Source organism: Callorhinchus milii, unplaced genomic scaffold (genome assembly GCF_018977255.1).
Source record: "Callorhinchus milii isolate IMCB2004 unplaced genomic scaffold, IMCB_Cmil_1.0 Scaffold4, whole genome shotgun sequence".
Taxonomy (NCBI): Eukaryota; Metazoa; Chordata; class Chondrichthyes; order Chimaeriformes; family Callorhinchidae; genus Callorhinchus; species Callorhinchus milii.
Genome location: NW_024704745.1, coordinates 58,534,916 through 58,607,004, shown reverse-complemented (window position 1 = coordinate 58,607,004; position 72,089 = coordinate 58,534,916).

Below are 72,089 nucleotides of genomic sequence, written 5' to 3'. Positions count from 1 at the left end.
AAAATAAGTCTTAGGTCCATCTAGTTCACCTTCCACCTTTCTGCCGGTCGCATGCACATATGTCCTGAACTACCTATGTACTATATCCCATAATGTTATTTCCTAAAAGAAAACTATCTAATATCTGTTTGAATTTGTACAGCGCCTTTCACCTCCTCCTGAAGTGAAAGGTGCTATACAAATGTAATTTTGTTGCTGATGTTTAAGGAATCAACATTTCCGGCTTGAACCATCTCCCAAGGGAGCCTGTTCCACAGTTTTACTATTCGCTTACTAAAATAGTGCTTCGATAGATTCATTCTGAATTTACCCCCATTCAATCGCAGGCCGTGTCCTCTAATTTTACTATTCTGGACTAGCTGTCCAAAATAGACATCAAGAGGACAGTCTGAACCTGTCCTTTGTCTACATCCACTCAGCTCGAATGGCTAACAATAAGAAGCAAGTACTCAAATAACTGTATTCACAGCAAGTCCTCCCACCACCATCCTTTCAGATGGGTTATTTCAGCTCAGCCAAGGATTAAATGTGAGAACTTTCTGGCTCAGTGCTCCACCTGGGGTGGATTGCTCCACTAACTCAGACATACAAAAAACACACCCAGCCTTTTGAAGGGAAATTAAATCATGTCAGTCAGATGTAAAATATTTGACATGAGAGTCCAGCTAGAGTTCAATATTTTGGCAAAACAAGTTTTTATCCTTCATGGAACATGATTTTTGGATTGCAAGCCTGCTAACAATATTATCCAATTCAATTACCAAAAGCATCCGAATAATCGTAAGTTGATGGCTAGTATCAAGACCTCATATAACGATGGAAGTACCCATTGACTAATTTATTGTTCAGATATTTGCATTTCCCATCCTTACAGCAGATCACCTTTGGTCAGATAACCCTGTTTGATGCATGAGTTTGCTATTGTACCAGAATGAAGTGCTAGGAGCACATGGTGTGGAATTACCGTTTGCTTACACTGCTTCAGAGGAGGTTTTGCACAGTCACAGTCCTGCACATGCACACTATCAGCTAGGCTATGGCAATCAGCTATGCTGTCTTTGTCCATTTGCATCTCTTGTTTATGTCTGCATATTAAAAGTTCTTCGGATGAGGTCCCATTTACCTGCTCAACTAGGTGTTAAACATGCCATGGCATTATCCGAAGAGAGAAGGGAGTTTCTCCCTGAGTCCTGACCAACAAAGTAAAAAATTGGTCAATCGGTTCATTGCTGTTTGTGGATATTGCTGTGTACAAATTGGCTGTCATGTTCGCCTACAAAATACACAATCACTTTACATCACAGTAAAGCGAGCGATCTGGATTCGATTCCCGGCAGGGTGAAACCTTGGGCAAATTTCCTTACTCCACACGCCTAATAATAATCCCTCAAGAAAAAAACAATACCAAATTGGTCACTTCAATTCACGACTGTTTATGGGACACTGCTGTTTACAATTTGGCTGCTGCATTTCGCCCACAAATACACCATCAATTCACTTTACACTATATTCTGTGAAGCGCTTTGAGACATCTAAAAGACCTGAAAAGCGCTATAGCAAATGCAAGGATTATTATTATTATTATCCTGTGGAGCTCTTTTAGGTGTTCTCCCATTGGTGCTATATCAAATGTAAGGATTACTTTATTATTTAAATATATAATAATCCTGAACTGAATGCTAATGTAATGATCATGCTTATTCTTTCCCATTGCACTGTTAATTCATCCATTTGAGATTTTGCAAATGATGATTGCCTATGAATATTTTGCAGCACCAATTGTAGTGGTTATGAGTAACCTGCAACATGAATAGATAATTTTCAATCTTTTTTGTGCAAGTTTGCAATAATTTAAAAGGTTGTATTTTCAACCAGATACAGGGCACTAATTACCGTATTTAATTAAACATATTTTACTTTTATTATTTTCTACTTGCAGACCAAGGCTTTACATTGTTCAGGTATTGCTAATTTTTTGGTTTAAAAATCCTCCGCTTGTATTATCACCAGCACTAAACTCCGTACCTCCATCACCAGGTTCCACTGATTACCTAATTGCAGATCAGATTGATTTCAAGGTCCTCACGCTTGCCTGATATCTCCCAACCTTTCCAGTCTGCTTACACTCTACTCCTCAACCCATTCCCTTTGCTCGGTTGGCTCTGGTCTCCTCCACATCCCTTGTTCCTCCATCCCACCATTGGTAGTCTGCCTCAATCCTTCCACCTTGCCCCCTCCTTGGCTGTCTTCAAATCACATCTGAAGACATTTCTCTATGACCATGCCTGAGTTATCTCCTCTCCCTTGCTCAGCATCAAACTCTGCCACTGATAGGTGTTCTGAGAAACTATCCACATGAAAGGCACTACATAAATACAAGTTGTTGTTGAGAAAGCAGCACAATGTATACATTGACATGTGCAAGATGACACCAGGCAAATGCACTGCCATTGATCCATTAACCACTTTCAGATGTCCTCCTGATGTTAAAGGCACTTTTATAAAACACAACGATTATTTATTATTACTTATAATAAGAGACACCCTGAGGTCTGGTACGTGGTGATTCAAACGGGTACCCCTGCCAGTAACTGGAAGTGTATTACTCTGACTCCTAGGAACCAGAGATAAATCGAGTCAGAGTAGAATTCCTGTGGATGGTTAATAGTAGAAATCTCCATTTGCACCTCCTGTTACCAGCCATGACACATTAGTCCCCAATACATTACAAAGAATAAAGAAAAACTTGCATTTTATAGCACCTTTAATGGCGAAACATTGAGGCGACATCTAAAATCATCTAGCTAACACACTCCTCAATGATTATACTATCTTACCCTTTCTTCAATTAATTCCATTAATTTTGTTAAGCAGTGTTACTAAGCCCTGGTTTGTACAGGATGGCACTTTTGCGAAGGGTACTAAATATTGTTCTCATAATTTGATTTGAATGCACAGAATTCATTTGTAGACCGTGCAGACGAAAGTGCAAGCCCACAACTCGAATTGTTTGATGCTGAATGTTGAGTAACTGCAGGGCATACACCTGGACATCTGATGTGCTCCCAAATTAAAGATAGTTCCAGTTCAAGTAGCTCAAAGGTAGCTGTATAAAGAATAAAATTCTTACACACCAGTACACACATATTGGTGATTAACCAACTTACTGTGTATTTCTAGAAACAGTTTTAAATCCCCTGAGACCGATTGGGTCTAATTCTTCACAGCATGACAGTTCCAAAAGGCTGCACGGAACATGATAACATTAAGGAATAGAAAATACTCTGATGCTAAACTATGTCACTAGCAGCTTTACCCAAAGTTGGTTAACAAAGATAGAACAATCTTGACCTGGAAGCGAGGCTCTCACGTCTGGCATGTACCTCCTTGATGACATACAAGGCGAAGAGTGACTCCCGAGTTCAGTGACCCCCTCTTTGCATATTGTCGAATTCTTCCCCTTTCCAATGTATCACATTAATACTTTTCCACTCCATGTTCAATCTTCTCCCCTTTCAATGTATCAGTAAGTTCCCCCTCCAGGACCCATGTGTTCTTTTCCTGCCTTTTTGTTTCAGAAACTCACCCAGGTCACAGACTTTGTGTGGTCAAGGCTGATCTTACCGCTTTAAATTATAGTTCCGTCCCTAGACCATAAATGCACTTAAAGCGAAAGCTTCTTACTTTGCACAAATTCTCAATATATACGGAATATCTACATTAATAACCTTAATAAAAGAGGTAGAGTGTTCATTTAAATAAGGTGACCGTGACATAACCCATTTGAGCCCAACAGGCTCTGTTAGTAGCACTTTCTGCTCTGAGTCAGAAGGTTATGGGTTCAACCCCATGTCAATGACTTTGAACTCAAAATCTAGAGTTTCAATTCACATTGTTGGAGCTGTTGTCCTTCCACTGGGATATTAAACCATATGTTAAATCCCATTGTCCTTTTTGTTTGATTGTTATAATTTTCAACAACAGTTTGGTTTGATGCTCTACCACAGTACCAAACAATACTATTAGATTTTATGCAACGAAAGTGGCAAGAGGGCAAAGAAGCAGACAGATTGCTTGGCAAGAAAAAAATGATGAAAGAATCAGAGGAGAAGATTCTAAACAATGTTGTTAAAAAATGTGTGGAATATCTATGCTGTGGCAATGTCATTAAGGAATGCCCTACGGAAAGCAACATTTTATTAATTCCATAAAACGATTGAAAAATTTGAACGTAGGTTTATGTCACCCCCAGGCATTTTGTTCAAATCAATATATAGGTTACCTTCCGCTGCAAAAGACCCAAAACATTTAAAAATCTTACGTACACAAAGCTAAAATGTGGTCACAAGGAAAGAAAGTCTGGTCATTTTTCATCCTGAAAAAATCTTATTTAAAAAAAACTCAGCTACTGAGAACAGCGTTTTAAACTTCAATATTCTTACTTTTAAATTTATTTCCAGGCTACTAACTGCCAAAGCAGCATGAAATCCATGCTCCCCACAGCCTGATGATAGATTTTCCCGATCGGATAAACACTAAAGGAATTAACGTGGGCTGCTCCAGTAGTGGAAGAAGCAGCAGGACAGATACAATGGGCAAAAATTACTGTCTCCTTTGCTGTAAATGTCGTGTATGATTCTATAGCTGGCTCTAATTTTTATATATTAAATTTAATGTATTACATTCTTGTTTTGTGCTCTTTAAACATGGAGAAATTGAGACCAACCTTCTGGTCAATTCGATTACTTCAGATCGGTACTTCAATGTTGCTGGAGGCACCTCTTGTTGAATAATTGTTGCTTATTGTCACACAGAAACATGACTGTGGTGCACCAAATGGTTGCATACAGATTGTGAAATGTACGGTTGACATTCTGTACACATGAAAAAGCTCCTAACTATACTCTCTGGGAACTGTAGTTGTTAATATGGACGACTCCTGGAGGGGTGGATGAGAGATAAAATACAATTCTCACTGCACTTGGTAACAATACACAATTATATTATCATAATGTCTTTTTTAACTACAAAACCACAAACTTGGCATTCATAAAACTCTTATTTATTACAATAGGCCATCAATAAATAGTTTGGCTTAGTCAACATTCAGTAAATGGTTGAAACAAAACCGGTAACTAAAATTGAGGTCCTGATAACAAACAGACTGGTCGTAACATAAGTTGACCTCTTTGATGTAAAGCAAAGAAATATGGTAAAGCAGTGGACAACTGGACTATAAATATAAAAGATAATTACAAGCTGCATGTGAAAAACGAACTGGTCAATTTATATGAATCTAAAGTTGCTCAATCATTTCCTTGTATTGCCCGCAAACTTTCAAGATATGTCACAGAGACTAAACACATTGTTCCAATTGCCACCCAATGATATTTCTTGTGTATACTATACAAATAGGCAGTAGCCATTTCAGAGATGAAATACTGGTTCTGTGCCGAAATGCTCTGGCATTACATAACCATGGTGTGTCCTTATAGGAGTCCTACAGCTCAGTGGTTAGAGTACTCACCTCACAAGCAAGAGACCTGGGTTCGATTACCAGCAGAGTGAAACTTTGGGCAAGTTTCCTTACTCCACAAGCCTGATAATAATCCCTCAAGAAATAAAACAGTAATAAAATTGGTCACTTCATTCCACGACTGTTTGTGGGAATAATAATCCTAGCATTTGGTAATTTGCATCGTTGATGTCAGGAGGATGTCTCAAAGTGCTTCACAGAAATATACTGTAAAGTGTAGTGACTATTTATAAGCATTTGTATGCAGCAATTCCCCATGAATAGCCATGAAGTGAATGATCAATTTTATCTAGGGGTTGTTAGCCATAACACCGAGAGAAAAATTCTTTCTCTTTTCGAACATTGCTTTTAGGATTGTGGGACATCTTTAAGTGTCCAACCGAACAGGAAGATGGGAGCTTGGTTTAACATCTCATCCAAAGGACAGCACCTCCAACAATGCAATACAACCCCAGTGTCATCAAACATCCAAATATAATTTGGAAATCCCGACGTGGGGCTTTGACACACACACAACCTTTTGACTCGGAGGCGAGCATGCTACCAACTGAGTCAGGCTGACACACAATTTGTACTACATACCAAGCAAACGAAAATCAACAAATGAATGCAATTCGTAATAGTTTGCTTTGGAGACTTGAGCATGATGATGCATTTCAACATGCATCAGCTGTCTAAAAAATAAATGATAGAACCAGCACCGTATATTGGTTATTGACAAAGAAATGTTTATGTCCAATTTATACACACTAATTCAGTGAAGGAAGACTGTTTAACATTACCATTACAGACTTGAAATAAGCAAGAGGAAAGGAGTACGGGGAGGGTAAAACTCAGCACATCAGATTTTTACCTCTGGTATTTGGGCTGGAATCCAGTTCAATAAGCAATGAAAGTCTCCAGCCTCTGTAGGCGATATGAATTTGGTAATCTTAATCCATCTTCTGACTGCCATAAGCCAAAATAAATATATCTTCTTTTACCTGCAAAATACACAGTACCTAAACTTTACAGTAGAATCCTATAGAGTGCCTCAAGACATTTGGCTGAAGTGATGGGGTATTATACCAAATGCAAGGATTATTATTATCTGCCACAACATAGCCCTGTGAATTAAACTACCAATTTAAGAGAGAAGTCATAAAGATGGACATACTAGTCTTGGAGGGTCTCCAGTGACTGTTCACAAGATTAATGCTTGGGTTCAAGGAGCTTAGCTATGATGAGCGGCTGAGTAGACCGAGATTATATTCCTGAGAGCAAAGAAGGTTAAGGGGGCGATTTGATTGCGTTATTTAAAATAATAAAAGAAATTAACAGGCAAGTTGGTCGATGTGTCTTTCTTCTGGCAGAGTGATCTATTACAAGGGAGTATATTCTTAAAATCAGAACTCAAACAACTGGAACTGAGATCAGGAAGCATTTTGCACAAAGGGTTCTGAAGATGTGAAATGCTCAGCCCAGTAAGATGGGATCAATAGTGATGTTAAAGAGAGAGATAGATACTTGGTGAGTAGGTATTTTATGGGGTATGATAAAAGGGTGGGGCATGGATTAAACGATCTGCTAAGGCTTGATAGACTGAATAACCTCCTTTTGTTTCTGTTTTCCTATCACAAGATCAGTTCAAATGAATAAGGCCCTTTGACCTATATGGTCTCATCCTTCCAGAATATCAACACTACCACCCACGCAGCCTCATCACAGCATCAAGCTGTTATTTTAATGAGTCCAGGGGCCTTGCTTAACCACCCTTCCTTCCAACCTGTAACGCTTGTTAATTACCCTGTAAATAAAGAAACACTTTCTGGTAACTGTCCTAAAATTGCTATTTGCAACTCTAAACCTATATCCCCTTGTTGTACCATCTCCGTGCATCCTAAATGTGTTCCTATGAGAATGAAAACATTTAAATTGCAGCCTGAAAATGCATCTGGTCATTTCCTATAAGAGCACTTCATCTCTTAATATTCAATCAAATCTTAATTTAATCTTAATTTGAAAGGTAGTTTTCCAAAAGCTCTAAGAAAGAACCAACTTAAAAATTGACACTGAATTGACACTGAATTTCCAAATTTCGGTGTAATATTAAATTTTAGACCATGAGAAATACCTGGTCTCTGAATTGGAGAACAATTTAAACAGTCAAAGTTAGGATTTATGGACACAACCTTTGGCGCAGAGAATTCAGTACATGATTGCTGGAGCTGCTAGACAACTAAACACAATTTATATTCCTATTGTACCTTGTTTTGTGCACATTTATAATATTTAATACTTCTCAAAGGGCACAGCACTCCTCCCACAACAAATACGAATATTATTTGTGGGAAATATTCAAAAATACACAAACAATGGGAGCATAGTATAGATCTTCCTTTAGACTTTATTTGGTGTATATGCAAAGCAAGATCTATAAAATGTCTCCCTTCTTGAAAGATAATAACATGAGCAAAGAGGGGTCACGAGCACAGGTGAGACCTTCAAACATGAGGTGTGGCTTCTAATGGTATGCTACCACGCAGGGGACCGATTAGAAATGATAAAATGTAGTCCAATACTTGAATATTGGTAAGATCTACTTTGAGTAAACTACATATTGGTCTGGTGTTAACCATTTTTTGAAAGTGGATTTAATTTTGCTCCCATTAGGGTAGAGGCAATTTACATCAAAACAAAGTTCCTATTGCTCCAATATAGACTTGATGCAACTCATTCAATAAATGACAACTTGAATTTATATAACACTTATATAAAACTTTACAAAGATAGGATTGGCCAATGAGCAGGAAAGAGGCAAGGGGAGTATGGGGAGGGGGAAGTGACCAATAACACAGTTGAAGAGACAGGTTTTAAGGTGGGATTTAAAGATAATAATAATAATAATCCTTGCATTTGATATAGCGCTTTTCACGTCTTCTAGATGTCCCAAAGCGCTTCACAGAATATACTGTAAAGTGAATTGACTGTATATTTGTGGGCGAACGCGGCAGCCAATTGCGCACAGCAATGTCCCACAAACAGTCATATGGATTGAAAATGACCAATTTATTATTGTTTTGTTTTTTTGGAGGGATTATTATTAGGCGTGTTGAGTAAGGAAAGTTGCCCAAGGTTTCGCCCTGCCTGGAATTGAACTCAGGTCTCTCACTTGCAAAGCGAGCGCTCTAACCACTGAGCTACAGGACTCCACAATAGAGAGGAAGCAGGGGGAGACAGAGTCAGTTCCAGAGGCATAGAATCTGAAGGTGTGGCCACTGTTGGTGGTGCAAAGAGGGCTGGCGACATACAACAAACCCAAGTTAGCCAATGGGAGGAAGCGAGAAGAGGAGTATGGCAGGAGAAGATCAAAGAGATAGGTATGTACTGGGTGTGAAGGGATTTATCGGTGATGCAAGTGAGAATTAACCACAATACTACAAGCCTCTGGAAATTCTCCCCCTGAAATGAAAGGGAAAAATAATAAACAAAATAAATGCATCTGCCCATTGAGTCCCACCAAATACATTCCACAAAACCATTGGAAAGAAACCCCAATATGTATGACATTAATTAAAATTAAATTAATATTGAGTTTTCTTTGGTGAATCCTTTTGGGGTAATTCGGAGCAGGATCACCAAAGAAATATTGATGTATTTTCATCTAATTTTTACATAAATTAAGTCCAAAGCAAGGTCCAAAAAAGACATTTTACATTTATACATGGACCAATAAATAGGAGCTTGCCCTTTGGTGACAGTGAGTTGTAGGTTTTTCCTCACAAGTGGGACAGATCTATAACTCACAAGAGCTGGGGACATGAGTGAGTATAAGTCTTTTACACACCTGAAAGAACACCTGGAACTCACTGTTGTTGGTGAGAAACCCCAGTTACTTTAATGGTGCCCACCTCCCCTTGAGATTAATTGTGAAGAACTGAAGGGTATGAATCACACATTAGATGATAATCAATCAATGCAAATATGTAAACTTGCACATGTAAACAGGGTTCTTCCTACCTGTAGGGAGCAAAGTTACATTTGCATCAAATGCTGCATCACAAAACAATGAGTCCCTAAATTTTCATAATCATGGAAAACCATATCAGCAATTTAGTTTCATTGTTCCACTGAATTGAGACAAAATAAATCGCCGAGTATCATTCGAGAACAAACAACTCATCAGTCAGCGGGCTCCAAAAAAAGAGCTTTTGGAGCAGTCTGCAATTAACAAGGAAATGATAAGCGGATTTTTAAATATTACTGAACATATGGGTAATTATTGTTGAACTCCAACAGCAATGCATCACTACTTTCTTTTGTTTCAAATGCTTTGAACCAGATGACAATAAACCACTTAATGATTCTGTGCAACGATTACCATGGGGGAATATAGGTCCAATGGAACTGATTAAAGCACAGCATGAAAATGGAGACAAGCAGTATTCAAGAATATGTAAAGGAAAGGAAGCTAAACAGCATCATCAATCACGTCCATATTTATACTATATAAAAAAATTCACTCTTAAATCAGTGCAGCTATCATGGCTAAATTAGAATATTAAAAATATATTTTAAAAATTCCCAGTTACAACCTTGCAGAATGAGCAGCAAAGGAGAATACAGATTTTACAAGAAAAAGGCGAGTTAAAAGAAAGCAGAGGGATTCAATAACCTCTCATGCTGGACAGGGATTAACACAGAGTCACGTCTGCCACTACATTCTAAGGCATAAACCTGGCTCAGTTTTAAATAATGTACACCTTTGTGCTGAGCAACAATTAACGCTAAATATTTACCTCAAATTTACTTAAGGATTTGCATTTTCAGCAGCAAGTTATAACCAAGCCCCACATTACTAAATCTAGTTAATGCAGGTGTAGAGGAATATAATGAGGTGAGATTGGATTTGTGGCCAAATTGTGGAGTGCTGAGACATTTAAGAGTACATTGAAATAATACAGACTCATTTTGTCATGGCAAATTGTTTCTACTAAAGTGGCTGACAATTCAAGTATTCCACAGGTTTATTTTTCCCTATACCAGGTCAGACACCAGCTGATATATATTTATATGCAGCCAAACCACAGAATGCAGCAGGACTGCTATACAATTACAGATCAACTACCCTATTTTAATAATCTGTAAAACAAACTAATAAACTAGGAATTCCTTTCCATTTATGACAGCAGGCGTACATTTAGGGGACATCTTCATAGTTAGTGGAATTATATACCAGTTATGATCCCAATTATACCTACTAATGATCTTTCTAATTACTGTATTAGGTTGCTTTTTAGACGTGGATCTATTAAACATAAAATAATGTGACTACTTTGAAGTGAAATTCAAAGTCAGTATGAAATTCTAATAAATTTCAAGATAAATCTAATCTGAGTTTGATTATGATGGCTGCCTTTTTTTGTTTCCAAAAACCAAGACACATTAAGGCCATTATATGTGTAAACTGATGAAATCTATTGATTGCTACTTTCAGTAATCAATCACCATAATGCACTCCATGTTTTCCGAGTATGTAGAATTCACCAGCTGTTACTAGGAGCAGTTAACCATGGCAGAGCACCAGCAAAAATGTTCACCGAATTTATTCCAGGTTTTTGCAATGAGTGATTTTTTCCCCACAATTTTCTCCAACTTTTTACACCAAAAATAAATAAAAAAACAGGTATTGATTTTGTGGATAGACATTAAACCAAAGTCCCTTCTGCCTGTTCAAGTGGACATTAAAGATCCAGTGGCACAATTCAAGAAGAAAAGGGAGTTTTTTCTATTGTTCTGGCCAACAACTTCCCCAGATAAAATGGGTCACTATTTGTGGGACACTGCTGTGTGCAAGTTGGCTACAAATACACAGTACTGCACTTCACAGTATCATCCTGCAAAGTGTTTTAAGACATCTCGATGGCATGATAAGGCACTGTATCAAATGCAAGGATTACTATTTTAAAAACAGATCTCCATATGCAATATTTCATAGCAGATTCAATTTGATTTGTTAAGAAACGTTACAATTGTTGTGCAATCGTTTGACGGGTTTTAGGTGAGTGCAATGGTTGGGTGCAAAGTCTGTTACAGAATTGTACATCTTCACCTTACATTTGGCTGGATTATGACAATGAAATGTCAGCCTAGATTGAAAACTCAAGTCCCAATGTGAAGAAATTGAGGGATTAGAAACAGGTCAAGTCTCTTGAAGACATTTTACCTCAACATTTATGGAATCAAAACTCATTGGAGAGACTTGCATTGATAGTAACATTTTGCAAGTAACTCCTAATAAAAATTACCTATCACCCTCATGAGTTTTCCAAGAATTGGAGAAGATACCATGCATGAGATCTGGTGAGCAAAAGGAGCGAAGTCCTATGCATTGTGTTGAGTATTACGTCTGGTGAGGTTTTACCCCAAAATAACTCAGTTAAAAATCATATATTCTGAGCTTTGATTCTTAGCATTGTTTCTTAACTAATCATATATTCTCTTCTCTTCCCATTCTTTTTGAGATCTTTAATGAATAGAAAATGTGCTGAACTGCATCAAATAGCAGTTAAGCCAAGAAATTGAAGCATATCTTAAAAATATAAATGTTGGATAAATATGGGAACGACTGGAAGATAAGTGCAACTTCCTAACTGAGGAGAGGAAATGAGTCTTTGATGGGTGCTAATTACATATAAACTTTGCAGTTCTGGCTGTGAACAAAAAATGTCTCGCAAGTGCAGTCTCTCTCCTCCCAGCCTCCCTCCTGAGTTCTTGTATGACTGAGCGGTTTCCTTCCACTTTCAGATGCTTCCTGATGCTGGTTGAAAATGAGGTTGACTTCTGACCTTGTTTATTGACACTGTTTTTGCATTTCCTGACTGAGGCTAGAGAAATCAATGAAGGCTGCTGAATGCGATAAAACTTTCTTCAATAAAGATCTAAATACATTTTTTTTAAATGAAAGCTAGATTTCAATCATGCTTCTGGTGACAATTGTGAACTCTGGTTGAAAAGGCATCTTTAAGAATTCTTTAAATCTGCATATCGTTCAGTAAGAAACAGCCTGCAACAGAAATTTTTAAAAATAATAAATTCAGTAAAATTGAAATTGAATATTTTTCATCGACCATCAACTGTCATCTTAAAACTTTTTATTCTCATAGAATTCTACATATGCAATTAATTTTTTAAAAATTGCATTTGTTACAGCACCTTTCAAATCAGAAAATGTTTTTAAAGAGCTTCACAGGATTTATTGCAAAGTGCAGTGACTGTGAGTTTTGTAGGCACAAATCAATTTGCATGCAGCAATGTCCCACAAATGGTCATGAAATGAAATCGGTTGGTATCAGAAACTGATAGTCTATGGAGTGGTGACCACTAGCCAGTTTATAAAAATGGAAATTTCCTAATGTGCTGAAACCTTTTCACGAGATTAGAGATTTGGGAAGCAATTTTGCCTTTCAAAAACAGATTACAATTTTGATATTTTCTTACATTAAAACTAATGGATTTCCATTTTATTAAAGTAGATATAGTTTAAAGAGAATATTTCAATTATTTGACAACATTGATAAAGAGTTTTAGAAATAGCCACTAAGATATTTTAAGTTGAATTAAGAGTGAAAAAGCATTTCAAAGATCTAATCTTTTGATTCTTTTTTTTCTTTTTTTTACTATTCTCAAAAATGTTCTCTCCTTTCCTCTCCTGAAGGTATTTGGCTTATTTTCCTTTTTATTGCAACAACTTGTGGTTAGTAGAGAGAAGGCACATAGTGGTGAGGTGGACTGGGGTGGCTAGTGCAGCAAAGTTTGCCAAGCATAGGAGACAGCAGGAGAGTAAGGGTCAGAGGTAGGGAGGATTGAGACATGTAAGGATTTGTAGGTGAAAGTGAGGATCATGAAATTGATCGGCTGCGAGACTGTTGAGAATGGCGATGATGGGCAAGAGTTGGTAAAGATGTGAGCGGCCACATTTTGGATGAATCAAACCTTGTGAATGGTAGAGCTGTGAGCTTCATGAGGAGGGATTGTAGAAATCCAGTCTGGAGATGACATAAGTGTGAATGAGGGTTTTGGCTGCATTAGATAGGAGATGGTCTCAGACAACGTAGGGAAGATGAAGTAAACTTGTCTTAGTCAGCAATTTGGAAAGAGAGCGACAACAACAACAACAAGAGTGCATTTATAGAGCGCCTTTCACGTTGGGAGGACGTCCCAAGGCGCTGGACAGTTGGGTCGGGACCCGAGCAGGGGGGAAATGGTCAGGGTGAGGGGAGGGAAGGAGCGAGAAGGAAGGGAGGGAGCGAGGAGGGGGTAGAGAGTCGAGAGGGGAGCTGAAGGCACGGTTGAAGAGCTAAGGGTTGAACTGCACCCAAGGTTGTGAGTAGAGCTTTGATAAGATGGAGAGAGTGGTCAGAAAGGTTGGGTTCATTGCAGTAAGAGATAAGTAGGCATTGGTGTGAGCCAACCTCTCCCTCCACATCAACTCCCCCACTCACAGTCACGGCCACCCACTCGACTTGGTGATCACCCGGGGCCTCAGTGTCTCGGATGTCACCATCACCGATAAGGCCATCTCTGACCACCACTTCATCTCCTTCACCACCTCCACCCCCTCCCCACCTCCAACAGACCCACCACCATCTTCTACCGCCCCTGGAAGAAGTTACCCCCTCAATCCCTAACCGCTGCCTTGGAGTCCTCTCAACTCCTATCCCTCTGGCCTTCAACCCTCACCGACCCCTCTTCTGCTCTCACCCTCCTCCACAACACCCTCTCCTCCACACTTGACACTCTTGCCCCTATCACCTCCCGTACTGTCTCCTACTCTCGCTCCTCCCCCTGGTTCACCGCCCACCTCCGCTCACTGAAGAGCCAGGTGCGGGCCGCTGAACGCACCTGGGTCAAATCTGGCCTAACGGTCCACCGACAAATCTGGCTGGACCTCCTCAAAATCTACCGCTCCACTCTAGCCTCGGCCAAATCGTCCTTCTACTCCAGGATAATCCTGGAGGCGAAGGACAACCCCAGGCTACTGTTCTCTACCACATCCCAACTCCTCCGTCCCCCCGCCACCCCATGCAGGTCATCTCCTCCAACCTTCACTGCGAGGAGATGCTGGATTTCCTTGAATCCAAATCAAGGGAATCCGCTCCGCGGTCACTTCCCCTCCAACATCCACCCACCACCCACCCCTTCCCTCCCACACTCCGACTCCTACCCATCCTCCCCTACACACCTTCGTACCCGTTTCCCCATCCTCTGTCACCAAACTCATCCTCTCCCTGAAACCTACCCACCTGCTCACTTGACCCCATCCCCACTCCACTCCTTATCTCCAGCTCCACCTCCTTGCCCCACATATCACAGACATCGTCAACCTGTCCCTCTCCTCTGGCTCTATTCCCATTCCCTTAAAAACTGCCACCATCACTCCCACCTTAAAAAAACCCTCCCTTGATGCGTCGCAGCTATCAAGCTACCGGCCCATCTCCAACCTCCCCTTCCGATCCAAGGTCCTGGAACGAGTTGTCGCCTCCCAGCTGCGCTCTTTCCTCTCCAACCATTCACTATTCGAACCCCTTCAATCGGGTTTCCGTGCTGCCCATAGCACAGAAACTGCCCTGGTCAAGGTCACCAATGACATCCTGACCATCTGTGACCAGGGCTCCCTCTGCCTCCTCGTCTTCCTCGACCTATCGGCAGCATTCGATACGGTCGACCACGCTATCCTCCTCCACCGCTTGTCCTCCCACCTAAACCTTCAAGGCCCTGTCCTTGAGTGGTTTAGGTCGTACCTCTCCCACCGTCTTCACTTTGTCTCCACAAATGGTTTTTCCTCCGGCCCCCGCACTGTCTCGTGCGGTGTCCCTCAAGGCTCTGTCCTCGGTCCCCTCCTCTTCACCCTCTATATGCTCCTCCTTGGTGACATCATCCGCAGACATGGGGTTAACTTCCACATGTATGCGGATGACACCCAACTCTACCTTTCCTCCTCTACTCTCAACTCCACGACCACCGATGTCCTGACAGCCTGCCTGTCCGACATCGAGTCCTGGACGAGAGATAACTTTCTCCAGCTCAACGTGCGAAAAACCGAGGCCCTCCTGATTGGCTCATGTCAGCGCCTCCGCACCTCAGGCGCTGACAGCATCAGCATCCAAAGCTGCACTCTCCACCTCTCAAAGCCAGTCAGGAACCTCGGGGTTCTGTTCGACCCTGAGCTGTCCTTTCTCCCCCATATCTGCGCCACAACTGGCACCGCCTTCCATCACCTCCGGAATGTCGCCAGACTACGGCACTACCTCACCCCTCACGCTGCTGAAACTCTGGTCCACGCCTTTATCACCTCAAGGCTGGACTATGGGAACTCTCTCCTCGCCGGCCTTCCCGGCACCTCCCTCCACAAGCTGCAGGTCATTCAGAACTCTGCAGCTCGTGTACTGTCCCGCACCAGGCTTCGGGACCACATCACTCCCACCCTCGCTCGCCTCCACTGGCTCCCCACCCCCAGAGGATCGAATTCAAGATCCTCACCCTCACCTACAAGGCCATTCACGGCCTTGCTCCCTCCTACCTCTCCGACCTAATATCCCCCTACCTACCCGCCCGTACCCTCTGTTCCTCTGGCTCCGGTCTGCTCCACATCCCCCGCCCCAACTGCCCTACTATCGGTGGCCGGGCCTTCAGCCTCTCAGTCCCTAGGCTCTGGAACTCTATCCCCAGTGCCTTCGCCGCCTCCTCCCTTTCCTCCTTCAAGGCCGGTCTCAAGACCTTTCTCTTTGACCGTGCCTTCAGCTTTCCTCTCGACTCTCTACCCCCTCCTCGCTCCCTCCCTTCCCTCCCCTCACCCTGACCATTTCCCCCCTGCTCGGGTCCTGACCCAACTGTACAGCGCCTTGGGATGTCCTCCCGACGTGAAAGGCACTCAATAAATGGAATCTTGTTGTTGTTGTTGTAGTATGGCTTCCATTTGAACATGTGAAGCTGAAGGAAGTTGAAGCTCATCCAGGACTTAATGCCTGACAGACAAGCATCGTGGTAAGGATGCTTGGGCACTGGTTACCCTCCAAGTGACAACTGTACATAAAAGTCTACCTTGATAGCAAGTACCGGTAAGCTATTCGAACCTGGCTAGCATCAGTCAAGCTAAGTCCTGAATTCATCCAATATTCACATATGTACAGAGTGGGGGCACTGAATAATCATCACAAAGATAGAGTGCTTGCTGGTTTTCACTTTCTTAATTTACAATATTTGATCATTTTTGTCATCCATACATCAACGGACTAATCCAAACTTGAAAATATGAACATTTACACTTAACAACAATGTCCTCGGCCCTAGAATGTAGTCCACCAAGCAGTCTGGTGCAGGAGACAAGAACGTGGGTAAGGCATAATTTAGAATTCTAGTTTTTGGGAACATTAAGGGCTTTTCTTTCAGTGTTATTCTTTATTGATAATAAGTCTGGTTTGAATTTAAAATACTATCGCTGAATATTAATTCCTCTTGATTATGGAGGAGTGGAGTCCTGTAGCTGAGTGGTTAGAGCACTCGCTTTGCAAGTGAGAGACCTGAGTTCAATTCCAGGCAGGGCGAAACCTTGGGCAAGTTTCTTTACTCCACACGCCTAATAATAATCCCTCCAAAACCCAAAACAATAATTAAATTGGTCATTTTCAATCTACGACTGTTTGTGGGACATTGCTGTGCGCAATTGGCTGCCGCGTTCGCCCACAAATATACAGTCAATTCACTCTACAGTGTGTTCTGTGAAGCGCTTTGGGACGTCCTCCCGACGTGAAAAGCGCTATATCAAATACAAGAATTATTATTATTATTATTATAATATTTCAGACCTGGTTCCATTTAGATTGGGTATGGGTCATATTCAAGATCTTTGTTATTTTTGGAGCTATTACTGCTTTCAAAATCAGTAGAAATGCCACAAGTTCAGTAAACAGCACTAATGTTTGACCAGGGCTCCCTCTGCCTCCTCGTCCTCTCCGCCGCCTTTGATATTGTGGACCACTCAATCCCCCTCCACTGCCTTTCCTCCCACCTCAACCTTCAAGATTCTGAACTTGACTGGTTCAGGTCCTACCTTTCACACCACCTCCACTTTGCCGCAGCAAACAGCTTCTCCTCCAGCTCCCCCGCGCCATCTCGAGCAGAGTTTCTCAGGGTTCTGTCCTCGGTCCCCTCCTCTACATCCTCTACATGCTCCCCTTTGGTGACATCATCCGCAGACATGGGGTAAATTTCCACATGTATGTGGATGACACCAACCCTATCTCTCTGCCTCCACCCTCAACTCCAGGAATACTGGCATCCTGACTGACTGCCTGTCCGACATCAAGTCCTGGATGAGGGACAACTTTCTCCAACTGAACATCAGCAAGACCGAGGTCCTCCTGATTGGCTTGTGCCAGCACCTCCGCACCTTCGGCACTGGCAGCATCAGCCTCCACAGCTGCACACTCAACCTCACTAAGCCAGTCAGGAACCTGGGTATCTTGTTTGACCCTGAACTGTCTTTTCTGCTCCACATCCGCGCCATGACCGGCACTGCCTACCACCACCTCCGCAACATTGCCAGACTCTGCCACTGCCTCACCCCTCAGGCTGCCAAAACCCTCAACCGTGCATTCGTCACCTCAAGGCTCGATTATGGAAACTCCCTCCGCATCGGCCTTCCCAACTCTTCCCTTTCCACACTGCAGATCATCCAAAACTCTGCAGCTCATGTACTCTCACATACCATGCTCCATGACCCAATCATTCCCACACTCGCCCAACTCTACTGGCTTCCCATCCCTCAGAGGATTGAATTCAAGATCCTCGTCCTCACTTTCAAGGCCATCCATGGCCTTGCCTCCTCCTACCTTTCTGACCTGCTGACTCCCTACTAACCTGCCCGCTCCCTCCATTCAGCGGGCTCCGGCCTGCTCCATGTCTCCCGCCCGACCCGCCCTACCATCAGTGGCCGGGCTTTCAGCCTCTGCACTCCAGAACTCCATCCCACAGTCCCTTTGCCTCGCTTCCTCCCTTGCCTCCTTCAAGGCCGGTCTCAAGATCCTCCTCTTCGATCGTGCCTTCAGTCGCCCTCCCACCTCCCTGCCTTCCCTCACCCCTACCCCACCCCTCCCTCATGCTCGTGTCCTGACCCCTGACTGTCCAGCACCTTGGGACGTCCTCCCGACATGAAAGGGACTCTATAAATGTAATTTTGTTGTTGTAATGATTCTTCCACAGTCTTTGTTGTGAGAACTATACATAAAATGATCGAGACAGCCATAATCTAACAATGCAGGTTCATCCCTATGTAGATTAGTATCACACCATTGTCTGGCATTTACACTCATGTCTCAATCCCAGAGAGAAAAAAAATAGGAATCTCTGTAAGATTAATTCTTAATCTTAGAAATAAGATAAATAAACAACATAAATTCTAAGAGTTTGAGATTCAGGAATCCGAGAAATCAGATGATAATAATAATCCATATATTTGGTATAACGTAGTTCACGTCAGAAAGACAACTCAAAGCATTTCACAGGATTTACTGCAAAGTGTAGTGACTATGTATTCTTAGGAAACAATTTTGCCCACAGAATATACAATCAGTTCACTGCACAGTATATTCTGTGAAGCGCTTTGAGACATCTTGAAGACATGATAAGGCACTATATCAAATGCAAGAAATATTATTATTATTTGTGCCCAGCAATGTCCCACAAACATCCATGAAGAGAATAACCAAAATTATCTGGAGATTGTTGACTTAGTTCAATGTGGTGAGATTATATTGGAGAGTTCACCCGAGGTCAGAACTGATCATGATGTGAACAACCAATTGACTAAATTGTTACATTTTGAAAATCTTTTCAGAAGTCAAACTTTCCTCAGAAACTCTTAAATTACTTCCACTACATCTATTTTCTTGACGGCAAACATCAACATAAATTGGTGATGGTCATTGGTGCCATTAAGGTGCTGATGTCCTCCCTGTGCAGATATAAATTGTCAGCAATTGTAATTAGCATAGGATGGAATCAATACAGTAAAATCAATGACAGTGTTGAGTTCAGTTCATGATTATTTCCCCTTAGTCCATTGATTTCTTCATTAGAACTATTACAAATGGCCTTGGCTAAAAACGGTGTGGGATTATGTATTCAGGAAGATCTACAAAATTTATGAGATTTATTAACATTGCTAAAACAAAAAGAATGGGGGATGAACTCAATTATTTGAGCACCAGCTCATCGAGGTTGATAAGATAAGGAAAATTCATTCTCCAATGTGGGGCAAGGTAAAGCTCTCTGAGGCTCAACGGTCACCCCAGATTCTCACCAGACAAACGTCTGCAGTAAACTTGATTCCCAAAAACTTTGCCCGAGGCAGTGCAGTGCAGAACAACAAGAATGATCACCAATAATACAGGAATGAGCTATGATGAGCAATAATTAGACAAGCAAGGACTCCATAGTCTTGAGATAATATGCCTCAGAGGGATTTCAAACAGCTGCATAAAATATTAAACCGAGAACAATACTTCAGGATACAAAGATAGTAGAACAAGAGGATATAGGTTTAGAGTTACAAAGTGCAATTTCAGGACAGACACTTGGAAGTTTTTCTTTACGTAGGGTGTAATTAATAACTGATTGTCAGGAAGGCTGATTGAAGCAAGGACACGACTCATTTATAAATGAGTGGAGTCCTGTAGCTCAGTGGTTAGAGCAGTCGCCTCACAAGCAAGAGACCTGGGTTTGATTCCTGGCAGGGCAAAACCATGGGCAAGTTTCCTTACTCCACACGCCTGATGATAATCCCTCTAGAAAAAAAAACATAATAATTTGGTCACTCAATCCACAACTGTTTGTGGGACACTGCTGTGCGCAATTGACTGCTGCGTTTCGCCCACAAAATATACATTCAATTCACTTTCTAATATATTCTGTGAAGCGCTTTGAGACATCTAGAGAGTATTCTATTCTGGAAGGAGATGGGCTGTAGGATCTTCTTCATCCAGGCTAACCTTGAGAATATCTCCCAAAACATGCACAAAATCATCTTAGAAACCGTGGATAGTGCAATTGTCAAGCCATTGGAGATAATATATTGATAAATTGGCCTAATTTACACATAGACATTATCTTAATTAGAAAAGTGGTCCCTTAATCGCACAAATCTTATTAATTCCTATCTTTTAGAAAATTAAAGACTATAATTATTTTATCATTAGGAATATAATATTAATTATGTTAACTGTTTTAATTGAAAAGAAGTGATTCTTCATAAAACCACCTAGCATATAAAGTGCTACTTTCTTGAAGTCTGGCGTCTGATCAGGGTTTAGCAATAGTTGGGTAATTATGCAAAGTCTGCTTCATTTGCATATGCAAATTGACAATTCTCCCTTTGAACTAAAAACAAATTAATTTTTAATGGTTAGATGTCAATAATAATCAGCGTTCTGATATAGTGTGCTCGACGTGGAATTATCATAGGTGTAGTGATGGGTATTTTTATGCAAATAGGTAACTAATAAATTATGTTTGAGCTCAGCTATGTTTGTGATGGGGAACTGGAAATTCGATTGCCTTTTTGACGTTTACATAGAGGATGCTAGCAGCAGAGGAGGAGAGGAATACCAAATAGGAATTGGTTTCATATTTCCCAACATGTCGACATAAGACTACAATAATAATAATCTTTGCATTCGGTTTTGCGCCTACAACGTCAAGACTGTCTCAAATATTTCACAAAATTTCTGTAAAGTTGTGGTTGTGCATTATTATTATTTGGAGGCAAGCATGACAGCCAATTTGTATTCAGCAACGTCCCACAAACAGCCATGAAATGAATGACCAATTTTACCTGGAGAATTGTTGGCCAGGACACCAGAAGAAACTCCCTTCTCTTTTCGACTAGGGCACAGGGATATTTAGCATCTACTTGAATAACCAATCGAGACCTCTGACAATGCAGCTTTGGAGTATCAGCCCTAATGAAGAGCTCAGAGTCCCGATGTGGGCTTGAACCCACAACCATCTGCTGCAGAGGCAAGCATGCTGTCAATTGAGCCAATTTTCAGTTCTGGCTGCACAGCATTTTAATTTTACATTAAAACAAGACAAATTATTTTGAACGTGTCAAAGGACTAGTTATCACTATGTTTAAAGCTTCTTGCAATACACTTGCAATATTCTGAGCAGAATGGCCTCTTCCTGCGCTGTGAACATTTTATTTCCTGCTCCAAAAAGAAAAAAAGAAAACAAAAAGACAAGAAACTGAAGGTCAAAATGTTGCATTCCAGAAAGAACAGATTATTCTAGGATCAGACTTTGGGAGTCCTGTAGCTCAGTGGTTAGAGCACTCGCTTTGCAAGCGAGAGACCTGAGTTCAATTCCAGGCAGTGCAAAACCTTGGGCAAGTTTCCTTACTACACACGTCTAATAATAATCCCTCCAAAAAAACAAAAACAATAATAAATTGGTCATTTTCAATCCACGACTGTCTGTGGAACATTGCTGTGCGCAATTGGCTGCCGCGTTCGCCCACAAATATACAGTCAATTCACTTTACAGTGTGTTCTGTGAAACGCTTTGGGACGTCCTCCCGACGTGAAAAGCGCTATATCAAATGCAAGTATTATTATTATTATTCTGTGAAGCGCTTTGAGACGTCTAGAACAACAACAACAACAAGATTCCATTTATAGAGCGCCTTTCATGTCGGGAGGACGTGAAAAGCGCTATATCAAATGCAAGGATTATTATTATTATTATTGTGTGTGTTTTGTAGAGAAATAATATCATTCTATAGAAGATGTTTTTTTGAAAAAATTATCGAACACAAACCTATCCAAGTAGATTTTATAGAATACCAGTGTTGGTAAATCCTGTAGTTCAGTCATTCCAAGAAACCTGTAATAAAATTAATTGTTCTATTTCTCCTTCTTCACTCCGAAACCATCCTCTATGTGAAGAGTGCTATATAAATGCAAGTTGTTTCTTCATATTGCAATGAGTGGATATGTGTGGATTACGGTAAACCCCATGATTCTTCACACAATGAGTTGCAATTTCCCAGTCGGAAGGGAAACAAGTCACCTTGGTCTGTTCTTTATTGTTGTCCCAGCGCCTTGGGGTGTCCTCCCGACATGAAAGGTGCTATACAAATGTAATTTTTGTTGTTGTTGTTTGTTGTTGTGGTCAGCAAGGTGTTGGCCACACATGGAAACTGTGCTTAAGAGAATCCATATCAGTCAGGAATCCAAATCAGCATGGAAATTTCCCTGAATTTATAATGGGATTCACACTCATTTCTCAGAGGGATGCACTCTGCTTACCTGATTCTGGAAAGTATGTAGGTATGTAGGTCAAGAGCCAACACTTGGGGAATCCAGAGCATATGATTGGATATAATAATAATAATCCTTGCATTTGATATAGCGCTTTTCACGTCTTCTCAACGTCTCAAAGCGCTTCACAGAGTAGACTGTAAAGTGAATTGACCATATATTTGTGGGTGAAACGCGGCAGCCAATTGCGCACAGCAGTGTCCCACAAACAGCTGTGGATTGAAGTGACCAATTTTATTACTTTTTTTTTCTTGAGGGAAACTTGTAAGGAAACTTGCCCATATTGCTGCAGTTCAAGCAGCTATAATAGTCAATAAGTTCAAATTTTTCAAAAAATCTTGAATAGCTTGCCTTCTTTATTTATGTTGGTTAGTTGATTACCACTCGCCTTGCAAGCGAGACACCTGGATTCAATTCCAGGCAGGGCAAGTTTTCTTACTCCACATGTCTAATAATAATCCCTCCAAAACAAAACAATAAGAAATTGGTCATTTTCAATCCACGACTGTTTGTGGGACACTGCTGTGCACAATTGACTGCCGCGTTTCGCCCACAAATATACAGTCAATTCACTTTACAGTATATTCTGTAAAGCGCTTTGAGAGGTCGAGAAGACGTGAAAAGCACTATATCAAATGCAAGGATTATTGGAGCAATTATATTATCAGATTTTAGACTGTTGATCTTTTGTTTAGTTAAATTAATCTGAATATGCAAAATATACAGAGTTTCCAATTTCCTCTGAAGCAAGAGCAGAAACAAGAGATGTTTATGATAGTCGTAAGTCATACTCCTTGGCTCCCGTCAATATCTTCACTCCTACGTATCTAAACTCCTCAACCTTCCTCATACTCAACGAATCAGCATGCAGTCTAGGCATCCGTTTCAAACCCCCAGCTATCCTTCCTGCCCCACATCCGTTCCCTGACTGGACCCCTCCAGCTGCCCTTCCTCCCCCAAATCCATTCTCTTCTTGCACCTCTGCCACATTGCCCACCTCCAATCTTACCTTACTCAAATGCAGCTCCAAACGCCTTGTGCATGCGTTTGTCACCTCCCACTTGGATTATTCCAACGCACTCTTCGCCCTTCTCCCCAGCTCCACTTTCCAAAAGATCCAGCTCATTCAAAACTCTGCTGCCTGCATACTGACCCGGACCAAACTCCATACCCCCATCTCACCAGTTCTGGCCAGGCTCCACTGACTCCCCAATCACCGAACGGCTTAACTTCAAGATCCTCACACTCGTGTTCAAATCCATTTACTCCCTGCACCTCGCTACCTCACCAACTTCCTCACTCCTCAGTCCACCACCCAGCACCTCAGTTTAACTGGCACCAGCCTCCTACTTGTCCCTCACAATCTCCACCCCACCATGGGAGGTCGTGCTTTCTCCCTTCTTTCAAGTCCCACCTGAAAACTTTCCTCTTCAACTGTGCTTGCGGCCACCTCCACACCCCACCCCAGCTCGGAGTCAGGATCCATCACTGTTAAGTGCTCTGAGAAGCTGCGGTGTGCAGAGGGCGCTATATAAGTGCAAGTTGTTGTTGTAATGGAATATAGAGCCAGAAATGTGAAGGCTGCCACAATGGAGCAGTGGATGATGCTGTCTTGTATAAAATATTTGTGGTGAATTGTTCTGAAAACATGATTTACCACCAAACTGGGGAGTATAAATAGTAGCCAAGGAAACATTTTCACTTCCTGTGTTTTTGTGGGACATTTGCTGTGTAAAGTGGCTGCTGTGCTTGACTAGAAATAGTCACTAGATTTCATGGTAATTACTGTAAAGCAATTTTCAACATTTTCATGTTGATGATGCTTTATCAAATCAAAGATTATTATGATTTATGCAACAGTACCATTTAATCCAGGGATAACCAAGATGATACAAAGTGCAGTGATACTTGGGAAGCCATAAAGGTAGCTCAAAAAACAGATAAAGGTAGTTGTATAAACTGTAGAAACATTTGCAGTTGAATTAAGTAATTTTAACTTCATCCCCAAATCATTGCTGCTGCACAAATATTGTCATTTATTGGATGATGTGATCTTAACTGATGCTACATTTCAAAATTGTGTATCTAATTTCTTGAATACTATAGACTATAAACAAAAAGCATATTTTCCAGTCTCTTCATACTTTTGTAGTTTTTCTTCCAGTTTTCTTTTAGAAAATGACTCAAAAGACAATTTTTAAATTGTTAGAGCTAAGAAATGCCTCAATGTTGAAGGTGGCATCCTTTGGATGAGACTTGGAACTGAGCTCCAGTCTATCTGTTCATCAGAGATCCCATGGTACTATTTGAAAAGAGAAGGGAATTTACTTTGGTGTCCAGGTATGGATTCAAAGATTCATATAAAATACACTTGGTTAAATCATGGATTCAAAGATTCATAGAAAGTATAGCTCAGCAAAAGGTCATTTTGCCCATCCATAATATATCTAACAATACTCCATATTGTAAGATATATTTTTCTTTGGTCCGGTACACCAGTCTGATCTCATCAATCCTAGTGCGGATTCCTTGGGAGATCTTGTCAACCCCAATCTCTCTGACTAGTTTCTGATCTGCGCTGTGGTCTTGTGTTATTCTGCAGATATTTAAATAACATTAGATTAAAGAAGATAGCAGCAATTAAGAGGTTGAAAGGGAGTGTTAAGCAAAGCAGAGGCATTGTGAGAAAACAATCAAGGTTAAAAAAAAAGCAATTAGTCAGAGGAGCTTTCTGGTTAGAATCTAGTTACAAATAGACAAGGAGGAATTGCTGATGACAAAATGGTTAGCGCTTGAACTTTGGGTCATGGGATATTGGGTCATGCCTTAACCAACCATATCCCCCAACTTTATTCTCTCTTGACCATGTGTCTGTCCTGTCGTTTTTTTTGAATGTGCATGTGATGCTGCCTCAATAACTAACTGTGGCAGAGAATTCCATACTCCTATCAACAACAACAACAACAACAAGATTCCATTTATAAAGCGCCTTTCACGTCAGGAGGACGTCCCAAGGCTATCCCTCTCTATTTGAAAATAATTTTCCTAATCTCCATTCTGGACCTCCCAGGTCTGATTTTAAAACTATGCCCTTTAGTTATGCACCTCCTGACCATCGGAAAACATTTTTCCCTACCCACCCTATCTACCTAAGCCTCCCACCGTCTTATATTATCCCCCAAATGAAATGGATCATTCACTTCATGGCTGTTTGTGAGAGATTGTTGCCTGCAAACTGATATGTTGCCCACAAACACATAATCACAACACTTTACAGTGAATCCTGTGAAGCATTTGAGATGTCCTCCCAATGTGATAGGTGCTATATCAAATGTATTATTATTATGATATTACTAATACTGTCCATGCAATATTGTATCCTGATTTGTCCTTTGCATGATCTCATTGCTTGGTTTCCCTGCATGTTCTAAAATCTACTCAAGTGCTTTAGGTTCCTTGTTGTAATAAAGCAAACACACAATTTTATTAGAAACTAAGCTCGTGGATCTACTAAACTCAGTATCACAAGTGCTTTGAAAACTCCTGCACTGCTATGCCAACTATACATTACACTAGAGAATCCTGTTGAAGAGAACATTATGTAACCCCCTTTAGAGGAACATTGCTTTTCACTCGGCATAAAAGGCTTTATGACGAGAACCTTTAAGCACCACCCCTTAGGCAGGCCTAAAGACATTTTCAAGTTAATAACATAACAATAAGTTTTCAAATAATACCTAAAATACAAACTGTTGTAAATACAAGATTTAAAAGTTTGCTGGGTCACTTTTTTTCTTCCATATTCTCATTTTGTCCGAGTCTTAAACGGTATCTCTCTAAAACCCTTTTCTCACCCTCTCTGCTTCCACTGTCATTTTAAAGACATGACCCTGGAAAAGGTGATCTTCATTGGCACAATCTTAGGATGACAGCTGGTGAAAACTAAAAGATCATTGATTGACAAGGCAGCTTGATGACCAGGATCCCACACATTTATGGTTTGACCTAAGAGCTAGCGGTAGATATATGTGTGACCCTTCCCCTTCCCCCTCAAAATCAGTCAATACTCCAAACGCAAGCCTGGCAAAAGTAGCAAAGAGGTTAAAAGGAGCACTGCCTCTGGGAAAATGCGTCTAGCAAACCTCTTAGGGTGGAAGAAACAATATATATCATTTTAGTCATGATGCCATACACACCCGAATGCAATGAAGTCGTTCAATATATCAGTGCAGTTTTGTGAATGTATTCTTCAGTTATAAAGATTGCAAGTCCTCCTTTAAGGATGTCCTCGGTAAATGAGGTTGTAAAAAGTTTCTATATACATAATGATAGTTTTACTAAATAATGAAACACAATGTGAAATAGTTCAGAATTTTATTACTTTATTAACATTGTGTCAGTTTGATGAGTTTGCTTTCTGGCAGAGTTTTAATAGATACTGTCTGGTTATATGTTAATGAACTGAATTATGTAATTGCTATAAGGAAAGCTAATCTGGACAATCATTAGAGGATTAGAGAACATCGTCCCTGAAATTATTATCACGATTAGTAGTAAAATTAGTTTACATGGGGCTTTAAAATAATCAAATAATTATCAATCCTAGGGCAAGGGGCAACAGATCTCTTGCATACAAAGTGCAATTCCAGCAATTAAGTCAGAATAATTGATAAGGATTTTCTCATGCAATGAATCAAACCATCGCAAAGATTCAAGTTCTAAAGTAACAAGTATTTTCTTACCAAATGTTATTAACATTAAAATGTTACAGTTTTAGGAGATTTCGGAACAATGAGTTTGAACTTTGCAGAATTTCGTTCCTTAAATATGGGGCTGAATTCAGTGAATAGAGGCAGGATAAAGGCAACTTACTTGGAAAGCTGGAAGGGTCTTAGACAAATCACATGTAGTCTCAGGTATGTCATTGTGGATCCTATCCTCAAATAGGAAAGTGACGAATAAATCTATTACCAGTTGACTATTGTGGGAAATGGAATGGCACACTAGTATACTTGGGTTGCTCCTTACTACTACTGATAATACTAATTCTTGCAATTGATATAGCACTTTGTCACATTGTTGAGATGTCTCAAAGCGCTTCACAGAATATATTGTAAAGTGGATTGACTGTGTATTGGCGACAGGCAATTGACACAGCAGTGTCCCACAAACAGTCATGGATTGAGTGACCATATTTTTTTTAAAACAAAAGGATCATTACCCCCAGAAAGCAATCCCGCAATCGACTAACAACCAGATTCCTACTTAATAAAAGGTAAAACAGATGTGTGCAGTAAGGAAGCTTGCCTAAGGTTTTTCTCCACCTGGGAATTGAACCCAGGTCCTCTTGCTTGGGAGCGAGTGCTATATCCAATATGTTACAGGATTCCATGGGACTACATCACAATCCAATCTTCTGTGCTGTAAATTTCTATGATTCTACTACCAGTTCATCACAATAGCTGTAGTTTGTCAGCATTAATATTTTGTAATTTTGTAATACATGAAAGACACCATATGAATCAGACCCCATCTAGACTACTGAGTTCAGCTTTGGGCACCACACCTCATGAAAGATTGGCCCTGGAGGGGCTGTAGAACAACTTTACCAGAATGTTACCAGGCCTAAAAGGGTTAAGTTACAAGAAAAGGCTTCTTAAACTTGGATTGTATACCCTTGAGTTTAGAAGGTTGAGGGGTGATTTGATTGAGGTATTTAAGATGATAAGGGGATTCAATAGGGTAGAAACAGAGAAGCTATTTTGTCTGGTGAGGGAATCCAAAACAAGAGGGCATAGTCTTAAAATTAGAACCAGGCTATTTAAGAGTGAAATCAGGAAGCGTTTTTTCACTCAAAGGGTGGCAGAAATCTGGAATTCTCTCCCCCAAAAGGCTGAGGATGCTGGATCCATTCACACCTTCAAGAGTGAGGTTGATAGATTTTTGGTAGGTCAGGGTATTAAGGGTTATTGGGAGAAAGCGGGAAATTGGAATTGAAAGGATTAGTTGAGGTACAGATCAACCATGATCTACTTTATATGGTGGAACAGGCTCAAAGAGCTGAATGGCCTACTCCTGTTCCTATGTTCCTGTATTTCATAATTTTGTAATACATGAACGACACCATATAAATGCCTTCTGTACATTCTTCATTCCCTCTGCTCCACCATCAGTAGTCATGCTTACAGTCACTACACTCTGAAACTCTTTGCCTCAATCCCTCCATCTTGCCCCCTCCTTGTCCATCTTCAGATCTTACTCAAAGACATTCCTCTTTGACCGTGTCTATGGTCATCTCCCCTCTCTCTCTGGCTGAGTGTCAAGATCTGTCACCGTTAAATGCTCTGAAACACTACCGTATGACATTTTTGCTGTTATAAATGCAAGTTATTATTGTTGTTGCAATAAAATGATGATATAACCTGGCACTAAACCACTCTCACCCAAGGCAGAGTAAAATTGGGAACTCTTGATGGTATATCGAATACAACCACTACTCTTGGATGGGAAATTGCTGGTTCAAATCTTGGCCGATGCAGATCATGCTCCTCTCAGTTGGGGAGCACCAGGCGATTAAATTGCCACCAGCCTTCCCAGGGTTAGGAAGTTAAAAATCAGTCTGGTTCCTGGTCTGTCTACAACATCCACTTCTGGTGTTTTCATTTCTGGTCTGGCCTTCTCCTTTTCCCCAAGTCCTCCGCTCCACCCTCGGCAGCCGTGCCTTCAGCCACTATGCCCCGAGGCTGTGGAACTCCCTTCCTCACTCCCTTCGCTTCACCCCCTCTTTTCCTATTTTCAGGTCTCTGCTGAAGTCCTTTCTTTTCAGCCGCGCCTTTGGTCACCTTCCTCCGCCTGGCTCAGCCCTGGGATCCATTAGTGTGAAGCGCTCTGAGACACCGTCCAGCATGGAGGGCGCTATATAAACCCAAGTTTTTGTTGTTGTTATTGTATATGAGTGGTAGCTCATCCAAAATACCGGACCTCCTAAGAATACCCCAAGCACGAGACAGGATGATTTTGAAGTCCCAGCAGTGGGTTTCAACCCACAACCTTCTGACTAAGAGATTAGTGTGTACAAACCAGCACCCCCCACCCGCGCACACAAAGACATTTCATCTGTTTGCTTTGGAAGATAGCTACAGAATGCAATTCTGTGCAGCATCTCCTTCAGTCTGACCAGATTAGAGCAAGAGAACGTCAAAGGAAAAGCTATGGAAGTAAAATCACAATAGGCTAAGCTTTCCTGATCTGTATTATTTGCAAGGCAAAAGGACAATGACAGCACGATCAGATTGATAACCGAGATGCGAGCTTCGACTGAGTAAGATAGATGCAATTTGTGGCTGTCTCCATTTCCGCTGGTGATAATATAAACTTCCAACAAGTTCCAACACACAGTAGTGCAAATTTAGTGTAGGTTAGAAAAAACCTTTTTTGTCAGGTCGTCAGCAGAAAAATCCAGTTGATTCAATATTGTAGAAAGGACTCAAAAGAAAACAAAAATCTGAAATAATCAGAAAGGTGCAAGGGTTGAAAATAATGCAAGGGTTTAAATTTTAAACCATGTCCTGCAGTGCTAATATCACCTTAATAGATTGTTTATTTCTCTATGTTGAATACTACAAGATCAATTTAAAAAATTTAGTGAAGGAAACCAAATTTTGGCCAACAAGCTAAATGGGTTCAGCAAAAGAGCAGTGAAATTACCATTGTCGCCATAGGTTTATGACTCTTGTTCGGAGCCCAGCGAATTACACCGTAATCTGTTGTCTATTTGTTCCTTGCCTCTCCTGAAGATGCCAATTTAAGTGGTATCTTCAGAGCAGCACAGGGAAGAGAAGGTTGAGGGACGATATGATTACGGGCTTTAAGATTCTAAAGCGACTAGATAATGTAGACCTCGATAAACTGTTTTATCTTGTACGGAACAGTAGAACCAAAGGACATGGCTTGCTATTGAAGGGGGGTTAATTCAAAACAAATCTGTGGAAACACTACTCCAGTGAGAAAGCAATAACTGAATGGAACAGGTTTCCTAAGGAAAGCAGAAAGTGTTGATCCATTCAAGAACAAATTAGATAGATTTATATTAAAAAATAATATCTTCATTATATAGATTCAGTATATAGTTTGGGACACAACATGTCATGTGACTGTCAGGATGGAGGAAGGCAAACTGGATGGACCTTGGTCTTCTTTTGCCTAGCAAATTCTTATATTCGTAACTATACAATGGTACCAGGCTCAAATAACCATTCCTCATTTGTAAGCCAAGATAATGGATGCCAGCAGCTTATTGCAACAGGAAATAACAGTTAAACCCAATTCTGTTCTGACCATGTGTATATTTTCCATAAGGAGTCTTTGACATTGGACAGAAAACCATAAGTGTATCATTTTTCTCCTCCAGCTCAGAGGGTCCAATGCCAATTATAGTGCCTCATTGCTGTTCCCAACTGAGAAGTTAACTCAGAACATATTAGAGATCAAATCTGGCACCTTCTGGCTTTGTATGGCTAAGTTTAAGACTAAGTAGAGGCTCTCATAACTGGGCCATTCCCTCAGCACAGACCAGGGAATTGAACCTATGACCTCCAGGTTTGTTTTGCTCACTTTCACATTAAGCAATGTATTTGCCAAATTAACCATCTGGGGCAACTAATGAAGCAAGGAAGGGTTGGAAAATTACTAATCCTCACTGATGAGCTCAAAGTCTCAACACGGGGCTTGACCCCACAAACTTCAGACTCGAAGGCGGGAGTTCTACCAACTGAGCCAAGCTGACGCACAAAGTTTGATACATTAATCTTCAAAAGCCAATAGTAATCCAGTATTATGCATCATGTAACTTTTTTGCCAATTGCATTCATAACTCAAACCCAAAATAAGTCAGCTCTACAGTGAAATCTGATAAGATGCAATAGAAGAGGGGAAACAAAAGCTCATATGTAGTACCAGTGGCTTTACTATAAAAGATGGTATAGAGGTAGCCAAAAGAACAGTAAAAAAGATTGGCCTATAGACTGGTTTTGAAAGCCAAGATAGGAGAGGGTGAGGTACACCCAATAAGCTCACACCACCACCCAAAGAATGGATTCAAAATGCATCTCCACATACTCCATAAGAAACATGGATTCTTTGTTACATAGGTAAACATCATTATTGCTAACTGCATGAAGAGCACTATATAAATGCAAGTTTTTATATTATTTCCAATAATATCTTTATTAAATTATCATGGCTCATAATCTAAACACTACCTTCAGCTTTAATTGCTTTGGCTTCAACAACAACTTGCATTATATAGCGCCCATCATGCTGTTAAAAAAGCATATGGGATAGTAGGCTTTTAAATAGGGGCATGGAATACAAAAGTTATGAAGTTATGGTGAACCTTTATGAAACACTGGTTAGGCCTCAGCTAGAATACTGTGTTCAGTTCTGGGCACCACACATAGGAAGCATGTCAAGGCATTGGAGTGCGTGCAAAGGAGATTTACAAGGATGGTACCAGGAATGATGGACTTCAGTTATCAGGAGAGGCTAGAGAAGCCAGGATTATTCTCCTTGGAGCAGAGAAAGTTAAGAGGAGACTTAATAGAAGTTTTCTAAATTATGAGGGGATTCGATAGGGTGAACAAGGATAAACTATTTCCACTGGCGGGTGGATTAGTAACCTGAGGACACTGATTTAAAATAGTTGTCAAAAGAAACAGAGGGAGGTGAGATAAACATTTTTCACACAGCAAGTTGTTTGCATCTGGAATGCATTGCCTGAAAGGATGGCAGAAGCCGATTCGATAACAACTTTTAAGAGAGAAGTAGATAATTATTTGGGGAGGACAAGTTTGCAGGGCTATGGGGAGAAAGCAGGTGAGTGGGATTGATTTAGATAGCTCTTTTCAAAGAACCAGCACAGACACGATGGGCCAAATGGCCTCCTTCTGTGCTGTATAATTCACAGTGGTGGAGTCTGACAACGAGCCGGGGGAGAGGGAGTGGGGAAGTGACCGTAAACAAGATCAAAAAGAAAGGTCTTTTGCGGGATTTGAAGGTGGGGAGAGAGGGGGCAAGATGGAGGGATTGAGGGAGAAAGTTCCAGAGTTTCAGGGCACAGTAGCTGAAGGCACAGCCACCAATGTTGAAACGGCAGGCATGAGGGTGGCTTCAGTTTGGCCAGGGTAACCAGCAACTAGAACACAAGGCAGAGGGACACAAGGCAGAAAGCAAGCTGTACAAATTCCTGTCTCCAACATCTAACAAAATCCTTCAGTTCATTTAGGAGACATGTGCCCCACCATAGCACAAAGTGCTGCTGCTTCAATAGGCTGTTACCACACTGATCCTTGTCTTTGGGTCACCTAAACAGAGCTGACTATCCCTCACTTTAATTTTAGATGTGACAAATACAGCAGAGCTTTTAAAAATCACTTGACCTAAAGATTAGTCAGCTTCAGATGAACAAAAATGTTGCTAGGCTTGCTCGTTTTAATTTTGCTTTGTTAACACAGCTGCATAGTTCTTTATATATGTATAAATATATATGTGTGTGTATATAAGAAAATGACAAACTGCATTATTTTCATACAACTTATTTATTTTTAGTTATTCAAATGTTATTGTGGTTATGCTGTCAACCTGTTGTTAATGCTGTTAAATTACTGTTAGCTCCTTTAATTATCTAAATTAGATTGCCAGCTCATTATTTATAAAACAAAGTAATTATTGAAAAAGGGAAGCTGCAACTTTGAACTGTTGCTTAGAAGTTTAAATTTAAAAGCAAAGATGAGGTAATTGAATCTGGAATATGGTTCCATACCTCACCACTCCAAGACATTATCCTATGTGAAAGGAGATACATAAATACAAGTTGTTAATAAATATCTGATGCCCTAGTATCTCATGGAGTCTTTCTATATATGGATTAAGTCAAATAGCCAATCCAATTTCAGTGGAAAATTATGAGAACTTTCTCAGGAGTAACTGAATTTACTCTGAGGATTGATGTTTAGTTTTTATTTTCAATTTCACAGACAAAGAGATTCAGTATTTACCTTTTACCACGCCTAATAATAATAGGTATTTACCATGCCTAATAATAATCCCTCCAAAACAAAAAACAATAATAAGTTGGTCATTTTCAATCCATGACTGTTTGTGGGACACTGCTGTGCGCAATTGGCTGCCGCGTTTCGTCCACAAATATACGGTGAATTCACTTTATAGTATATTCTGTGAAGAGCTTTGAGGCGTCGATAAGACGTGAAAAGCGCTATATCAAATGTAAGGATTATTATTATTATTTTAAAGACTGAATAATTTTTCCCCATATAGTGTTGTATACTTTTAAATCCAACAAATAATTTATAAAGGAATATACATATACATTTCCATGTTGATCTATTTTATTGCCTGAGAAAATATGCAGTGCTTTAATTTTTGTGTAAATCACTAAACCATACAAAGTTCTGATAGAAAGGCAAGCTCTGCTGATTATGTCATCTTAGCTCTTGCCTCTGAGTCAAAAGTAATGGTTTCATGCCCCAAATCCAGACTTTGAGCTCACAATTCAGGTTGACACTCCAGTGCAATGCTGGGGAAGAAGCGTTGCATTGTCAAAGGTGCCATCCTTCAGTTGAGATATTAAAACAAAGTATCATCTGCCCGTTCATGTAGATTTTAAAGATCCTGTGGCATGACTCAAAAACAGGAGGGAGTTTCCCCCAGTGTCCTGATAAAAAATGTAATTCACTTCATTTGCTCTTTGTGGGACATTGCTGTGTTCAAATTTAATGCTACTTTCACCTACAAAATCACTAGATTATATAGTAAATCTTGTAGAGTGTTTTGAGATATCTTGACAACATGATAAAGCGTAATATGACATGTAAGATTTATTATTGTATAATTCTAAGCAGGATCAATATGGTTCTGTTTTCGGTGGAGGCACAAGAGAATCATCCGTGTCTGATAAAATGTGGAGGATAAAGTTGCAGCTTCCACACTCAAAAGTGAACAGTTTCTTACAGTTAGAAAGAACAAGGGACAATATTCAAAATCCTAAATCTGTAGATTTCTATTAGGCAGAAAATTAACTCAGCTTGGTTCAAAACGTTATTTAAAAAACAGAAATTCTCTTTAGGTTCCGTTCAGAACAGTAGGTTGTCACTTCTGAGAGAACTGGTATCTGCCCTAAATACAGAAAGGCAGCAATCCTTTGGAGTCTTCATTTATCCTTCAGTCTGATATGCATCTTCAAATCCTCGCATTGTTTTTTCTTCTGAGACAGATTGGTTGCCATTGACCTGAAATGAATACTCCTTTTTGGCTTTTAATATGTCATTTTTGAGAAGTTCACTTTGTTCATTTTAAATGTACAGCGTTGGACTAAAGCCACATTTATAATGATGGAATCTCAATGGCTATTGTAATCTAACATGATCTCTTATTAATTTGGATTTCGATAAAAACATTCAGATTTGGATTGGATATGATAAAGTTATTGATTCAAAACAAAACAGTAAATGATTCCATAAAGATTTTATTTAAAGATGAGGTTAAGTAAATTATCTACATTGAGCAAATTGGTAATGGACAAACACAGTTTGTTACTTTCTGGAAGTTTTCTTCTGCAACATTTTATGTTGTCTCACTTCAATGTAGCTATACATACCCAGGAAGACAAACACACAGGAGACATATTCTATGCCTTTTCTGTACCTTTGCAGTACTGATAATAAAGTAATTAAAATAATTGGTCAATGTGAGCTAAGTTATCTGGTATTTGAAATTACTATATTTAATCTTTAAAACAGTTAGTAGCACTCTTGCCAAGTCAGAAGGTTGTGGGTTCAAGCCCCACATCAGGATTTGGGTTCATCATTTAATTTGACACTCCAATGCAGTGCTGAGGGTGTGCTGCATTGTTGCAAGTGTCATTCTTTGGATAAGATACTAAACTAAGATTTTGCCTTCCTGCTCTGGTGGACATTAAAGATCCGTTTGCACTATTCAAAAAGAGAAGAGAGTTTCTCTTGGTGTTCTGGCCAACAATCCCTAAGTTAAATTGACATTCTGATAAATTTGACACTCCCACCTCTCTGCCTTCCCTCACCCCTACACCCCACTCCCCCATGCTTGGGCCCCGACACCCGACTGTTCAGCGCTTTGGGATGTCCTCCCAATATGAAAGGCGCTCTGTAAATGTAATTTTGTTGTTGTTTATGACTGTCAGTGAGGCATTTTGCTGTGCAGAAATCGGCTGCCAAATTGACCAACAAAATGCACATTTAATATGATTTACATAATACTCTGAAGCACATGGAAACATTGATATGATAAGGCATTGTGAATGCAAAGATTATTTTTTATCATTGATGGTTGTGCGTGATCTTTTTGTTCCTCTCTTCTAAAGCATCCAATACAATTCCACTATAGAATTGTTTTTACACAGTCACTCATTCTGTGTGAATCCTATGCAGCACTTTGAGATGTTTCAAGGACATAAGAAGGTGCAATATCATATGTGAGGTTTAAAACATACACTCAAAACAATAATAATAATCCTTGCATTTGATAAACCACCTCATCAAGTCTTTGAGACGCCTCAAAGCGCTTCACAGAATATACTATCAAGTGAATTGACTGTATATTTTGTGGGCGAAACACAACAGCCAATTGTGCACAGCAGTGTCCCACAAATAGTCATGGATTGAGTATCCAATTTATTATTACTCATTTTTGAAGGAATTATTACCCCCGGAACAGCAATCCGCCAATCGACTAACAACCAGGTTCCTACTTACTGCTAGGTAAACAGAAGCGTGTGGAGTAAGGAAACTTGCTCAATATTTCGTCCTTCCCGGAAATCAAACCCAGGTCCTCTTGCTTGCGAGGCGAGTGCTCTAACCACTGAGCTATAGGACTGCACATGACCATATGTGGTGCAGAGAATGAGGTATTTATGGGCCAGCACCTGTACTGTTTCCATTTCAGCCACTTTCTACTTCACATTCAGTCTTAGAAACATTATCTTCAACCACATCACTGTTCAAAATATGTTAAGAAACCTGACACTAAATCCCTCCTTTCAAAAATGTGAACATTCCACATTGCCACACACAATGAGTGTTCAATTCTGTGAAGAATTTTTCCATTCACCTCCCTGTCCCTCACTATTCTCAATCTTAACACTGTAGTTATTTCAGAAATGTAATTTTACTTTTTTTGGTACTGAACATTGACACAATATAAATCTATGGTGTTTTCCTGGAATTTAATATTTAAATATTTCATTAACTTAGATTAGCCCAATTGATTGAGAGCCCAATAAAATTAGTTTATAGCTCTGCAAATGACAAAATGAAGTAAAGTCGGCACAAAATAAATTCTGAAGGCTCCACTATGGCTGACGTTAATTATCTCTCTATAGATTTATATCTTGGCCTTTCATATATTGTATGAAGCTACCATTAAACCATAAAAGGAGATTAAAAGGATGCAGATGGGATATGTTTTTGTACAATATCATCGTCTCAGGAAATGGTTAGAAGAGTCCATTTTAGAAAAATGTCAAACAGACCTTAGATAATCCAGATTTGACCCAAAATTGATTAGACTTTGAAGGAATTAACCTTTATAATTCTTGCATTTTATACTATCTCAAAGTGCCTGAAACAACAACAACAAAATTACATTTGTATAGCGCCTTTCACGTCGGGAGGATGTCCCAAGGCGCTGGACAGTCAGTGTTTCGGACTCGAGCTGAGGGACAGGATGGGGGAGGGCAGGGGTGGAAGCAGGGAGATCGAAAGAACGGTCGAAGAGGGTCTTGAGGTGGGTCTTGAAGGAGGTGAGGGAGGGGGCAAGACGGAGGGACAGCGTCATGGAGGTTGAGGTGAGAGGAGAGGCAGTGGATGAAGATAGAGTGGTCGACGGTGTTGAAGGCAGCAGAGAGGTCAAGGAGGACGAGGAGGCAGAGGGAGCCCTTGTTGCAGATGGACAGAGTGTCATTTCTCACTTTGACCAGGGCTGTTCCTGTGGTGTGGCCAGCACGGAAACCCGATCGGAGGGGCTCGAGAAGGGAGTGGAGGGAGAAGAAGCAGCGAAGGTGAGAAGCAACAACTCATTCCAGGACCTTAGAGAGGAAGGGGAGGTTGGAGATAGGGTGGTAGTTAGGGAGTAGAGAAGGGTCCAGGGAGGGGTTTTTTTCAGGATAGGAATGATGACAGTGGTTTTTAACGGGGTGGGAACAGTACGAGAGGACAGGGAGAGGTTAACGATGTAGAGGGGCAAGGAGGTGGAGCTGGGAGGTAAGTAGGGTGTAAGGATGGGGTCGAGGGAGCAGGAGGTGGGTTTCATGCGAGTTATAGTAGTGATGAGAGAAGAGGGGGAGACGGGTTCAAAGGTGTGGAGAGAGGACTGGGTGGGGGCTGGGATGGGAGGAGGAGATGCAGAGGGGGTAGCAGTTGCAGTGGCAGAGGCAGCTGAGCGGATTCCCTCGACTTTAGATTTGAGACCCTCAAAAGGATTTAATGTAAAGTGTAGTAACTATATATTTTGTAGGCGAATGTGTCAGCCAATTTGCACACAGCGATGTCCCATTATTAGTCATAAAGAGAATAATAAACTTCAATTTTATCTAGGGGATTATTGCCCAGGATACTGGAGGAAACTCCTGTCTCTATTCATATACAGCCATGGGATCTTTAATACACACTTGACCAGGTAGATGGGATTGGGTTAACAAGGAGTCCTGTAACTCAGTGGTTAGAGCACCCGCCTTGCAAGCGAGAGACCTGGGTTCAATTCCCAGCAGGGCGAAATGTTAGACAAGTTTCCTTGCTCCATACTCCCCTATTTACCTAGCAGTAAGTAGGTACCCGGTTGTTAGTCGATTGGCGGATCGCTTTTCTGGGAGTAATAAGTCCTTCAAAAAAATATAGAATAATAATAAAGTTGTCATTCAATACACGACTGTTTGTGGGACACTGCTGTGCGCAATTGGCTGCCGCGTTTCGCCCACAAAATAGTCAATTCACTTGACAGTATATTCTATGAAGCACTTTGAGATATCTGGAAGACGTGATAAGGCGCTATATCAAATGCAAGCATTATTATTAACATTTCATCATAAAGCATTTCAAATCTTAATCTTTTAGGGTTAGGTTTGGGTCTCGGGTTAGACTTTAACAGCACAGGCTGGGGTTTTACCTTAGGGCGCTCTTTTTATGTTTTATGAATTTAATATGTTCCAGGTTAATATTGGAGTCCGAATAGTAGAGGTCAGCAGCTCAATCGTCACTTTTTGGAGTGGGGGAGGCAGAGACTACTTTGGTCGTTTACAGTCGTTTCCGGAGCCTTGGGAATGCAACACTATTGCAATCTACCAGACTGCCTGCTTTAAATTTCAGGAATTATCTCAAAGGTGGGGGCGCTTGTTTTGAAGATATTTATTTCTATAATTTAAATATAAATAAATAAATAGATAAATTAAATATAAAAAGAATTGTGAAACAACAATCTAAGATAAATAACTAAAAATAATTAAAATTTAAAAATAGATTTAAAAATAAAAAAATCTACCTTTCTTTCTCTCACTCGCTTTAACTAACCCCTAATCAGATTAATTTAATTTAAATAACAGGATCAGTGCTTCATAATTGTCAGAGCTGTCCCTCTGGTCCACTGAATTTTGCCAGCCTCCACTTTAGGGTTAGGGTGGTACTCTCACCTCTGAGCCAGAAGGTTGGAGGTTCAACCCCCCGAGGGACTTTAAACTAACATGGTCTAGTCTTACACTCCTTTACAGTGTTGGGAGAACGCTGTGTGAGGAAGCGACCTCCTTCCAGTGAAACTTTAAACCAAGGTCTACCTGTTCAGATAACATAATTGTTTCATGGCACTATTCAGAAAGAAAACGGACATTCTCATGGTTTCTTGGCCAATAAACCCTCAGAGAATCACTTTATGCGTGTTTGTGGCACATTACTGTGTGGAAATTGGCTGCTGTGTTTGTCTGCAAAACACAGGCATTACAATTTACATTGAAGCACAGAGATTTCCTACCAATGTAAGAATTATTAGTTTTTGAACTCACTCAATTGCTTGCAATCTTCTCCTATTTACATCTATGATTCTTCTTATCAATTGAATTAATGTAGTAAAACCATCTTTCAGGTAAATCTTTAGATCTGAAATTTGAAATAAAGAGCTCCCCTCAAATCATGGAAAGATGCGTAAATCAGCACTTAACAGGATAAAAGGTAAAGTGTAGTGTCTGTATTTTGTAGGTGAATACACTGAGGACAGTACAATACAAAATTACATTTGTATAGCGCCTTTCAACTTGGGAAAACGTCCCAAAGCGCTATACATTGATAAACTGAAATGTTAACAATTTGCTCCTTTGAAAATTGCAGAAAGTGAGATTGAGATTTGGGCACTCTCCGTTATTAATGCTGGGATGAATAAAATTTAAGAGCTTGTGTCTTAAATTAGATCCTTCTTCCAGCTACATCATGTAAAGATTTTTACCATGGTTACAGGGATGCAGATGAGTTGAAATAAAGTGAGAGAGGATAGAGACCAGAGGAGAGGAGAGGCAAGAGTACATATCAAATAATAGAAGTTTCCTAGTCCCCTGTCAGAAAACCAAGAGGTACAAAAGCCCCCCTACCAATATTCATGGCTTAACTAACGTTGGGCTTTATAAATAATCACATAACAGAGAAAACATTTTCCGGGATATTGCTTTCCTATTCAAGTTATGATAATTCCTCGAGGTCAGAGGAGATAATGAAGCACAGAATACTGAGAACTCGAAAGAATTCAACTTTCTGGATGATGCAAAGTACAAACATTTTGAAATAAATACCAAGTAGGAACCTTTTCTCTGCCATATTTTTCTCATTATTTAATATGCCAATAGGTGGAGATAAGCAATTCCCCCAAAAAAACATGTGCAGAGGCAAATTGTTAGCACAGGGTGTGAAGGAAAAGCAATTTATTTGAGCAGCCTGACAATAATACCCTTAATAGAAAATGTATTGCTTCCAATGCACAAAATATAAATCCAAGGAATCCTTCAGATCTGAAACAAACATGCAGGAAATGCATGGAAATATTCCATTACTTCTTTAGGTGCATCATTTAATCTGCATCATTTAAACTGGTGTAATCTGAAGAATTATGGCTGGATAAATGATGTTTGACTGGCACAACTGGTGAGCACATTCTCTCATTCATTAGACCTTGCTTCTTATTGAGTTAGTAATGGAATCAGTCTGACGACAGTAATACAGAGCAATGTAGATTCAACTGCTTCATCTTACACAAGATAGTCCGCCTCTCGTTAAAACTGAGACAAATGTGTAAACACAGCACAGTGCATCAAAAGCATCCCTCCCCATTAAAATCACATTAGCTTTCCTTCTACTTGGCCATTAGACAAATAATCGGATCTGACATGAGATTTGAAATAATGGACCTAGATATGCTGGAGGCAGATTAACATCCAATTTTCACCCCCCTTCCCCACCCCACCACCCTTCGTAATACTCATGCCATGAAGGCAGTTCACACATTTGACTTCTGGTTTGCAGCTTTTATAAAACCAAATACAAATAAAGCCAAAATCGCACAAATTAACTGTTAAATACTATGGCCTTCCCACAAATCAAATCCATGACTCAACTTACTGGCATTGGCATTGAGAATAGTATCAGGAAGGTGTGGGTGGGGGATGGGGTGGGGTGTAGCAGAAAGAATAAGAGAAGGCCTCTCACACATCTAGATAACTCCTGCTTAATACTTAGTAACTTCTAAATTTAACGCAGTTATTCTCCCATATCCATTAACATCAGCACAAACCCCTAAAGTATCAAATAACAACAATAACGTGCATTTATATAGCACCCTTCACGCAGAGTAACATCCCGGATGCGCTTCACAGTGCCAGAGTCTGACAACGAGCCAAGGGGAGAGGGAGGGTGAGGTGACCAAAAAGGAAGGTCTTTAGACAGGATTCGAAGGTGGGGAGGGAGAGGGCGAGGCGGAGGGATTGAGGGAGAGAGTTCCAGAATTTTGGGGAGTTGTGGCTGAAGGCACAGCCACCGATAGTGGAATGGAGGGCACGAGGGAAAAATAGGAGCCAGCTGAGCGGAGGCAATAGGTGGTGGAGTGGGGGATAAGCAGCTCAGATAGGTCCCTTACTTAAATCCTGTCTGGTCACTGATTCTGAGATGGGTAATGGTACACATCTCACAAGGTTAGTAATTGATAAAATTGATACAATAAAACAAATAAAAGGATTACAATGATTAATAGCAAAATAATAATAATCCTTGCATTTGGTTTAGAGCCATTTATGTCAGGCGAATGTCTCAAAGCGCTTCACGGGCTACGCAGCACTGTAAAGTGTAGGGATGTTGCATTTTGTAGGTGAACATGGCAGCCAATGTTTCCCACAATAATGTCACACAACCCATCACCAATTTTATCTGGGGGATTGTTGGCCAGGACACTGAGAAAAACTTCCTTCTCTATTCAAATAGTGCCATGGGATCTTTAACATCCACCTGTACAGGAAGACAAGCCTTCAGTTTAACATTTCATCCAAAGGACACCACCTCCAACAATGCAGCAAACTACAACAAAAATAAATTACATTTGTATAACGCCTTTCATGTCAGGAGGATGTCCCAAGGCGCTGGACAGTCAGAGATCTACAACCGAGCTGGTGGCTGGGATCAGGAGGGGTGGGGAGGGTAGCGGTAGGAGTGTGACCAAAGGAACAGTTGAAGTGGAGGGTCTTAAGACATGTTTTGAAGGAGGCAAGGGAGGGGGCGAGGCGGCAGGACCGTGGGATGGAGTTCAAGAAGGTGGAAGTAGAGAGGGTGAAGGCCCGTTTGGGGCAGGCAAGGCGGGGGACATGTAGCAGGCCAGAGTCTGCTGAGTGGAGGGAGTGGACAGGATGGTAGGGGTTCGGGAGAGGTAGGGAGGAGCAAGGCCGTGGAGAGCTTCGAAGGTGAGGATCAGGATCTTTAACTGTATCCTCTGAGTGATGGGGAGCCAATGGAGCTGGGCGAGGACAGGGGTGATATGGTCTTGGAACCTGGTGTGGGAGAGGACACAGGCTGCAGAGTTCTGGATGATCTGAAGCCTGTGGAGGGAGGAGTTGGGAGGTCGAGCCTGGATGTGGTGAATCCGTGGATGAGGGTCTCAGTGGCCTGCGGTGAGAGACAGTGGCGGAGCCGGGCAATGTTGCGTAGGTGGGGAAAGGTGGAGCGGGTCATGGTATGGATGTGGGGGATGAAGGACAGTTTAGGGTCTAACAGGATGCCAAGGTTCTATATTGGCTCCGTGAGGTGTAGAGTGCATCCATGAAGGGTGATGCTGTCAGCGCCCGAGGTATGGATGCGCTGACGGGAGCCAAGTAGGAGGGCCTCAGTCTTGTTGACATCCAGCACTTGATGTCCGACAGGCAGTGTGTGAAGACAGCAGTGGTCCTGGAGTCGAGGTTGGAGGCGGAGAGGTAGAGTTGCGTGTCATCCGCATTCATTTGGAAGTTGAGCCCATGCCTATGGATTATGTCACCAAGTGGAGGTATGTAAATGTTGAAAAGGAGGGGACTAAGGACAGAGCCCTGAGGAATGCCATGCATGAATTGTGTGGGCTGGAGAAGAATCCCTTAGTGGAGACAAAGTGGAGACGTGGGAGAGGTCTGTGAAAGTTGAGCTGAGAGGAGAGGCGCTGGAGGAGGATAGAATGGTCGACAGTGTCAAAGGCAGCAGAGAGGTTGGGGAGGACAAGGATGCAGAGAGAGTCCTGCAGATGGACAGAATGTCATTAGTGACTTTGACCAGGGCTATTTCTGTGCTGTGGGCAGCAAAGAAACCCGATTGGAGGGGTTCATACAGGGAATGGCAGAAGAGGAAAGAGCAAAGCTAGGACGCAACAACTTGTTCCAGCGCCTTGGAAAGAAAAGGGAGGTTGGAGACGGGGTGGTAGGATCTCAATAACTGATTGACGTAGAGACATGATTTATACCTCATCGGAAATGTCTTTCACCTGGGAGTGACACGGGCATATCTGTACTCAGGTATCTCCTATCGTTCATGAGTTATTTTCAGTTTTTGTGTTTTTCATTGGCCACCAAGTCAAAGTGAGCACCTATGTATGTACACAACACTGCAGTTACACTTGTTGGCTGACTGTGGCGCTGTGGCATCCTGCGTCACAGAGAACACACATAGCCAAATGGCGGGAATAAAATAAAGAACACAGACAAAGCTAAGCCGCGGCAACAACAGCAAAATTACATTTTTAAAGCGTCGAGTTCTCCCACTGAATCCTCCCAAAAGGAGCCCTCCCACAGGAGTCCTCCCAGATGAGTATAGATAAAGATGAAATGTCTATTTGTGTGTCAATCTACATTCCATATTGGATCCTTTGGTTGCAAGCAAAGCTGCAACAGGTACAGCTAGTTCTACAGAAAGTTGTGAACCCACAATCTTCTGAGTTACAGATGACAACACTGCCGACTGAGCCAGATTAGTTCTAGCAGTCGTACAAGACTAATACACACTTCAGAACCTAGCAGGTTTGTGTCCTAAGACAGGTCATCAGATATATCTGTCAGTCACAAATATAATGTATTTATATTGACTCCTACTCATGTTACAGGACGATGATACAATTCAACTCAGAAGAGGGAAAACTAATTCCATTCATCTCAAGGAACAAATATAGTTGCCTCCTGTGGCAGTCAAAAATGGTAGTTGTGTCACCCACCTCTAAACTGATGGAAGATGTATGGAGGTAAGCAGATCATAGGAAGCAAGGGAGATAAATAGTGCAGATTCAGTGTCTGTAGATTCTGCTCCTGGGGAAAAAATAAATTTCCTCAAAATCACATCTATTAATATTTTTTCACATCATTTAATCCGAAGCAAAATTACAAAAGCTGCCAGGTCAAATGACTATTCAAATTGGATCCAAAGGGTGACTTAGTAATTGATAAGCTTGAAATAAGAAAAATAAGGGAACGGCACATAACTCTTCAGGTTTATATTGTCAATGAAGATTCATGGTATCAATGAAGATATAGATCAACAAAATATTATTGTCATCTGGATTTATAAAATGAGGAGAAGCGAGATATTGAGAGAAGATGGATACAGTACATATAGTGATGAGGCAAGAAAAGAGCCAATTAGCCAAATTAGTCCATGATAATTAGCCAAATTAGTCCTGTGATAATACTCCAATGAGCCCGACCCCTTCTATTCCCCTCTCCGATACCTCTTTATCCCCTTTCCCTCAAGCATGAATCAAGCTTAAATATATTGGTACCGTACTTTTGAACAATTTACTATCATTTACAAACTTTGAGAATGAATGAATTATTGAATATCATTCCATCCCCATTTTTTGCCAAATCCCTCTCTCCTGGTTCATCTGCCAGTTCAGATATACAGTAAAAGATCTTGTGGCACTATTCAAATGGAGAAAGGAGTTTCTCCCGCTGTCTTGGACAATAAATCCCCAGGTAAAACTCTCACTTCTGAGTCAGAAAGTTGGGGATCAAATCCTATGTTGGGACTTGAACTCACATAGTCTAAACTGACACTAAACTGATATTACATTGTCAGAGATGCCGACCCTCGAATGAGATGTTAAACCGAGGTCCAATCTTCTGCCAACTCCTTCACTCACGAGCCATCTGCCTGTTCAGATATACAGTAAAAGATCCCATAGCACTATTCAAAGAGGGAAGGAAGTTTCTCCTGTTGTCTTGGCCAACAATCCCCCAAATAAAATTGGTCACTCATTTCATGGCAATATGTGGGGCATCACTGTGCTCAATTGTGCTGCCGCGTTTGCCTACAAATACAGAGTCACTCTATTTCACAGTATTTCCTGTGAAGCGCTTTGAGACTTCCTTCCGACATGACAAGCTGCTATAGCAAATGCAAGGTTGATTATTAATCTGAAGGATTAGTAGCAGTTTTGTGCTTTGGGATAAGGCCTACTGGGGTTGAGACCTCATTAATCTTTACACCAATAATGAGGCTGAGACCTCACCAATTATTCCATGCAAGCTCTTACAGCCAGCAAAAGGAAGCCTTCAGTCTGGGCTGAATTCAAAGCATGATCCTGAAATGAAAGGGCAATGGACACTGCACCAACCAATCATTGTAGGCACAAAATGAATGAATTGGAATGAGCAAGATCAATTTACTGACCCTCAAAAAAACGTGGCTATGAAGGACAAAATGACATAAATCGGTTTTCTGTGTAGACAAAAGGATAAAAACAGGACTTCATATCATAACCTGAACTCAGTGAGGAGGATGGAGATGGAAATTCTTAATGGTGATGGTAAAAGAAAAGAAAGTACATCATTATGATTAAAGGAAGCTGAAGTAAAAATACGAATAGAATAAGCTGAAGATTTTGGTTAAGACATTTTGTTTCATTCTTTGAAGCAAGTATTGATCAGGCACAGAATAGTTAATCAATTTGTTCATCTTCATGTGTTATGGAAATATGTATGGCTTACAGGATATAAAAAAATCTTCATCTCAGAGTTTGTAATTTCTCTGCTATTAATTTGCTCACAAACACAATGACTGATTTTTTATATATTTTATTATTTCAAGGGAATTATCAAAAAGGACTAACCAATTGCAAAATACATTATCCATTGACAGCAATACATTTTGCATTGTATTTTATTCTAGTCTTGAAATCAATGTACTCTGGTTTTAGAATTTAAATTATTTATGCTTCCCCTGGAAGAAATTTCACTATTTACTTAGCATTTCTGGGCATCCACAATTTGGCAAATTGTTGAATCCAATCTTAACCACGATATCAGTTTACAATAGTTTTTCAAAGCATTTACAGAAAATCAGCTTAAAAATGATGACTGTATTTAAGAATTTGCCAAATTTGGCTCTGAAATACAATAAATTTACATTTATATGGTGCCTTTCATGTCAGGAAGATATCCCAAAGTGCTTCACAGCACTGGATGGTCCCCCAAGCTGGGGGTGGGAGCTGAGGGAGTGCAGAGGGGAGAGATGACATGATCAAACAGGTACAATTTGAGACATGGATGCTAAAGTATGCTGAGTAAATTAGTAAATCTGGACCCAGGTGGAATTTTGACCCCCTCAGTGCTTTGGATAAGCTATCTTGTTTGAGTACAAATGGTTGCTGTCACTGTGAGAAAAAGACGTGCCCTGTAGCAGATGACTTCAATTTCCCAGTAACAAGGTATCATGATATCAATGTGAACACTTTGATTGTTATTTTTCTTTAAACCAGATCAATTGTTGCATTGCAAGTCCAAACTTCAACAAAGAGCAATGGAATCCTGGAGGGCCACAAATTAAAAGGGTTTTAAAATTTAAACAGCGAGGTATAGAAGACAGTAGGCTGAAATAAAAATACAAGAAAATAAAGATAAACAGAGCTAGGAAATCAAAAGGAAAGACATGATAAGTTGTACAGCTAATTTTTTGTCAGCCAGGTGTCCCATACATTTACAAACCCATCACCATGCTTGTATCCAAACCAAACTGAGAGTGCCATGTATGAATGCAGTTTACATACGATAATGTTCCTGCGTAAAATGGAATGCACATTCTCTCCATGGATAGATACATCCTGCTTACCCAATTCCAGAGAATATTAAGTGCAGATTGGGACCCCAGAGCATACAGTGGGTACTGTTGGAATTTAACCAGTTAAAATTGTATAGATTGCAATTGAGAGAACTGTTTGGTAAGCTTCCCACTGCTTGTCCAGCTAGGGCTTTGGATTCCAGGGTTAACAGATGCCAAGTGCCCCCATTGACGCAATCTGCTCCTTCAAGACATGCCGACAAGTCTGACTGGCTGTGCTGTCATTAACAATGCCCTGGGAGCCTGGTTCAGGAAATGGACTACCGAGACCGCCACAAAGGATTGACTCAATTCTGACATTTCATTGTCAAGCATGTCACCTTGTAGCCAATAGAGTTTCCATACCTCCACCGAGCATAGTCAGCAGTTACATTTTTCATCACTGTATTCATTACTTTTTTTGCTTGGCTTACCCCAATTCCACCCCACCCCCAAACAATTCAGCTCACTAATTTTGCACATACACAGGCATGAAAATTCATTTCTGCCTAAACAGTGTGTGCGAGAATGATAAACAGCAAATTACTAAATGCAATAAATGGTTAGCAGATAGTGGGTAAAACTTAAGAGAGACAACCAGGCTATTGAACTTGTCAATGATGCTGCACTGGTGTAAATGTCATTATTTGAAATACCGCTGTGGTACTACCAATAGCTTCACTTGATGATTAAAATGTAATCTTATTCCAATTTATAACCTATTTAAATGCACAACATTTTATTTATTTTATTCTTTTAAAAAATAACAAAATCCCACATAGGCAGGTAGGATGATACAATTTCTAATAATTAAAATAATATGAACAAATGTGTATAAATTAATTCATTGGAAAGTGCAAAAAGCAATTATTAATTTGCTAAATAGGGGTATGGGGGCATAAGGCTGAATGGGACTGAAAAGATTGCTCTTTAAAAGAGCAGTACAGGCACGATGGGCCAAATGGTCTTCTGCGCTACAAATGTCTATCGTTCTAAAGAACTGCCAAAAACCAGCACTTAGAAAACGTGGGGAAAAATGTGCCAAATGCAGCGAATAGATTCGTAGCATCAACGGTGTAAGAATTGTTTTGCTGTTTATTCAAAGAAGGACTCAAGAACACAGAAATAATAGAGAAGACAGCTTGCACAGGTTGAGAACATTAGGCTCAGGTCGACAAGAGCCCCCCAGAGTGTGGGTTGAGGTACTGCTGGAGTTGAATCAGTTAAAGCCACATGACTTGCCATTGAGAACGCTGTCTGAAAAGTTTCCTGCTGCTTGTCCAGCTAAGACCATCCTACCAATTTATTACTTTGGCTTGCAGGATTAATAAGAACCAAGTAGGATAAACTTTACAGTAAATTCTGCGAAGGACTTTGGGATGTCCCAAAGACGTGATAAGGCAACAACAACAAAATTACATTTATAGAGCACCTTTCACATCGGGAGGATGTCCAAAGATGCTGGACAGTCAGGGGTCAGGACCCGAGCATGGGGGAGGGGTGGGGTAGGGGTGAGGGAAGGCAGAGTGATGGGAGGGTGACTGAAGCCACGATCGAAGAGGAGGGTCTTGAGACCGGCCTTGAAGGAGGCAAGGGAGGAAGCGAGGCAAAGGGACTGTGGGATGGAGTTCCAGGGTGTGGGGGAGAGAGGTTGAAAACTCGGTCACCGATGGTAGGGCGGGAGACATGGAGGAGGCCGGAGCCCACTGAATGGAGGGAGCGGGCAGGTTAGTAGGGAGTCAACGGGTCAGAGAGGTAGGAGGGGGCAAGGCACAATATCAAATGCAAGTATTAATATTAATTATTATTAGAAGAATCCCTGCCCCCAGTGACTGGTCAATCTCAGAGTATTAACTGGATTCCATTGCCAAGTAAGTCTGCTTGGAACCAGTTCAGCTCCAAGGATGCCCAATTTACCTCTCCCCTCCCCTAAGGAGGATAATTTGTTTGAATAGAAAAAGTATGTGGACCATTGAAAAGCCTGAAATTCCTTCTTGTGTTTGGCTGCAAGAGCACAATCCTATTATAAGAAGATTTAATGATGCGAATTGTGGAAAATACCCACCCCCCAATTCAATCTTACCAGTCCCATTTTACAACAATGCACAATGGTGAAATGAAGATTAGACACTTGAACCAGTTATTTTACCACAATGAGTTGAAATTAGATTGCTTGGTTAGAAGAGGACATACAGTCACGTGGGGAGTTTCAGCTGTAGGGACAAATGATGTGGCAGAGATGGAATGTTTTGGGTGCACTGAAATGGCAGATGTCACCACCAGCAACAGATACGGTAGTTCTGCAGGTGAATGTGATATGCGCTATAAACCTACATTTCTACAACATAAAATGATTTGAATGCAAGTCACTATTTATCTGTTCTCGTACATCGATTTCTGCTCCATCTGAAAATGATGTATTCCACGTTTGCAGAGAACACACTTCTTGTGGCTGATAAAAGACACTGTTCACAGAGAAAATAAAGGAGCATGTATGCATCTACCACCACAAATCATCTTTACCTCCTGGTCATAATGTAGCAATATTACAGAAGGAATTTGTTTATTGCGCAATTCATAGAGAATGACAGACTTTTTAAACTAAAATCTGGAAAAAATTGAGTACCCCATCCTACAACAACAACAAATTACATTTGTATAGTGCCTTTCACGTTGGGAGGATGCCCTGCGTCGCTGGAAGTTTACTTTTAATTTCCTTTTCAATATTTCCAGACAAGATTTATACAATGCAAAGTCAAATTCTCATAAAACAAGGAAAGAAAATAAGAATTCTTACATCCATAGAAAATTTACAGCACAACTAGCTATTTGGGCAGTTCCAGTATAGACAACAGGAAGAATTTATTCACAAAGAGGATACTTTGTTAGCCTGGCTCATTTGGTGGCCTCTTGCCTCTGTGGGTTAAAAGCGCCACATCTGGACTTTGAACTCAGTCAAAGATGACATTCTAATGCAGTATTGGGGGTTCAGTTACATATACAATCACCATACTTCACTGTGAAGCACTTTAAGACATCTCAATGATGACATCAAACCAAAATGAAAGTATTGTTATTATAAATATTAAACAGAATGGGTTGCGGGGAAGGGAGGTTGATGTCAGGACACTGGACTCATTTACGAAACAGTTTGATGCTGCGATGCTAGGAAGGTAGAGAGGGTATTCTGAAAGAATGAGATTAAATGAACCAAACCCTAAACTTCCTCAGGGGGAAAAAGGTCCACTGGCTTGCACACAGACCAGGGGCTGTGCAGGGGTGGCGCGAGCCGGGAGGAGGTGGGGGTGCTGGGCCTGGGCTTATTCTTTTTAATCCCTTGTTTTCTCAAATATTCTGTTGCTGATTTTTCTCCTGGCATGTCTGTCCTCATGCGTGCATGTGTTCTGTGTATATACTCTGTGTATGTGTGTATGCTGTGGGCGTACTGGGTGTATGTGGGTACTGTGTGTATGTTGTGCGCATGTGTGTACTTGGCATATGTGTATACTGTTTGCAGGTGTGTGCATGTGTGTATATAATAAAACTCGCATAACTAAAAACAATAATTTGGTCACTCAATCCACAACTGCTGTGCAAAATTGGCTGCCATGTTTTGCCCACAAAATATACAGTCAATTCACTTTACAGTATATTCTGTGAAGCGCTTTGAGACGTTAAGCAGACGTAATAAGGCACTGTATCAAATGCAGAGAATGATTATTATTTATTTATTATGATAAAGTAAACCTGGAGAAATTATTATGTTTGGTCAGTTAATCAGTAGCAAGACAGTTTAAAAGGTAATTATTAAAAGAGCAAAGGGAGAGGTTAGGAGAAAGTTTAAAAATATATACTTTTATTTATATATAGCTATTTATATATAGTTCAGTGGTTAGAACAAGCAAGAGATATGGGTTTGATTCCCAGCAGGGCGAAATGTTGGGCAAGTTTCCTTGCTCCACAAGCCTCTGTTTACCGAGCAGTAAGTAGGAACCCGGTTGTTAGTCGATTGGCAGATTGCTTTTACAGGGGTAATGATTCCTTCCAAAAAAATAATAATAATTTGGTCACTCAATCCACAGCTGTTTGTGGGAAACTGCTGTGTGCAATTGGCTCCCGTGTTTCACCCACAAAATTTATAATAATAATAATCCTTGCATTTGATATAGTGGGTTACATGTCTTGTAGCTGTTTCAAAGAGCTTCACAGAATATACTGTAAAGTGAATTGACTGTGTATTTGTGGGTGAAATGTGGTAGCCAATTGTGCACAGCAGTGTCCCACAAACAGTCGTGAATTGAAGAGGATATAGTGAATATAGTCAAATTCACTTACAGTAGGAGCATAGGAACAGGAGTGGGCCATTTAGCCTTCGAGCCTGTTCCACCATTTAATTAGATCATGGCTGATCTGTACCTCAACTAATCTCATTTTTTCACTCAAAGGGTGGTAGAAATCTGGAATTCTCTCCCCCAAAAAGCTATGGATCCAGCATCCATAGCTTTTTGGGGGAGAGAATTCCAGATTTCTACCACCCTTTGAGTGGAAAAATGCTTCCTGATTTCACTCTTAAATGGCCTGGTTCTAATTTTAAGACTTGTTTTGGATTCCCCCACCAGAGGAAACAGCTTCTCTGTATCTACCCTATTAAATCTCTTTATCATCTTGAAAACCTCAAACAAATCACCCCTCAACTCAAGGGAATACAATCCAAGTTTACGTGACTTTTCCTCGTAACTTATCCCTTTTAGGCCTGGTAACATTCTAGTGAACCTGCGCTGCACCCACTCCAGGGCCAATATATCTTTCCTGAGGTATGGTGCCCAAAACTGAACGCAGTACTCCAGATGCGGTCTGATTAACGCTCTGTACAACTAAAGCATAATTTCTTCCCCTTTGTGCTCCAGGTCTCTTGAGATAAAATAACAACATTCCATTCACCTTTTTGATTACTTTTTGCAACTGGGAACTAGTTTTTAAGTGATATTCTGTGAAGTGCTTTGAGACGTCTCAAGGACGTGATAAGGCACTATATCAAATGCAAGGATTATTATGATTATTATTGTTTGACAGGGTTTTTAGGGCATTGAATACCTTGCTTGGGACTGTGGTTGAGGCAAACTTCATGCTTTTTTTAAGAAAACATTAGATAGAACAACAACTTGCATTGATTTACTGCCCTTCACAGCAGTGCTTGTCGCAGAGCTAAGTGAGGTAACTGTAGGTACGGGCGAAGAGGTAGGTCTTCAGGCGTGATCTGAAGACATCAAGGAGGATGCAAAATGGAGGGTGGGGGGATTGAGGTAATGAGTTCTGTTGTTTCAGTGTGTAGTAGCTGAAAGCATGGCCGCCGATGATAAAGAGGAGGATATGAAGGATGTGTGGAGGACAGAGCCAGCTGGGTGAATGGTGTGGGTAGAGGAGTTGGGTATAAACAGTGAATATTTGAAAAAGCAAAAATATTAAAAACGTTTATAAGGAAGTATGGGATTATATTGATAGCTCTTTCCAAAAGAAAAAAGCTGCATTTTATACCCCATTATTAAGACACATTTTGTTAAATAGACAAGGCAGTTATTAAATCAACTGTGGATTCCTGTGTGAGACATTAAAATATCAATGCCAGTGCTCTGTTGAAGCATTGTAAAACCTCTGGGCTCTTTTGAAGAGTAATCGTTTCAGTCCCAATAACTTGCCTTTTCCTAATAACTCTGTAGTTTCCACCTTTTTAAATATCTGTGTCAATACATTTTGATTTTTTAATCCCCATCCTCTTGCCTGCAGCTCAATTTCTAGCCGCCTCACTTATAAAATGAACTGAATATTTTAGAAAGGGTTCAGACAGGAATGGCTGGGATAATGAAGGAACCAAAAGCTAAATTGGAGGATAGGATGGCAAAACTGAACTAGTTTGCATTGAGAATAGGAGTTAGAAGGAACATGATACAAGTTTATAAAATGATGAAAAGCATAAATTATGAGGAGATGAACAGATTAACTGAAACCTTAATTTCAGGACAAAAGGACACAAGTATAATGGGCCTGAGATGAGACTGGATAGTAGACAGTTTTTTTTCCTCCCATCGCTCCAATAATTATGTGGATCACACGCCCTAGAATGTAGTCAATTGTGTGGTAAATTCCCATGAAAATGATCTGGATAAGTTCCCTCTATGGTTTACTTGGTGAAACCTGTACCTACTGCAAGTCTGCGCTGAGTTATCAGATTTCAGATACAAGTAATAAGGAAACTGCAACTTTCCCCAGTCTTCATAGGTTAGGAAAGAAGAGATATTCCCACTCTAGACGTTGTGGGAAAATGGAAATGTACATGTTAGTAGAGAATGGGCTTGCCTGGAATAGCCCCTCTCGTCAAACAACCTGCTAACACATACATGAATAAAGGCTACAGAGCAAGAGGATGAATGATTAATCGTGTGCAGTCCTGTAGCTCAATGGTTAGAGCATTCTCCTCACAAGCGAAAACACCTGGGTTCGATTCTCGGGCCGGGCGAAATGTTGGGCAAGCTTCCTTACTCCACACGCCTCTGTTTACCTAGCAGTAAATAGGAACCCAGTTGTTAGCCGATTGGCAGATTGTTTTTCCGGGGATAATAATTCCTTCCAAAAAACAATAATTTGCTCACTTCGATCCAGGAATGTTTGTGGGCCACTGCTGTGTGCAATTGGCTGCTGCATTTCGCCCACAAATACAGTCAATTCACTTTACAATATATTCTGTGAAGCGTTTTGAGATATCTAGAAGACGTGAAAAGTGCTACATCAAATGCAAGGATTATTAATTATTATTACACCAAACAGTTACTGCGGAAGAGTCAATGCTTTCAGAAGAGGCTACAACATTAAGCATAAAAAAACTAACGCCTTGAGATCTAATCACAACTCATATAATAATGTGCCATATGAAAACATACGTGTGCTGTGTTATAATAATGGATTGTATAATGTGCCATGTATGCATGTTCTGTGTTATAGGTGAAGAAGCAATATTACTAATACAATAAAAATACCAATGCCAGTGAAAATTATTATATAGCTGAAGTTACAACAACAACAACTTGAATTTATACAATGCCCTCCATGCAGGGTCTCAAAGTGCTTAGATAGATTCAAGGCTAAGGTGTTGTTAATCTGCCATCAAAGCAAATCTATTTTCACCTACAAAATATAGTAAATCCCTCGAAACTCTTTGAGAAGTTCTCCTGACATGAAAGGCTCTTTATCAAATCCCAGGATTATTAAGATTACCTCTGCAAACTACAAAATACACATCACATATCATGGGTGACAGGCTGAGTCAGTTGGTGGCATTCTCGCCTCCGAGTTAGAAGCTTATGGGTTCAAGTCCCATGCAGAGACTTGTAACTCATAATCTAAACTGAACCTCCAATGCAGTGCTGGGGGAGCGACTGCATTTTTGGAGGTGCCGTCCTTCGGATGAGATGTTAAACCAAAGTCCCATCTGCTTATTCAGGTGGATGTTAAAAGATCCTATGACACTATTAGAAAAGAAAAGGAAATTTCTCTTGGTGTTCTGACCATAAATTGGTCATTCATTTCAAGGTTGTGTGTGAGACATTGCAGTACACAAATTGGCTGCCACATTCTCCCACAAAACACGCAGTATATCCTGTCAAGCACTTTGGTGCATCTTCCTGATGTGAAACACACTATACCAAATATACAGATTAATATTACCCTTGAAAATAATCCAAAAATAGCAAATAATTAGTTATGCAAAACTAAAATATTAGTAATATCTTTCACTTTTCTGTCTATGGAACTTCAGCTTTCTGTTCTATAGATGAAAACATGTTTCCAATCTGAAGTCAGGAGGTTTATAGTAACTGTTATAATACAGTTTAACTGAACTTTTTCCCCTTTCCCCCACAGTTCTGTGCATGTATTTCCATGAGAACTTGAAAGTTAAAATGATTTAAATTAAATATCAAATATATATTTAATACTGTAGAACTGCACAACAGCCCAGACTCTTGGCTCGCCACACTATATTTTGGAGCAATCGTTAAGGATTGCACATGTCTATTCAAATTAAAATAAAGGTAAGTTTTAATTTACTTTTTCTTAGTCCATTTCATTTTGTGCAAAAGAAATCTTCCCGAGCCCAAAATATACAGTATAGAGATAAAGTAGAACACTATACTTAGGAATGACAAAATGATTTGATGGTATAAAACTTGATTTATTTTAATGATAATGTTTGCTTGTTCAACTGATTGATCACTATTACCATTTTATCAAGAATTTATAAACTAGAACTCCAGTGCGGGATGTGAAAGCTGAATTACTCCCATTTCCTAAATGTTGAGCTGCAACCCCCTCACAAATTCCCAACCACTCAGGGTGACATTTTCATTGCCACAATCAATCACAATGTCCTCACTAAACAAGATAGCTAAATGAGTGCCAATTAGGACTGATAGGAGAGTTGTTTTGTTCTGCATATAATAATAATAATCCTTGCATTTAATATAGCGCTTTTCACGTCGGGAGGATGTCCCAAAGCGCTTCACAGAACACACTGTAAAGTGAATTGACTGTATATTTGTGGGCAAACGCGGCAGCCAATTGCGCATAGCAGTGTCCCACAAACAGTTGTAGATTGAAAATGACCAATTTATTATTGTTTTTTTTGGTTTCGGAAGGATTATTATTAGGCGTGTGGAGTAAGGAAACTTGCCCAAGGTTTCGCCCTGCCTGGAATTGAACTCAGGTCTCTCGCTTGCAAAGTGAGTGCTCTAACCACTGAGCTACAGGACTCCACAACTGTGCATACTGTGCTCATCTCCACTGGGAGCAAGTAAGACAAACCAAACTTACTGTACTTGGGACATTTTCAGCCATCACATAGGAGAGACCTTCTCATTCCTTTGATTTTGTCTTTTAACTCCTAGATCAATATTTTCTTGTTGAATTGCCTTCTGGGTCATAGCAAAGTAATAATCAAAACAATTTATGTTGCACTTATCAGTAGAATGGGGGGAAAAAATCCATTAACAAGTACATGTCTGTGGAAATCTACAGCAGCTGTGGGAGGAAGTGATTAATTTTGTATTTTGCAACTTTAAGATAGGAAGATTTCAGAAGGCATGTATTCAATTGTTGAACACCTTTGGAAAAAAAATGTCAAGTGAAGCAGAAAGTATTAGGCAATCCACTGTTCAGTCTAACAGATGGAGAACAATACACTTTTGGCAGCAAAATCCAGTTTTTGTCTTCTTCTGAAAGCCTGTGATCCACCTCTTACTTAACAAATCAGATTAAAGTTTCTATTTCTGAATTTTTGTTTCTTTTTATCATATCTGATAGTATTTCAAGCATCTTAAGGACAAAAATAAAATACCATCACTGGATAATCGCTTTTTAAAAAAATAAAACTGAAACTCATGTATTGCGGTATATTGTCAAATAGTCATAGCAGCAAACAAGTATATCCCCCCAATACAGTGTGACCTTCACACCCCAGTAAGAATCAAACACAAGTATATTTAACACTTTTGTCTGCATGACTACTTGATCTGTATAAACAAGACTTGATGGCCAGATTTCCAGATTGGGGCCAAGTACACTGTACCCATTAGTGCTGCATTGATTTTCTGCAGGACTTGTATATAGTTTTAGAACAAGATGTCCCAGTACTTGACAATAAATGTTTTATGATCCTGCCATTTTTCTATGTGAAGAACATTCCTTAATTTCATGATAAATCTTCCTACAGTATAAAGAGATGTAAAATAAGTTGGCATAAATAACATTAAACAACACTACAACAGCATTACTATTGCATTTGGCAGCAATCCCTGAAAGATAAAGCAAGAAACTATCGAATTAGTGACAAATAGAGGTTCAAATTAGCTACATTGTTTCTGAATTGACTTTGGTATAGATTCCAATTACTTATGTTTGCCATTTTCCATTGTTCCAGGGTACATTTATTCATTAATAAATTAGGCACCGCATCCCTGGGAACATAGACACTGTGAGCAATTGTTTGTTAGGTCGTTGTGTATAATACCCATTCTTTAGTGTCTGTTGCTTCAATAGTTTTAGGAAGTAGATTGTACATGAAGTCTTGCTTGTAGAAAAACAATCTTGTAAGTTTAATGGGAAACAGCATACATCCAATTCCACTAGTTAAGCAAGAGATAGCATGGTTTATTGGGAAATCACATGTGCACAATAGGAAGAATTGTTATATATTTAAGAGGTGAAATGCTGGTGTTATGGCATTGAAAAAAAATCAGGAAATATTTAGAAATTTGGGAGTAAGAAGAGAACATCTACAATGACAGAATACAGGCAATCTTAATTGGGGTGTGGTAAATTCTTAAATTAGCAACTAAAGGTGAGAAGCCCTGAAATTGGTACAAATGAGGATGTGTGCCACAATGGTCCAAAACACGAGCACCGAACTCGTTCCTTAAATTACGTAGTCTTCCTTCATACTCAGGCCAGTGATTTTACTTGTTGAGTTGATTGGAATTGCAAAGTGGAAATGTTATGGTTAACCAGATTGTTTAATGAGCAAGAAATGCTTTTGGTTGAAAACGTTTCTGCACGAGTGCACACACGCAGCAACAATAGCTCAGTAAACTTTGGAAGAAAATCTAGGAAGCAATGATACAGGAATGCTACAATGGCTAAATTATGCCCATATTAGGTTGGGAACTTGAATACACTTTTATACACAATTTGCAGGAAAGAAGATTTTCAAAAAGATGAAAACCCAGGATAGTCAATCATGCAAAACTGTGTGAAGTCTCCAGTTTACTGTGAGGTGACACATAGATGAATAATGCAACTGGGAAATGCATTTATAAGTTCAGGACCGGTGAGGGTCATCACACACACCCATTTGTAATCTATTACCAACCCTCTGTTACTGTACAGAGATAAGGCTGCTTTCTTCAAAACATGCAGAATTTTATTGGAAACCCAGCCCTGTATTTAAATCAATATATGCCTCTTACCCAGTTGAGAGGTAACCTTTGCTTCCACAATAAGAGATGTGTGCTTTCAGCTATGCATTTACACTGTAAGCAGAGTCAAGATGAATGTAAGAATGCTTTTGAAAACCTGAAGCTGCCGAATATCTGACAAATTTATTTTACAGTTACTTGTTAATATTAAAAGTACAAGCAAGATCTTCAAGGCAAGAATAAAAAATAGGGGGAAAAACTGATAGAAAGTGTTATATTTGGACCACAAAGTCATAAAAAGGCACCCCTGCTGCATGTGGATTATGCAATTTTGTAGAAACTCAGCTGTGATTTACCCACAAGCAGTTGCATCAAAGCAGAGTTCCCACAGTCTAACATGATCTGCATATAGTGCAACCCTTGTTATAACACAGTTGTTAGGAATATAGCCTAAAAGTAAAAATGGCCGACTTCTAGGCCATTCTGTCGCTGCCACATCACTTCCTATTTTCTGTGTATGCACAAGGTGGGAAATGACATTAGCAGCATCCCGATGTCCTGTAAAGCAGCCATTTTATTATCTTGGGAAGCTAAAATGACCAATTTGTAAGTCATTAGGTCAGCACCGACATTGTTTCCTCATTTGCACATGCAATGCATCAGCTCAGTAGGAAGTGATGTTGATAGTGACCGAATGACCTGGAAGCTGGCTATTTGGTGAAACCTTAGGGAAGTGTGGAGTCCTCTAGCATAGTGGTTAGAGATTCTCACAAGTGAAAGGACCCGGGTTTGATTCCCATGCAGGGCAAAACCTTAGGCAAGTTTCCTTACTCCACACACCTCTGTTTACCTAGCAGGAACACAGTAGGAAAGTCTTTAGGTGGTATTTGAAGGTGCGGAGGGAGGGGGCAAGATGGAGGGAATGAAGGAGAAAGTTCCAGAGTTTCAGGGCATAGTAGCTGAAGGCCCGACCACTGATGGTGGAACGGAGGGCACTAGAGCTCAGTAGAGCGTGGAGTCGTGTAGCTCAGTGGTTAGAGCACTCGCTTTGCAAGCGAGAGACCTGAGTTCAATTCCAGGCAGGGCGAAACCCTGGGCAAGTTTCCTTACTCCACACGCCTAATAATAATCCCTCCAAAAAACAAAACAATAATAAACTGGTCATTTTCAATCCATGACTGTTTGTGGGACATTACTGTGCGCAATTGGCTGCCGCGTTCACCCACAAATATACAGTCAATTCACTTTACAGTGTGTTCTGTGAAGCGCTTTGGGACGTCCTCCCGACGTGAAAAGCACTATATCAAATGCAAGGATTATTATTATTATATTAGAGAAAAATAGGAGACCGGAGTTAGCCAATCAGAGGGAGCAGGTGGTGGATTGGGGGTAAGCAGGTTGGATAGGAAGGGAGGTGTGAGAGAATTAAGCGATTTGAAAACAAGGGAGAGAATCTTGAAATCGACCCATTCCGTCATTGGGACTTCACAGTATATTCAGTAAAGGACTGGTGCAACTTCACAATATATTCTGTGAAGCGCTTTGAGACATCTTGAAGATGTGATAAGGCACTATATCAAAAACAAGGATTATTATTATAGTAGGGTGAGTAGTCTGGAAGAATGAGATAAAATGAGCCAAAAGGCCTCCATCCAAACTTCTTTTATGAAGTATAATCCATCCTAATTGGTCTTTATGAACTCTTGAATCCATACTTTCAATCATATCACCACCAAGGGATCTACAATTCCAGGTTTTCATTATCATTTGTCTTTATATAATTATATTTATGGAGCACCAATTAACAGTCATTCTGCCACTCACTTTCTGAGGGTTCCAAAGTAAATAGTGACAATTTTTCAGTCTTGCTTAACAAACTAAGTGGTGTCGCATCCCGATGATAAGGAACCTCACAGTGGTCAAGGGAATTGTGCTCTGAAAAAAAATTAGTTGGAGAAGAGTAGCATCTTAAATCAAAATATCAAGGATTATCTTGGACTTCCAGCTTTTTTAAGAAACAGTAAAATTGACTTCATATATCCTTGTAATTAAAATTACCACAGAATTTTTCACCAGCATGAAGACATCTGGGTAATAGCCTGGGTTCACCAATTATCTTGATCCTTGCTAATGTAAGTGGAATATATTTTAAAAATCACTGATAAAAATATCCACTCTACAAAATAAGGCCCTAAAGTATAGCATGACTGAATCCATAACAGTGACTAATGAGGAAGCTCAAGACGATAGTTTTAACACGTTAAAAGTCAGCAGAAACACGACACAAATTAAAGTCCATCACGATGAATGTTCATCTGATAATCCTAGAGTGCAAATGCAAAGGTTGATGATGAATTGCCCTCCTTTACGAGCACTCCACAGCAATGCAAGAACAGGCTGGTGGCACTGCAAAGCCATGTACTGCAAACAAGAGCTTAGCTTTATACATGATACACATGTTGTTGCCTCTTTCATTCTGTTGACAGTTTGTCTGGAGGGAAACGAAAGCTCCCAGTAGGTTAAGCCTGAAATCCTGCACCAGGGACTGAAAAGAGCTTTAAGACTTTAAGCACAAGATGAAGCAGTGAGTAGCTATACTGCTGCACAGTGTCTAATTGTTCAGCATCCAAGAACAACAATGAATTGCATTTATATATTGCCTTTCACATTGTGAGGACATCCTAAGGCACTAGGCAATGAGGGTTTGCACCCAAGCTGCAGGTTGGGATGGAGAAGGGAAGATGACCAAAAGCATGGTCGAAAAGAAAGATCTTGAGATGGACCTTGAAGGAAGGGAACACATGGAGGGGCTCAGGGATGGAGTTCCAAAGGGTGAGGGCAGAATGGCTGAAGGCCCAAACGCGGATAGTGGAGCAGGCAAGGTTGGGCATGTGCAGCAGGGCATTGACTGCAGAGAGAAAGGAGTGGATACTTTGGTGGTTTCAATAGATCGCAGAGATAAGGTGAACCAAGACCTCGGAGGGCTTTGAAAGCAAGGACAAGGATGTTGATCCTCTAGGGGATGGGGAGCCAGTGAAGCTGGGTAACAATGGGAGTAATCGGCTCACAAAGCTTAGTCCGGGAGAGGACACGAGCTGCAGAGTTCTGAATAATCTGCAGTTTATGGAGGGAAGAGTTTGGGAAGTCTGGTGAGCAGGCAGTTAACATAATGAAAGCATGGATGAGGGCATCAGATAGTTTAGCTCATTGAAAGTAATAAGCCTTTATCCCTCCCCAATGATCTACAGGAGGAAAACACTTATCACAAAATAACAGACTCAAAACCAGGGAAGAAGCTATTTGGAAATGTTAAAGCCAATGTATCAGATTAAACTGATTTTTTTTTAAAATAGCTTAATGTGAACTAAAATATTTTCCTACCTATTTAGAAAGTGTTTGAAGAAAACCTTCAACTATTAACAGTATTTTGCTTACATTCAGACAAGCTAATACAAGCAAGTAGCTTCTGTAATATTCACCCTGTTAGTGAATATGCAATGCTACACAAGCATGTAATGCTACAATAGAAATGCAAATCTCTTGATACAAAAACCATCTACAAAGATGTAATAACTCTCAGCGGATTCAGCTCCTTATTAGTGAGTCTGGCCTCTTCATTCAGATATTAAAAAAACTTACTGAATGGGCATTTATCGACAAGTCTTTTGGAAACTACTGTCATGGACTTTTCTGCAATCTCATTTTAATATTGCAAACTGCTTCATGTGGAGGGCAAAGGGCAGTAACAGCAATTAGCAAACATTAATTTCATAAAAACTTTCATTAAACACTGTGGATATCCGTTTCCATTAACAGCAATTTGTTTTATTTGACGAACACTGTTCCTGATGTACAGAGTATTCCTCCTTGTTAGCTCTTCCACTATGTGACCTATGAGTAGTGCAAGGTGACAGCCCATCTAATTATCTTGTGTGCTAACACTGTAGCAAAAACATCCTTGTAGTATCAAAGGTATTTAAACGACAAAAGATGTTGGCTTGCAGTTACTTTAATTTTGCTGCAGTGCCTTTGAATAAATGATCTTGCACTCTAACCAATACAATCAGAACCAGCAACCTGACATGCACCTGAGGTAGAATTTTTAGTTTCAGTTGTTGTTGCTGGCAAGATATTCTGCTTCCTGCTGAGTTATGAAGGCTTACTACCTGGGAACTGGAATGCAGAAATCTGAAATCAATGGCAGCTATTCAAGAGTTATTCAGCATGTTTGGTAGCAAAAAGCAGTTCAAGTATTCTGCAACCTTCTGCACTGTCGAAACAGCCTCATGCTGCAGGCTTCACTCCAGTTGCATAGAAATGATCACACAGTGCTACACCATCAGAAATCTGGGAATTGGGAAGGGGTTTATCAGTTGTGTTTAGGAGTAACTCTTGGAAGCGGGTTATATTTGCAAGAGGAACAAAATTATTTATCTTTGTTGGCAGGATTCTGGGATGAATATACAATATGTGATGTGACAATCATCACCAATAATGATAATTCCAGTATCCCATAAAGCAGCACTGAATGTCAAATGCTACACTTGACAACCAGCACCTTGAACTGCAGTAGTGGGGATCTTCAGGGTCAGCCCTGTGTCAAGGATCAAACCAGGGAGAGGAGGGAAGATGGTTGACAGCAGTGCCTAATATAGCGACTGACAGGTTCAACTGCAATCTATCAACATGTCTTACACTTTCACTCCAAGAAATATATTGCATTAGGAAGGAAATGGACATTTGAATTCTGGAGTTATCATTAATAAGCCATCTTTTGTGGATGCATAAGATAAACCATTTTTCTCTGGATGCCGAAATAAACCAGAAGTTTTTTTTCCCATTTTGGAAACCCTATCATTTGAAAGCATGCATTTAAAAATTTATCTTTTTATGTTTCCTCTTAGCTGAAAATAGAAAATTTTAATACTTCTGAATTTGTGATTTATAGGCACAAACTTGATTAAACAGAAATTCTATTTGGAGAGAATAAAAAAAGTAATGTAATGGATGAAGTGCTCAGATCATAAGAACCGATTGTAGCCCTTTGGGAAATAAATTTGCTTACCAATACACTAAACGTGAGAAGTTTGTGTTCTTTTGAATGAAAAGCCTTATCTTGATGTTATCAGATTAATTCATCAATCCTGTAGTCAGAGAAGAAAAAGTTTAGGCAAACAATCCTATCCACAACTCTATTTACAATGGTAAAGTTGGCACCAGGGTACAAAGTCAAAGGGGACACGTGTTAATTCTTATGATTACAGTTAAATATCTACTTGAGATATACATCTTACAGCTTCTCTTAGCTTTTCTGGGGGACATATATTTGAACACTGATATAGCTTGGAAACTGAAGGATTTTAAAAATCAGCTGGCGTGTCTAACACACACAGAAACCCATCACCATGCTTAAGAGTATCCAAACCAAACAGAGCTCCATTCATCCCATCTACACATGGAAATTCCTAAGGTATTCATTGGCATCCTGCTTACATAATTCCAGAGTATTAGGTGCAGAATGGCAAGAACCAAGGCTTGGGAACTCCAGTGTGATTTTTGGGGGGGTCAGCCTGGTGTCTGGAGCACTGCAGACCCACCTGGCTCAAGAACTGAACTGCTGATACCACCAAAGACTTCCCAAACTAATTCACATGCTTTTTGTTTTTAAAAGAAGGTACTTTGGAACTAATATTTGGTACAACATATGGTTTATCATAGACTTTATATTTTCATTCCATTTAGGCAAATATTTTCATTGCCTTTATTAATTTTGCAATTTTCCCGCAGGCTATTTTGCAAAGATTAAAATAACTATTACTCGTATCCATAATTATCCTTCCTTTTGATACACTGCCTATAATTTTGAAATGTCAAAGCACTGAATAACAAATTGCTGTCAAGTTGTCAACTACAGTGACAGTATTTTTAGACAAATGCAACAGCAAATCTTCACACAGCAAATGTTCACAAACAGCCACAAAGTGAATAATCAATTTATCTGGAGGATTGTTGACCATGACACTGGGAGAAACTCTCTGTCTTTTAGCAATAATATCATGGGATCTTTGACATTCCCCTGAAGAGGCAATCAGGACCTTGGTTTTAACATCTTATCCAAAGGGGAACAACTCTGACAAAACTTTGCTCCCAAGATACTGCACTGGAGTATAAACTTGAACTATGAGCTCAAGTCTTGACAATTGAGTAATTCTGCTTCCCAAATCAATAAAGTGGTCAGCAAGCCAGGGTGTCAGGATGTTTCTGGGTCATTCAGGGTTCCTGCAAGCCCAAGGCAATTACAGAATGACAGAATTTAGCATCCTTTTTGATTCCTAATTTTAAAAAAAGCTGGAAAAAAAAGAAGCAAATGAATTTATTGAATGGATTTGTAATTATAATCTGTAGCAAATTGCTGCCCAGCAGACCTGATCTGTTCCCTCTCCCAATCTTGATTACATTATTTTACTGTCTACTTTAGCTTCACACTTCAGAATACTATGTTAGGATGCACCAACACAGTGGAACAAGGGGACATATATTTAGAGTTCCAATGCACAATTTCAGGATATTTACCAGGAATGTTCTTTTTACTTAGGGGGTAAGTAACAACTGGAACAGATTGCCAGGAAGGGTGGTTGAGGCCAGAACACTAGACTCATTTCAAGATACAGATTGATGATGTGATAAGAGGAGGGTAGAGTGGGTTGCCTGGAAAGATCAGATCAGATGAGCAAAGAGGCCTTTTTCCTCTAAACTAGTCTCATCACCCTTTCTCTCTTGGCTTTCTAAATCATCTAAATGTTTATTTGACTGTTCTGTTACTCCCCATTTCTCATCCCCCACAGGCTCCCACTCAGCCCATGTAAAGGGTTTTGAGACATTTTCCTGCATGAAAGATATTATGTAAGTGTAAGTTATTGTGAGTCCAATAAATTGATATCTGCTGATCAGCAACGTGTGACTCAGCCAAATGAAATTTTATGAACACATCAAACTAGACCAGCAGCTTATCTATTCAAAGTGGCTCAGACTGGCCCTCGTTCAAGGTCCAATTCAAGATATAACTCTTTGACTGGATTTTTAGTTATAGGTTCATAGAAGGTACAGCTCATAAACAGACCATTTTGCCCATCCAGTCCAGCAGGTGTTTATATTCCATATAAGCACCTCTGCTAGATCGTATCCCTAATCCCATATCCATTTCACCCATAAAGTATGCAGTCAATTCTCTTTACAGTATATTCTGTGAAGTGCTTTGAGATGTTTCGAATGACATGACAAGACGCTATATCAAATGCAAGGATTATAATACCAGCTTTTTCCCTCTACCCCTCAAAGTTATTCTCTCTTAGTCACATGTCCAATCTCTCTTTGACAGTTTATATGGTTGCCTCCCCAACCTGTAGACAGAAATCTATATTCCCACCTCTGTGTGAAAAAGTTCCTCCTGAAACTATGCCTTATAATGGATCCCATGACCACTGGAAATAATCTTTTCCTGTCCACACTATCAAAGCATCCCGTCATCTTATATACCTCTATTATATCCCTTCTCAGCCTTCTGAGCTCCAAAGAAAAAAGCCTCAATTTATTAATTCTTTCCATACAACTGTATTTTGTCATTCCAGGCAACAATATTATCTCTCCCCATCCTCTTCAACTCCCATCACCAACTTTGATGCCCAGCCAGCAATGTCAAGCTCTTTGAGATGTCTTCTGAAGTGGAAGGACCTATTATAAATGTAAATGCTATTTTATTGAATTGTTCCAACTGTGTTGTGTCCTTTGGTTGAAAGGATTAGAGCTCGTTAGGCAAATTGCATGTCTGGTGACCTGGTTCGAGGTCCCTTCAAACCTTTATTTCATTGCAGAAGATGGCAACTCAGAACTATTGTTTACTCACAGCTTGTAACATTTTCTATTTTACTAGACCACAATGCTCTTGGGTCTTTTCTCTCACTCAAGAAAGATCAGACAAAGTTATAAAGCAAAATTGTCTCTTAATTATTTAACAAATCTATTACCATCACAGACTAGTACAGTTATATGTGAATATGAGATTTGTCAGTACCAAAGAGACTAAATCTTTTTTTATATACTGTTATATTTTTATAACAAAAAGCTCAAGTAATAAATTATAGAAGCAGGTGCCAACCAGTGAAAATGTCAACATCATAGCACAGTGGTTGCATGCAAGAAATGGCCATGAGATTGGATTGAAAGCATATCAAATATTTTTCAATCCTGGGCAGAGGAATGCCATAATTCAGAAAGCAAGCAGTGATCTTTGAGAGGGGCAGATAGCAAAAGGAGAGACGAATGGAGCAATCTGGATAGAAATTAGTAATAAGTAATGGGAAACTGCTATTGAGCTCAGCTCAAGAAGTAGATAAGGAGTTGTGTAAGTACGTAAAAAGGAGTTTAAAGGAAATTGTAATATGTTAATCATTGAAGATTTCAATTTACAAGAAGAAAAGGACGTAAATAGCAGGAAGCAGTGAATATATAAAAAATTCCAGAGATAATCAGCGACTGTTTCTTAACACCTGAGACTACTTAGAGCAGATACTACTTTAGATTTAGTGCTTAGCGGACCATCGGAGCCAGTCAGTACATTGAAATTTGATGAACCCTGGGTTGCAGTTGAGCCAGAAGATTGTGGGTTCAAGCCCCACATGAGGATTTCAAAGTCAAAATTAGACTCACACACCATCTGCTGCGCCACAGAGGCACTGCACTGTTTGAGGTGCTGTCCTTCAGGTAGGATGTTCAATTGAGGGCCCGACTGTTCAGATGGATGTTAAAAATCCCATGGCACTATTCAAAAAGAGAAGGGAGTTTCTTCCAGTGTTCTGGCCAACAATTCAACAAACAAAATTTGATCACTCATTTCATGGTTGTTTATGGGATACTGCTGGGTGCAAATTGATTGCTGCATTCACCTACAATTGCTTTTCCCACAGTCAATTCACTTCACAGTATATTCTGTGAAGTGTTTTGAGACACTTTGAAGACGTGATAAGGCACTATCTCAAACGCAAGGATTATTGTTAATACAAATATGCAGTCACTACACTCAGCAGTAAGTCCTGTGAAAGACTTCGAGATGGCTCCATGATGTGGTAAGTGCCACACCAAATGCAAGGAATATTACTATTATTATCATTGTATAGCGACATTGGTTAGGCTACTGCTGGAATATTGTATGGATTCTTGTATACCACATTATACAAAGGTTATCATAGATTCACAGGATACCAGTGATCAAAGGAATGTATTAACAGGCTAGGACTTAGGACTCTATTTGGTTGAGCAGAGAAGATTTTATGATCCAAGTCTTAAGACAATGAAAGTTGTCACTAAATTACTAAGCATCTGGCTCTTATCAAATGATCTTTCTTTCAGTAATCTCTTTCTTGGTTACTCAGCTGCATACGGCTCACTTCTTCCAAGCTGGTTCTGGAGTATGCACTGCTTATGTAGGTATATTACTAATAATCTTTGCATATGATATTGTGCCTTTCATGTTAGGAGGATGCCTCATGGAACTTCACATGTACACAAAGTTGCATGACAACTTTCGATTTTAAAATACTGTCACAAAAAAGGGTTTAAGAGAATTAATCTTGACAAACTTTTTCCATTGGTATGGGATTTGAGTATAAAGGGGGCACAAGTTCAAGACTGTGACTAGGGGAGAAAGAAAAGAGATTCTGTAGAACTTCTCAAAGAGAGATGGCAGGGTCTTTCCTCAAAAGGTCATTAACGATTGGTTGCCTGTTTGACCATGCCATGGTCAATTCCCTCCTCAGTGTTTGCATCATCTCTGTAAAACATCGAGAGCTGTTACAAAACACAAAATACTGCAGATGCTCGAATCTGAAACAAAAACAGAGAGAGCTGGGAAAACTCAGCAGATCAGGTAGCATCTATGGAGAAAGGAAAGTGAGTCAATGTTTCGGGTACACGACCCTTTGTCAGAACTGGAATAGTCAAAAAAAAATTGTAAAAATAAGTTTGGTTTGCACAGATTGTCTATTGGAGCTGGTGCAAAGCAAGACTACTTCCCAAAGGTCCTTAGAGCATATGGCTAAAATACCATCATACTCACACAAGCCTCACAGAGGTTACAGTATTAATCAGTTTGCAGGATTTTCAGGCCTTAGATGTATAAAGAAGAGCAAACAGATATGAAAGTCAGTGGGCACACTTCAAGGTAAAATTATTGATGTAACATTAGAACAGACTGGTTTCCATTGCTCAATTGCAGCATTCCACACACCACTGGCTCACAAATATTGGAAGATTCATCACTGAGATTCCTAGCGTGCCTTTGCACTGGTTGCAACACAACAGAGGTAAATATCAGAGATAATGTCAACTGGTAGAGTGACTGTTGATACATGGATTGAACAACCTTGGACAAGTGTGGTAAAAGCTTGCATTAGAGGTGACATGTAATTGATGCTGCACGCATCCTACATGGCAGAGAATTCCAGACCATGATTATAGAACAACAAAATATATTTCAGCTCATTTCAGCCAGATGGATGGCCTTCAGCAAATACAGACCAATAACGAATAAAGTTTGAGACTCATATGATTCGATTCCTACTTAAACAACCGCCAGCACTTCAATCTCGGCCAATGGTTTTTCCTTTTGCCCCCGCTCAGTCACCTGCGGGATATCCTTTGGCCCCTTCTCTTCATGCTTCCCCTCAGCGATGTCATCCTCAGACATGGGAATCAACATGGGATGATCCACAAATCTACTTGTCTTCCTCCAGCTGCGACTCCCAGTTCACTGATGTTCTGTCAGTTTATCTGACAGACATCAAGGCTTGGATGAGCGCAAACATCCTGCAGCTGAACGGTGATAAGACGCAAGCCATATTTTTTGGCTCTTGTCAATGTCTTCTCTCTTGCGGTTTAGACCTCCTCACCTTACCCAAGCTCTCCCCAAGACTCACCGAACCCGTGCGCAACTTAGGCATCAGATTTGATCTCCAGCCATCCTTCGTACCCCACATCCAGTCCCTGGCCAGAACTGCTTTCCTCCAACTCCGCCACATTGCCCGCCTCCAAAAGTAAAAGCTGCTGAAATCCTTGTGCACGTCTTTGACACCTCCCACCTTGACTAATCAAATGCCCCCCTCATTGGTCTCCCCTGCTCCACTATTGACAAAATTTAACTTATTCAAAACTCTGCCGTCCACATTCTCACCCACACTAAACTCCGTACCTCCACTACCCTAGTCCTTGTCAAACTCCATTGGCTTCCTGTTACAGAGCAGACCTATTTCAAGATCCTCACTCGTGTATTTAAATCCCTTCACGCTCTGGCACCACCTTCTCCAACTTGCTCTCTCCCTACACAACTACCCGCTGTTTCTGATCAACTTACTCCAGCCTCCTCCCTGTCCCCCCAGACCCTCCACTCCGCCATTGGGCCTTGCTTTCAGTTACTATGCCCCGAACCTGTGCAACTCTCTCCGTCATTCCTTTCAACATGCCCCCTCTCTCCCCATTTTCAGATCGCGCTTGAAGACCTTCCTCTTCAACCGTGCCTACGGTCACCTTCCCCCTCCCCCTGACTTGGCATCGGGCTCCGCCACCGTTAAGTTCCTCGAGATGCTATCCGGCTTGAGGGGTGCTATATAAATGTAAGTTGTTGTTATCAGAATCCATTATTGGATAGAATCTACAGCACCAAAACAGGCCATTCAGTCCAAGCAGTCTGTCCATGTTTATACTCCTTATGAGCATCCACCCATCCAAATTCGTCTATCCCACCTACTTGCCCCTATTCACTTCTCCCTCCTGTATGCAGTAAGCTTCCTTTTAAATGTATTGATGCTTTCTGGCAGTATGTCCAGATCCTCATCACCATCTCTGTAAAGACAGTTCAAATTTGTAATTTTAAACACCTCTATCAAGATCAAATTCAATCATCTCACCTCCAGATAAAAAAAAAGTTCTAACCTGTCCAGTCTTTCCTGATAGTTATATCCTCTCATCCCTGGAAATATCGTATTCAATCTACATTGCACTCTGTCCATTGCTACAATTGTCATTTGATGAAAGGAACTGCACACATGTTCTCCAAATGTGGTTTTGTTTTGAGTATAGGAATTGTATTCCAAGAATGATAATAATAATCCATGCATTTGATATAGTGCCTTATCACATCTTTGAGATGTCTCAAAGAGCTTCACAGAATATACTGTAAAGTGAATGTATTTTGTGGGCGAAACGTGGCAGCCAATTGTGCACAATTGACAAGTGTGCAGCGTTAGATGCAGGGTTACAACTAAATAACTACTGGCAGATGTATCATTTAGTAACCAATTTGGGCAATTTAAGTGATATTTAATGATACCCTGACATATTTCTCTGACAATGCTAGAACATTAACCCACTTGGATTTTTATCAGTCGTTAGCGGATCACTTTTCCGGTGGTAATAATCCGTTGAAAAAAAATAATAATAATTTGGTGACTCAATCCACTATTGTTTGTGGGACGCTACTGTGCACAATTGGCTGCCGCATTTCACCCACAAAATATACAGTCAATTCACTTTACAGTATATTCTGTAAAGTGCTTTGAGACAACTCGAAGATGTGATAAGGAATTATATTCAAATGCGAGGATTATTATGATAACATTTGGGAATCACAACTCAATTGATTCAGCAATATAACCCAACATCCTCTTTGCCTTGTTTATTGCTGCCTCCCATGCTTTTTTGACATAATGAGCAGAGCCAACTAACATTCCAAGAACTGTTTCAGCATTCCTCCTTGGCAAATTGTATCCCATCCATGAAATACTTTTGGTTCCTATTCTTTCTTCATGTAGTACCTTGTATTTATCTTATTAAACTTCAGTAAATGGAATGGTATCTGCATGGAAATTAATGACTGGTGAATGACTCAAATATCAGCATTTGGGTCTTTAATGTTCACGTTATACACTGCTTCAAATGCAGTGGAAGCAAGAGCAGAAACAAAAATTGTTGAGACCAAAATTAGTGCAGTGGAAATTCAGTCACTGGGGGGAACTGCATACATTATGACATGTGTTAAGTGATTGATGTGAAACCACTCTAGCTCTCCTGATGCCTCAGGTGACATCCATTAGAAGGTGCAGTTATTCTTCCTCAAAGCACGAAAAATTAATTCCACCTCAAGGTTTCCATGTTTAATGGCTGAACGCTGAATTACTTGTAAATGGATGTAGGGGGTCAGAGGTGGGCAGGGGGTGGAGGGGGGAAGCAGGAGAGGAAAACCATGTGAAGAAAAAAGCTGCATATCTGCGCTACATTTTTCATTCTAACAACATTACATTTGTGTATCACACCATCAATGCTTAGTATGTACTTGTTTGATGCATTTGGCTTGCTTTATGGATGAATTGCAACATTTAATTTTTCAGCCAAACTATACACACTAAAAAGTTCCTCTGTAATAATATAATAATCTTTACTTTAATATAGTGCCTTATCACGTCGAGACGTCTCAAAGCAGTTCACAGAATATACCGTAAAGTGAATTGTAAATGGA